Consider the following 72,089-nt stretch of genomic DNA (forward strand, 5'->3'; position numbering starts at 1 on the left):
CATGAATATAGTGTTTGTAAGCAACTATATGAAAGGAAACACCTTCCGGGACTAGGAAACACTTTGGCCAAGTGTTGGAATCACATGTGATTCAACAAAGGAAGGTAGATGACACCAACATGAGTTTACTACCATGGGTTTACAGCCCAAGGGAGTTTATGGCCGTAAACTCATGGTCACTCATGTATAATTGCAAGTTTGAAGGCTAGGGAAGCTTTAGGGACTTTTGCTCTACATTAGGATGAGGAAGACCACCTTCTTTGAGGCCTTTGATGAGTTTAAGGCCCTAAGGAGTTTACAGCCGTAAAATCATGGCCACTTATTCTTATGAGAGTTTTTTAAGGTCCTAAACTCATCCATGAAGGGTCCTGGGTCACTAGCTTTGCATCTAGGAGGGTTAATGGCCAAAATGGTAACCTTAAAGGGGTTTATGGCCATGGGAGATGGCTTGGCCGTAAACTCCATTTGACCTTGTGTTCTTGATGTTTTTAAGTGTATAAAGATGGGTCCTAACTAGATATGAAGAATACTTACTCTTTTGAAGATCTAAGGTGAAAATCTTGATGATACTTGAGAGGATTTGGAGGAAAAATCGGCCAAGGAAGGAAGAAATGACTAAGAATGACCCAAAGTCGTATATATACTCTTGAGTTTACGGCCACATGAGTTTTCGGCCATAAACTCATGGTCTTGTGGCCGTGAACTCATTTAGATGAGGTTAAGGTTCGATTTGCTACACTGTGGGTCTAGCAGGTACTTTCTAACACTTATTCCTTAAGTGTATTAGGCTCAAAACTCCTTAGAATGACCTTTAACTGGGCTAGCACACCGTACTAATGAGTTTGACACTCAGTTGAGTTGATTGACTATGTCTTCAAAGCAAAAAAAAAATTGGGTTGTCACATCATCCCCCTGTTAGAGGGAATTGTGTACCAAAATTAGCTTTCTTACAGTACTACTGGGGTTGTGCTCATTTGATTTGTAGAATATTCACTCGTAGACCTAGCAATTTTTGCCCTAGTGTTCATCATAGGATTTCATACTTGGTCCATCTACCATTATCTCGTGTATACAAGTTGTATATGATTAGAGTTAGTAAGACGGTCGGATGTGCGACTCTGCCCCAGGTCCACTACCAAACGAGGAACAGGAGATAGGGCCGAAACATACATACTAGGTTTGTGTAATCATAATCATATACCACCCTCACGTATACACTGAATAGCGATAGGTGAGCTGTACTCGTCCTTAGCCTTTGTGCTCGAACTTGGTCTGTTGAACGAGTGGTACCTCATGACGGTCTGCGGACATCTGACGATAGGGCTTCAGAAGATAAAGTACTCATCGCACAAGTACTTCGGGGTTTTGAATATGAAAGATAAAACTGTGGTTTAGGTCGGACTGTCGATACTAATGTCGAAGGCTTCGAGAACTTGATGGTCGAGGCGATAGAAACATATGAACTTAGTATGGTGAGGACCACACCAATTCATGACGAGTGAAGGTAACAGACTCTTTTCTGAACAAGGTTTTGGCCAAATGAAAGAAACGTCTGCGATACGGTGATGTATCCCTAGTGTGTTCGATAATGTACTTTTTGCGAATGCTCTTGTGCTTTCTGTTTTCCTTTTGATGTTAACACTCCCATGTATCGTACCGCTATGTGCGCATGCATACAAATGAAAGTGCTTCGGTAACTGGCGATGATACTTAATATCATGATCCTCCTTGGTACCACTACGATCGCTTGTCATATACAAGTTATGAATAATTAAGATGAATAAGACGGTTTACTGAGTAACTCTGCCTCAAATCCACAACCCAACGAGGAACAGGAATTAGGGCGGAATCACTCACTCTAAGTCTGCAACATCTTAGTTATGCACAACCCTGATGTATATGCTAAACCATCGTAGCTTCTCTAAAACGGATCTTTTAGTTCTCTTGAATACCGTGACCTATTTCTATATGTGAGTGATTTAAGATTACTTTTAAGTGTATTCCCCTTAGTTTTAATCTTATACAAAATATAAATTAATTTTTAAAGTAATTACTAAGTCGAAGACGTACCGCTGCTCGTTGACGACTCTGGGTTGATTCTCCTGTGGTGATCATCAGGACTCATCCGTCCGCGCCCGAGTTCTTTGTTATCGGGCAGTCCCTCTGGTAGTGTCCAGCCTCACCACAGCCATAGCAGGCTTGGTTTTCTTCAACACCAGGTACTTGGGAGATTGGTTGAGTCGGTGCCCTGCAGAAACAGACTGTGAGTCCCTTTTTGTGGCAATTCAGACACTGCATTTCCCGGCAGACTCTGGTGTGGTGGTAGTTGCACTTTCCATAATTCGGGAGGGTTCCAGAATATCGACTGGAAGGTGTTGGAGCAGCAGGTGTTGTAGCGGCGTACATAGTACTCGCTTGTTGCTTTTGCGGGCTTTCCTGGGTTGTTCGCTTCTTTTTCTTCTTGTTCCCCGACTTCTGATTATAGTCCTCTCCCTTTGATGGCTTGGGAATGAGGACTTCTACACCATGGGGGACTCCATGGTCCATGAGTCGCTGGGCCAGGCGTTTGGCGCTATCGAACGTCGCTGGGTTAGAAGACAGTACATCTCCTTGGATTGGGGTAGTAAGACCCCAGATGTATCTTTCTATCTTCTTGCTCTCTGGGGTAACCCTTTCAGGGCATAGTGCTGCCAGGTCGCAAAACCTGTCAGTGTAGGTCACTATGTTTGAGCCAATCATGGTATGCTCCCATAGTTCTTGTTCCAGCTTTTGAACTTCGCCTCTTGGGCAGTACTCTTCCAGCATTAACTCTTTCGGGTTTTCCCAACCTATTGAGTTAGCCACTGATAGGGTCAGTGACTTAACATGGCTGTTCCACCATGTCAGGGCTTTGTTGGAGAAGGTGCAGGCAACAAACTTCACTTTGCTCCCATCTGGACACGAACAGATTGCGAAGACCGAATCTGTTTTCTCAAACCATCGCATCAGAGCGATGACTCCACCATTTCTGTCAAAGGAAAGGGGTTTTCAGTTGATGAAGTTCTTGTAGGAGCACTCTCTCGAGCGCACAGGGACCTCACTTTGAGTAGAATGAACAGGTGTTCCACCTCCGCTAGAACTGGCAGGATGATACTGAGCCATGGTTGTTGCCACAGCCACAGCTACTGCAGCATTCAGAGTTTCTGCATCGATTTGTGGAGAAGGTTTTGGAGTTATCGGAGTGGCGTGTCTAGCTGATCGTTGTGGAGGCATCTTGCTAAAAAGGATACAAGATGAAAGGAAATGAGTCTATAGCAGTGGATAAAAGCCGAAAGCTGAAAGACTGGATGTATCAGGTCCTGACTTCTACATGGTTCTAGAAACAATTCATAAAAGAGTCTATACCTAATAAACTCTATGAATTTGAACTAACTATCCTCGAATGAATATCTGTTTCCTAAATAACTGTTACCAGTTGCATGTAAGAAAATAATCCTAACACATAATGTGAGCAGTGTCTCCACTTGCTCATTAAGTTAACAAGATTATTATTTATTAGTGTGGCGTGTCAGACGTTATGAACTTGCTCTTCTTCCTCCTTGACTCTTCTGTTGTCTGGGTTTGTCATGCGAGAATGAATGTGACTAAAGAATCTATGAGATTTAAGGTAACTTTATGGGGTGATCCTTACAGAGTCATGTTATAATTGTACAATGTATACAAGTTGTATATAATTTAAGATTAGATAGGCCTTCGAATAAATGATCCTACTCCAAAACTGCAACCTAATGAGGAATGGTAGTGAAGCATAGATCACAAATTCTAAGTCTATAAGATCTAAATTATATAAAACCTTGGGAGTATACATTGTAAGGTTATAGACCTATCTGTAAGGGTCTTTTAAGTCATCATGTAAGTTGTTTATATAGTGCCTAAAATACTCCTATAGTACTTTAACTCTATGTACTTGCTCTAGAATTTTCTTGACTGGTGTTTAGGTAAGGTTTAAGACTGTTGCAACACCACATCGCTTCCAAACACATGTCGGTCACATCTCGAATAAATATAGTTGATCAGGATATATTTATCCTAGGTATGATTACATAACTGTTCAGGTTTGACGATAGTGTTCAACCTTTAAATACTTTAGTTCTATTCTCCTTGTGATACTTGTTCTAGTATGTATACATGTATAAGCAAGTAGGTATATTTTTATAACTTATCGGTATACTCTTAAAATATATCATTATTCAAAGCACTTAAGCCCCATTGTATTTATAGTTTTATATCTTTTATCAGTTGATATACTTAGTTCACTATAAACAATGCTCTGATAACAATCTGTCATACCCCAAAACCGGAATGGCGGAAACGTTCGGGGTGGAGGACGTCATGTTTAGTATCACAAGACATGTATCATAGTAAGCAAGTAATGAAAAACCATTTCATTAGAAAGAAAATGTTTACAAAGTGTGTGTTCACAAAACATAGAGTACATAAGCAAAATGACAAAACAAGACTTGGAGCTATACTGCTCCATCTTCTGAATTCCCAGTGCGAGTACATGTCTACTAGTTTCCTGAGAATACAAGTTATTTAAAAGAGTTTGTCAGCAATTAAGCTGGTGAGTTCATAAGATTTTAGTGATGTATGCAAGTTATAGAAAGCTGTTGAAAAATGTAGTAGAAAATGAAGTAAGTTATAAGTTATGTTTTTAGAAAAGTTCGCATGTTCCTCTAGAAAATCCTATGTTTCCTGTTTAGATGAAAGATACGTAAAAATGATTTTACAATCCTTTCTATGAGTACTAAAACAAAGGGGTCAAAAGAGATAGAAACATAATTATCTATGGTAAATTTACGAACAGATACAAGATTTTTAATCATGTATGGAGAGACTAGGACGTTATTCAAAACAAAAAAAGTTTTTTCAAGTGAGAATATTTAGTGTGACCAATGTGACTAACATGAATAACAACACTGTTACCAACCATAATGGATTAAGATGAACAAGGTGTTAAAGAAAGAATGTTACCTTGGTTCAAGGACATATGCGAGTAACCAAGGACATATGCAAGCTGACACTGGTATCCAAATAATAGTTGTTATTCGGAGGTGGTTGAATAGACATCACTTGAAAAACGAAACTTAAATCTATGAGCTGATGAGTGTTGCAAAGAGCGGACCGAGCCGCCAAAAAAAGAGTTGTGTTGTTGCGAAGGGAGAATAAGGTCATGAGGCCTGTTTTGCGCCGGAAAGGGATATTTTCTAAAAAATTTGGAGTGTGTCATAGATGCACCTGGGCCGGCCAAAGCAAGTGAGACGAAAAAATTTCTTGGGCCAACAACATAAAGCGAAGGCGATAGTCCAGGGGCACGAGACGCAGCTATGGGAGCATTTGAGCCATCTAATGTTGAACATGTGTGGATCCAATGGTATGTTGACTTCCATATGTATTTAATTGTTTAGGCAAATGTTGATGGGTTTTGGTCATAAGACATCCTATGTGCTCATACAAACCCTAATGCTTGGATCTAGGTTTCTCTATTGTACATGCAAGTTATCCAAGGCTATAAACCCTAATTCTAGCATATGGGAATCAATATTAACATATAATTAGGTTTAAGATATTACCTTGATTGTTATGTAGTAATAACAATCCCAATTCCTCCTTGTATTGACTTTAGAAAGCTGAGAGGCACAAGTGTCACTCCTCTAATGGCTTACAAACACCAAGAGCAAATGGAGAAGATATAAAGAGAGAGGAGAGGTATAAGAATTCATCCCTAAGAAGCCTTGGGAAGGTCTGGACGAATTATGAGCCAAAGGGGTGTTTATATATAGGTGTAGAGATAGGGTTTCAGTCCTTATCCTTATCTAGTTGCTTGCCCACCAAGCAACCCATAAGATAAGCCTTGAATCCTTATCATGGTCGAATTCTAAGGCCTTATCACCTCAAATTCGTCCAACCTATCCTTAGGATAATCCTTACCCTATTTTGTAACTATCACATAATTACAATTCAGCCCCTCTAGTTTAATTAATTACATTTGATCACAAAATTAATTCTTAATTAATTATTGACCAATATTAATTAAACAAATATGATTTCTCCTTTAATATATTATTCTTATAACATATTAATAAATCATAATAACCTCTCTCTATTTATTTCTCCAATCAAGTTGCTTTGGTGAAGGCAACCCAAAAGGACCATGCACCATCGGGTCAAGTACATACCAAAATAGTTATGGACTTAGACACTAATCCAACAGTCTCCCACTTGGATAAGTCTAATAACTATTATGCGTATGACTTCAGATCCTGATATGCAATCGTAGCTTTCCAAAGTCGCTGTCAACTCTGATCCTATCAGATACGCGTGTCCTTAGATAAGGGATCATATATTCCTCCATTCTAGATATCATATGAGATATGATTTCAAATCATTCTCTTTGTACTATATCTCTATTTCCGATTTATGACGACTGACTCATTGAACAAATCAAATTAGCCCTAGCCCGGCCGAGCATTTATGTTTGTCATCACTAAATCATCGAGGGGCCCAAAGATATCGCTTTTATCCTACTTTGGATAAAAGGAATGGATAAACTTTGATACAATGCTTGCTTGCACTCACTTACCGAATCACACACAACAATATGTTTTATAACACCAAGTTACTAGTGCGTTTACATATTATCAATGTGTAACCGATTTGCAAGATCCAACTCACACATCTCGGTTTCAATAATATAAGATGTTATCGTCTCACCAATCACTCGTGATGCAATTCATGGAGCGATCCAAGTGAGTGTGGGTTTGATCCAATGCTCAAATTCATATTCATAAGCACTCATGAACGTTGCAACAAACATTTGCTTATGTCTAATGCTATTTAGACAATCCACACACCAATTCACGACAGTCTTCATTCATACCTACTTCCAACATATGAACGACTGTGGCCCGTTCGAATAATTTAACTGTTCTTAACCAATTAAATTATTCAGGAAGTCAAAACATGCAAAATGTGAAACACAAGAATAATACTAATCTCATATGGCCTCAAACCTTTGAGTATAAATAAAACATCTTTTATTTATCACCATATCGATTACTCATTATTTGTCGTTTCGGGTAATCAACTTCTTACTTGAATTATTACACTTGTCCCATGCTCTTAGCATGCACACAATGTTTACCTATGGTTCTTACTTTGTGAAATAGACCAAATTGAGCACATTTCCAATCATTCTCATTTCACAACTCCAAATCCTTTTTCATAAGTGAAAGAATATCAAATTCTTGCTACTTATAGAATATGCTAGATTCTAACATTCTATGCAACGATCCTTTCGTAATGTCACTGCACCAAAGTCACAAAGACTATTGCCAATGATATTACAAATTCCACTATCGGGGATTGTTACAAGACAATTCCTTAGATATGATGTCTCTCACTCAAAGTACATTCCTTTGAACATCCTATTGCATAAAAGTTTCTAATCTAGTCATAGATTTTTCAATATTCAATTCCCAATATGGACACATTTCCATATTTTGCATATGACAACTTATTCTTAATAGAATCTCATCTATTCATAATAATGTCAATATGGTCCATCCAATATGGAAACATTTCCATATCTTTCAATACTATACTTCCAACTACTCACAAGCGACCAATCCTCGGCGAACTTTGGATTGTCCTTTGATAGTTGTTTAATTATCTTAGTCAAAACCAATTCTTGTCCTTTTTCCCTCTAAATGCACTAGACATTTGGAAAATTTTAGAATGGTAAAACATTAAATCATTTGCAATCGATCCTATACCCAAAGCGTATGGGACACGACGCATAATGTTTTATTTGCTATGTTCTCAAAATTCGAATTGTGAAGAGGAATGTCGTAATCATAATCGAAATTTTAAGAACACACTATGTACCCTTGACTAAATTTATTAACATTTATCAACCTAAACCTTTATATTTGAAATGAAGCATAATATTCTCTCCCTTAATTATAGCAAAACAACTATTCCATCCTTACAACTTTGCAAAGAATGACTCTTGTTTTCTATAATTAATATTGCCAACTTGCAATACTTTCCTTAATAATCATACAATCATAACATTTATGCTCCCACTATCATGATGATTATTATAAGCATAACACTTATTCTCCCACTAGCTTCGACATGTATTCATAAACATCTTAAATTTCAGAAAAACAATGCTTATTGAATTTCTTAAGTTCATGTTTCTAATACTTAGTGCTTTGATAATCTTTTATCAAGACTTCTTGAACTTATACACCTTTGCTTTAGATAGTTCATATGTGTGTGTAAACAATTGCCAAACCTCACAATTCAAATTATGGAAAGGGATACCGTAACCATAATCGAATTCGAGAATGCAATTTTACAATCACTATCTTCTTAAAATCTTTCTTAGTGAAAGCATTTCCTCACAATCATTTTCATGAAGGATGAAATCTTATGACACTTAGATTTAAATGGTGTATGTGTTCTTGTCCATGTGAATTTGTTAAAACCAAAGTTTACGACAAATTCAAACTCATATGGACCGAACTTTCTTAATCTTGATTTCTTGCCTTATGGTAGCACAGCTGCCCACCATGTCTTCCAAGTAGTTAAGCAGCTCACCCTTTCCTATCAATGTACCTTTCATTGATTAAGTATGCGTTCAAAATGAGAACTCATAGAACTCACATGCATAATTAACTCGATTGGATTGGCACGGAAACAAAATAATGTCATCACGATAGGTTGTAAACCTCAACTCGTGTGCTAGTGATGATCGATAAGGTTTATTTGATTTGTTCTTGAAACCTTTCAAGACTATTAAGACTCCCACTGACTCCTTGACATATAAGACTCTCTTGTCAATAACCATTTCTTGACAAACAGATATTCAAGAGTTAGTGTAGCTTTTATCAAAACACTTCATAAATTGGTCCTAGTTGGTCTTTGCCTTATCCAAGACATCACAACTTTCCACATTTGATGAATGTTATAAACCTTCTTAATACTTATCCACTCAATGTCACAATCTTAACTCTAATACTTGTTATTGGAACGAAGTACGATTGACCTTTTGATTTAACCATTTCTTCAATTCTTGATTCCTCTTCTTAGACATACAATTATGCTAAGACTCACTTAGAGGATCAATTGAGATATGGTTCTTAATCATTAAGACCTATCATAAAGCATAAAAGGTACTCTCCCTTCTTCTTAGAATGGAGAAACTTTTATCTTTCTGCCTACTTGATTCTTCTTATTCATTCTGCGATTGATTTAAACATTTTCAATCAATTCAAAACTACACTTAATCTTATAAGTATAATCATATTTACTAAACCTTTAGTAAATCATGACGAATATCATTGTTACTCTTATGGTGGACTTGATCAACACACAACTTTGTGTATTCGATCTCCAAGTCCTTTACTTGACACTTTGTCAATGAATTAGTCCAAATATGAAATTTCTCATTCATCGTGCAACCAAGTTGCATGATTCCAAGTTTCTGTCTAATTAAAACTTGGGCGATGAGAAACTCTCCCTATTTGGTAAACTCTCGACTTTCCATAAATAACATAAATAAGAATCATATCCATTTGTTGTAGAAATATGCAAACACCAATTTTCATAACGATTTCATTGCAAGGAAATAAACAAATAAATAAATAACTCAAACGAAAATTTATTTTATTTATAAAAGCAGCGGAAAACATTTGTCCTTACAATGCAAAATCCATTGAAAACTATGTATTTCAAAAGGAAAATTTCTAACAACTCTATCATAACTATCTAAGCTCAAAATCTAATCTTCAAGTCCATACGACCAAGATCCATTCCTTGTGATTAGATTCATCTTGCTCTTTCACCAAGCTTCCTTTCTTTTCACCGATCCTGCAAAACATTCAAATGCAATCTTATCACATCATGTATTAAGAATCAATGAATAGGAACTTAACGGAGTTAGATAATGGATTTTACCTTAAGCGTATCCATACTCCTTGACTCTTCCATCTTCTGGACTCTTCAGGCTCTTTGGGCAGACTTGTATCCAACGCCCTTTCTTTTGGCAGCAAACGCAGGTCGGTTCTCCTAGAACGTCCTCGGAAGCATGGTTGGTTGACTTTCCCAACAAATACGCTCCATTGCTTCGCTAAATCATTTCTGATTCAGCAGCAATGAGCATGTAAGTTAGGTCAATGAGGTTGTCGTCATGATCCATCATATAATACTTTCTTTTGAACTCATTATATGATTCAAGAAGTGACTGCAAAACCCAATTCACAGCCAACTCATCTGGGAATGACACACCCAACATTATCAACCTATCAATGTGTGATTTCATTCCTAGAACGTGGGTACACACGGGTTTACCATCTTCATGTTTCATTTCCAATAGGGCTTTAATGATATTGAACCTTTCAATTCTTCGATCTTGTGCGTTGGGGAGAACAATAGGAGGAGGAGGAGGAAGTGAAGCATGATTTCTCGTTCCTCGATTGAATCGTGGAATACAATCTTCATGTGGAATGCTTGTTCCACGGGATTTGGGAAGACCATAGTTGTCGAACTTTGACATCTACAAAACGGGAGAAAAACAAATTCAAGTTAGTTGATAGATTGAGTCCTTAGTAAATCACCCAAATGAAATACTAAGGCTAGGACCCAACACAATATTCCACAACTCGGGAGAGGGATGTCGTAACCCTAATTGCAGAACATTTGAAGGTAAGTGAATGACGATTCACTAATTTCCACCACGAAAAAAAGAAAAGAAATTTAAGTTTTAAATCTATGAAAACTCCTAGATCCTTTAAGATTCATTGAACTTTCAATGGCATGTTTAAATCTCGATATGCCCCTCAAGTTTGTGACTGGGATGCCGAGGATCACAAAGCGGGTGTGAATAACCATGCAAACTTACATGGTGCCCTCACATGTTACAGTCACCTATTCGATGTGTCGGTAAACCACACACGCTCCACCGAACTATGACAAACATTGAGTCACCCTTTGCTACCTTTGCTTAGAACCATTTAGTGTGCCGGTAAACCACACACGCTCCACTAACGTCTTCGCAAGGGCACAAAGTGTAATTTCATGGAGTTGCATCAATTCACTTTTGCCTAAGTAACTAAGATTGGGAATTTTATGAAAACATTTAGTTACTTTTATACTTTATTATACTTATAATGGAAGGTTTCGTCCTATCCTACCCGTTCGGCTAACGACCCTCCACTAGTCAAGAGTGCGGCGGGTAAGAGTGGATACCCATTCAATCGCCATTTTATAGGCAATTTCCTTAAACACCCCTTATAGACCAGCTTCGTGAATGAGGCCTACTAACGGTAAGACTGACTTTTACTCATACATATATATAATGTTAGACTTTTAATGTTATATATAGTATAGGGTGTATTTTATACTTTCAAAATACTAGGTGGTCTAATTTAACAATTATACTTTTAATTCAATTAAATTGTAAACCTAAACTTTTATGGATTTATTAAACCTCTTTTAATTATACACCTTAATTAATTAATAAAACCATAAGGGTGTGATTTGAACTTTTTCAAAACAATACTAGAGTTTTAGAATTTAACATTCCTAATTAAACTTTTAATCAACTTTTAAATTCCAAAACTTGAGGGCAAGTTTTGAAACATTTCAAAACATTAGGGTTTAGAATTTAAATATACATCAAATTAAACTATTAATCCAAAATATTAAATTCTAAAACTTGAGGGCAAGTTTTGAAACCTTTTTCAAAACATTAGGGTTTTAACTATTTAAATTTCAAAACAACAAAACTTTTGCGTTCAAATTTAAACTATAAAACCTAAAGGGGAAAATATGAAACTTTTCAAAGCACAAGTATCAAATAACAAATAACGTAATTTAACATTTAATCACATAATTATCCATATTTGATTTATTTAATGATTCCTTGCAAAACAATTTATCAATTTAATCAAAATAATATATCAATTATCACATAAGGAAACAAATATTTTATTAATTGATAAATATCTTCAATTAGATCAAGAATATACTCATATATATCAAAAAATCGGATTTATATTGATCTAATGTGATAAGGTAACTATCCATAAGCAAAACAGCAAGAAATCGCGAAATATGCTCCATCTGACAAGTTGACTCGTCGAGTCAAGCATGGACTCGTCGAGTCAGCATGGACTCGGCGAGTTCAGCTATGGACTCGGCGAGTCCAGCCTCCAGAAACCAAAAAATCGAATTTTTCAAACATGTCAAGCATCAATACAATAGAAACCAGTCAAGGCTCTGATACCACTGATGGGTTTTGGTCATAAGACATCCTATGTGCTCATACAAACCCTAATGCTTGGATCTAGGTTTCTCTATTGTACATGCAAGTTATCCAAGGCTATAAACCCTAATTCTAGCATATGGGAATCAATATTAACATATAATTAGGTTTAAGATATTACCTTGATTGTTATGTAGTAATAACAATCCCAATTCCTCCTTGTATTGACTTTAGAAAGCTGAGAGGCACAAGTGTCACTCCTCTAATGGCTTACAAACACCAAGAGCAAATGGAGAAGATATAAAGAGAGAGGAGAGGTATAAGAATTCATCCCTAAGAAGCCTTGGGAAGGTCTGGACGAATTATGAGCCAAAGGGGTGTTTATATATAGGTGTAGAGATAGGGTTTCAGTCCTTATCCTTATCTAGTTGCTTGCCCACCAAGCAACCCATAAGATAAGCCTTGAATCCTTATCATGGTCGAATTCTAAGGCCTTATCACCTCAAATTCGTCCAACCTATCCTTAGGATAATCCTTACCCTATTTTGTAACTATCACATAATTACAATTCAGCCCCTCTAGTTTAATTAATTACATTTGATCACAAAATTAATTCTTAATTAATTATTGACCAATATTAATTAAACAAATATGATTTCTCCTTTAATATATTATTCTTATAACATATTAATAAATCATAATAACCTCTCTCTATTTATTTCTCCAATCAAGTTGCTTTGGTGAAGGCAACCCAAAAGGACCATGCACCATCGGGTCAAGTACATACCAAAATAGTTATAGACTTAGACACTAATCCAACAAATGCAAGTACAAATTTTGCGTAGTAGGATTTGACCCCCAAAATACCTGCAAATTGAGTTTGTACATTTGATGGTGTACCTACAAAATGGTTAGTACTAGTAAAAGCCATAATTACCCCTAGAAGTACCTCGATTATTATTTTGACTATTATTCCATTTATTTTTCTGTTTCTTGGGTTGAGTGGAAACATAAAATAGCATTGATTGAGTGGAATTTCCAAAGTTATTAGTGGAGTTAGAGTTTTCTTCGCGTGACTAATGGAGAAGTAACATATTTTTGCTTCCAGAAATGAGGGGAAGGGTTTCGTATTGGTTATTACATCCACAATGATATGATAAGGTGAAAATTAACGTAAAATTTGCATTACTAGTTCGACCTCATTGATGGTGGAGTCAACATCAACGAGAACATCAACAATGTTTTTAAGAGCATGACAAATTTATGTGATAAAAGATGCACATTTTTTGGTATTTCGGAATTCGTCTTGAAGTTGAAGCATTCTAGACATTTTGTTATTTAAGAAAAACCATTATGATTGTCCCATAGATCCTTTGCTACATAGTTGTCTCTAGAGATAATCTGTAATAAATTTAGGTCCACGGTAGAATAAAACCACAACTTGACAAGTGAGTCTATAGACTCCCAATCTTCATCATCATCACTAGAGGGTTTAGATTTGGCATTGATGTGGCTGCTCACCTTTGCATCCTTACAAATGTCAAGAAAGATGCTATGCCACAATTCGTATTTTGAACCATCAACTGTGTATTTAAAACTAAATTGTTGTTAACATTTGTATCAGCGTCAACTAACTGATGAGATACCGGTAAGGAACTCGAGGAACCAACAGGAGTTGATATAAGCCCGAAAATAGAAAAAACGTATGAAATAAAAGACAAAACAAAGATCGGAATACTAATCGCATGTAGAAGGATTGTAGCCTTGGTATTAGACTAAGTGAACACCAAGGGAGCAGCGAAGCGCATAGATCAAAAGTGGAGGTAGGTAGCACCAATTAATAATTGCAGCGACGAGTGGGGCTACAGAAAAAATTCCGGTAGCAGGTAAGGAGGACACCAACAAGTGACAGTAGGCAAAATGGTCGTCGACAAGGAAGGCAACACCGAAAAAACATCGTAGACCGGGAAGAGAGCGCCGATAGAAAGGAGGCTGAGACATGATTCTTACGGCCGCCGAAAAAAGAGTAGGCTCGATACCATGTTTGAAGTGTGAAAAAATACTCGTTAAGATTCTGTATATTCCATTGCAATATATAAATATAATATTTAGAGAGAGACCCCTACACTATACGATAAATATAAAACATACAATTAATTTTAACAGTTTTGTCTAACTTTTATAACAATCGAGTTATGTTTGATGCTCTTAAGGGTTATTTATGCTTCTGTTTTGTTGGACATCATTATAAATAATGTCATGAGTTTATGCTGATTGAAATGTATGCTTATAATAGGGTATTTCACTTACATGATTTGATACACGATGTAGGATGTCACATTGAACCCCATAGCTTGATTGCAACTTACATGTATGTGTAAACTTGTGTTTATCGATAAACTCATACTTTCTGTTATATTATACTACACCAATCTTGTAATTCCTTATCTTATTAAATCATATCATATACCTTCTAACACAAACAAATTCTCATTTTATACTCTTTTCGGAACGTTACACTTATATAAAAATGTATATTTCATTTCAAATGACATTGCATAATATAACATACTTTTTTTTTAAATAATAGACTATCACCAAATTAAATCATGTGAGATTATGTACATGAAAAATGCTTCATATCATATAATCACCATAATCACCATACAAAACCTTGATATCATCTCATCCCATAAAACATCACAAAAACCTTATTTTACTAATAATAACCTTCTTTACTCATTTTCTTATCTCCATTGTTCCATCTATAAAACACAACATAACATAACATAGCATATGTTATACTTTATAAAAAAACAAGATAAGGTAACAAGACATAACAAAACATTAAATCCCAATCTTGTTCTTTTGTATATCATGATATGAAATAATGTGACCATGAAGGGGAATTATTTGAAGGGAGACGCGTGGTCACAGTATGAGCCGTACCAAATTATCCCACTATTGGCTATTATCATGACACGTGGCTAAACATTATCTTTTCAACCAACAAATTATCTCTCCATATCTCTCCTCTCCAAATTTTCATTTTTCCCTCACAAAAACACACACATAAACTCCACTTGCTTCCGTCCATTTGCTGCATCATTTCCAATTATATCCTTTCCCACAGGTACTCTCTTCATTTCCTTTAATGTTTATTTATCTACTCTTCTCCATTTACAAGTATTCAGACGTAAGTTACAAGTCATTACAGCTTCGACTGTTTTGACTTTATAGCTTATTCGTCTACAATTCGGAAAATTCTGAATACGTGATGACAATTTTTTGATCCATGAAATTCAAAGACAATTTGATTATTTTGGGGTGTGCTTTAGTTGTTTATTCATAACCAATAAAATTTAAAGAAATTAGATTATAATGAAACGTATTACGATATGTGAAACTGTTTCATTTAGAATATGGTTAGAGTATTAAATTCACAATTTGGTTAGAATTATTAATAAAAGACGACAAAAGGTATTATCATTAACACATGCTTAAAAATTACCGATTTTTGTTGATTTAATATTTGACTATTCGAGTCAGATTGATTGAACATTTTTGATAATTCAATTTCAACCTAGTTTATTTATAATTTAAACCAAAAGACAGAACTGTTTTTTTGTTTTTTTACGTGGTATCACCTTTTCATACCGAAAAGTGAGCAAATATAGTAAAAAGTAAACATAAATTATTTCCAAGAAAAAGTTAACTTTTTATGGACCGAAAATTTGTAAATTAGATAAAAGCAAAAAAAAGAAGAAAAAAAAAAAGTTAAAGTCAGTCTTTTCGGGAAAAAAAAATGTATATCTGATTTCTTGGAAAAGATTTTTGTGTTAAAATTACATTATATATTTTTCTAATATTAGGTTTGAAAATGACCACACAAAATAGTTTTATCAACAACCCTAATAGTTATTCTAGTAATTAACATGATTTTAATTTTAAAATAAATAATAATTTTTAATTAAATAAAAAAATAAAATGACTTGACTTGAATTCTTCTATTGTTTTTTACATTTAGGTGGAAGGGATCATAAAAACCCTAAAAATCAGTGATTAATGGAAAGTTCAGATGCTGAATCGAGCACAAAAAATAGTAGTAAACCAGAGTCAACAAACAAATGGATGGCATTCGACAGAGATTCAAATCAAAACAAACCTCCAACAGCTAGAATCACTCCACCTGATCAAGATGAATACGATGCCGATCACATCGCCGAACGGACGGCGCAATGGCCGGGAGCGACGGCGGTTGCAGGATTGATCGGAGATGAGGAGAGAAACAAGCGGAGCTCGTCGTCGTCGTGGAGGAATTCCGACGATTTGAATCATCAACCGCGAGTCTCGCAGGAGTTGAAGGATGCTCTGGCGACGCTTCAACAGACGTTCGTCGTCTCCGACGCCACTAAGCCGGATTGTCCGATTATGTATGCTAGCAGCGGCTTCTTTACGATGACTGGTTATTCTTCAAAAGAGGTCATTGGTAGAAACTGGTAATGCTAATACGCTATGCCTTGCGTTTTATATTGACATCTAATTATATACTATGTTAGAATTTGAAAATAAAAATACTTGTAGTTTTATAAATACTGTATAATCATTTAACCATTTTTCTGATGATTAAATTACTGTGTTCTTTTATTTTTTTTTAATAAATAAGATGCGACGAGTTATCTAGAAAAAATAAAATGTATTTTTATGATTTTATTCTTTTTTTCACTAAACTATTTTCTTTTTTAGTTAGACAATAAGCTACTATGTAAATAATTATTAAAAATAATAATTTAATTATAAAAATAGATCAGACAATAAGACAAATTTTTTCAACTTTCAATCAAACACATAAACATGATTACACGTTAACATGTGATAGAATCGCGTGTTGTTTGGACATTTAAGGATAAATTATCTAATGTTTAGATTTTTGTCTAATGGGTTAGGTTATTTTGTTTTCACTATCTATTGTGTGCTCGTATGACTCATTTTGGACCAATCATTTTAGTTATTTTAAGAAAGTAATTAATGCATATTACATGCTGAAGATATAATAAGTATTAATTACATCTTCAGCATTTATATTAAAAACTCAAAATTATTAATAAGTTATTTTAAATAAATTATTAATTTAAGAGATATTTTTATTAGTTATGTGAAATTATAATCATTGATTCAAATAAATATATAAAATTAATTTTTAATATATATTAGATATTTTTATTTGTGAGTTAATGAAAACAATAATTTAAAATTTAAAATTTAAAATAGAATCACATTAATGAGGAGATCTAATAAATTTAAAATGGAAAATTAATAAATTAACAAGTGGCAACATATTAATTAAAATGTCTAATATGATAACACATAGCAAAAGAGCTACTCTTTTATTAGTATAGGGATGTTTAGATTTTTGTCTAATATCCTTTACATGTCAAACTTTCAAAGGTTGTCTTTAGTTAACCCAAAGTATTAGTATATATTAACTTCAAATGTAAAAATGCTAAAAATATACAATTATCCAAATCTATTTTAATAAATGAAAAGTTTTTTTTTGTCATATGTTCATTCTCATTTAATTTGTCAAATGTTATTTTATGGTTATTTTGAATTAATTTTTTCCACATGTTGTTTTATGAGTTTTTCTGTTTTATTAAATTCAACATAATATTTTAATATAATAATTACAATAAATGTAGTAATAAATGAATATCAATCATTAATGAACTTACCTTTTAATTTCAAAATTCACAAATTAAATTAAAGTTGATTAGTTTTCTTTTGTTTATTTATTTAAATTTAAAAGATAAAAAACATTTCAATTATATTAATTCATTATTTTTTTATTTTTTTATAAATTAAAAGTTCTCAAATAATTTAACTTTTATGTTTATTTTTTTTAAATCAACTCATGTATTATATAAGTTTCACAATTAGTTTATATACAAGTTTGTAAACTAGTAAGTATTTTCATTTTCTTGTAACATGAATATGTGATAGAATTATGTTATGTTTGTGGAGTATTTATTTAGTTTTGTTATATCAAATATCATTTATATGTCAAACAAAAAGTTTTACTACTCAAATTAAATTAGTCTATATTTTTTTTATCATATATAACGTTTTGGAATTATAATATTATTTAATTTATTTAAATATATTTTAACTACATTTTTTGGCATAAGAAATATGTAACGTTCAAATGTACAAAATTCAGTCGATCGATTCGATTCAAAATGAAACAACCGGAGTGGGACGGTGGTGCACCAAGCTCCGTCGGAGATCCTGGTGCACCGGTATGCCGTTACAGTGATTCTATCAGTGTATCACATTCATATTAGCATCTCAATTCCGATTTACACAAAACACAACAGACGCCATGTTAGAAAGTTAAGAAGCTCTCTGAAATTGGTGTTTGTTGGCTCAGCCGGTTTCTACAGGGGAAGGAGACGGATCAGAAGGAGGTGGATAAAATACGACATGCAGTCAAAACCGGAACTAGCTACTGCGGCAGGCTCTACAACTACAAAAAAGATGGCACTCCTTTTTGGAATCTACTCACTGTCACTCCGATCAAAGATGAAAACGGAAAAACCATCAAATTCATCGGGTAATTGATCTTCTGATCTACTTCAATCGTAATAATATTAGGAAAATTTCGCATTCCGTCGAACTGTACTACTTTATTAGGTTATACTTTCGTATTTATGATCATATTGTTACTGTGAATTGCACAGAATGCAAGTAGAAGTCAGCAAGTACACTGAAGGTGTGAATGAGAAGGAATTACGCCCAAACGGACTGCCAACGTCGTTAATTCGCTATGATGGTTCGTAGATCGATCTGTTGTTTTTGCTATTATGAATGAAAGTGTTTTTTTGAAGCTTTAATTTTCGCCATGGACAGCTCGTCAGAAGGAAACAGCTCTGGGTGATATTGTGGAGGTTGTACAGACAGTTGAGCGTCCACGAACTAACAATCAGTCAAGCAAAACAGAAATCGTGGAGAAGATCGTGGAATCCCCAATTTCACCATCATTAGAAAAATTGAACATAAACATGAATACACCTGGAAGAGAAACACCTCTCTTTGATCCTAAAGGTGATTCAACCCCTACAAGCTCTTTGAGTGCATCCAAATCCAGGAAATCAATACGCAGTTCCCTAATGGGGTGAGTTTATATCTATTTTCTGAAGTTGATTTGATTTATTTAAACCCTAAATTAATGTCAAAATCGATGAATAACCTACACAGATTCAAAGGAAGATCTTCGACTCATGAGTTTCAACCAACTATCGAGCCTGAAGAGTTAATGACTAAAGATTTATCACGAACTGATAGCTGGGGTCGTATGGAAAGAATGAGAGATATGCGTCAGGGGATAGATTTAGCAACTACACTTGAACGTATTGAAAAGAATTTTGTGATCACAGATCCTAGGCTTCCTGATAACCCCATCGTAAGAACATGATTAAACATCCTTTTTGTTTCAGATCATAAAATGGAACCCTAAATCTCCTACTTGATACGCAGATTTTCGCATCAGATAGCTTCCTTGAGTTGACAGAGTTTACACGTGAGGAAATTTTAGGAAGAAATTGCAGGTTTCTACAAGGACCTGAAACTGATCAAGGAACTGTTGATAAAATACGAGCTGCTATCAGAGAACAAAGGGAAATTACTGTTCAGTTGATTAACTATACAAAGAGTGGTGAGCTATAATTTCAAGAAAAATTTACACATTTGGTCCCTTAGTATAGCTGATCTTTTCTACTTTGGTCCCAAAAAGTTTCGCTTGCAATTTGTGTCCTTATTTGTGGTTTATATAACATTTATGGTCTATGTTTCAAGTAAGATGATTGTATTTTTGGGACCAAATTGCAAAAATCAGCTATATTCAGCTACAAAAATGTAATTTACTCTAATGATTGGGTTTATGTTGATGGATTTATTTTGTTTGTTTGAACTAATCAGGGAAGAAATTTTGGAATTTATTTCACTTGCAACCTATGCGTGACCAAAAGGTAAAGTAGAAAATTTTATTAAATATATGGTTGCATTATGTAATTTGAGCCAATTTTAATTCTTCCTTTTAAAAATTCAGGGAGAACTTCAATATTTTATTGGAGTCCAATTAGATGGAAGTGGTAATGTGGAACCATTAAGAAATCGGCTTTCAGACACCACAGAGAAACAAAGTGCTAAGTTGGTATATTTTTTTATTGTTCTCTTTTAATATATATAATATATTAGCCTTTTTTTTTCAAATATCTTAAAATGTTTAAAATTCTTGTCTTTGACCAGGTCAAAGCTACTGCAGAAAATGTTGATGAAGCTGTTAGAGAACTTCCTGATGCCAACTTGGTAAGGTACTCGTCTTTCCTTAGTATTCTACTTGTAAATAATAAATACATTATAATATTAAAAATGACACGTTAAAATATTACATATCAAAATGATAAAATATTTATCAATTTACCATGTCATCTTTTTTTGGGTTAATTTCATAAAAGACCTTCTATTTTGTGTTTTTTCCGAATTAAACATCAACTTTATTTTTTACCTAAAAATAACCTTGTATTTTTTCATTTTTTCCAATAAACCCTTAACTTTGTCTTTTTTTTTTTTGCGAAAAAACCCTCAACCTTTTTAGTTTTTTCGAAAAAACCCTCACATTTTACAATTTTTATTGGGAAATCTTTGATAAAGTGCTAATATTTTGGGTCATTTTACGGTTTAATCCCAACATTTATCTTCTGAACAGAAAAGTCCCGATTATCTAAATTTATACGATAATTTGTTGAAATAAAATAAAGACTTTTTTGTTAATTTGGGCAAAATATAAAATAAACGAGACATTTCTGTTCAAAAAATAAAAGTTGAAATGAAACCGTAAAATGACCCAAAATATTGGAACTTTATAAGAGATTTTTTCTTTTTTTGGAAAAAAAAGAGTCAGATTGGAAAAAATGAAAAAATACAAAGTCTTTTTCAGATTTTTTTTTTTATGTTTAATCTGGAAAAAACACAAAATATAATATTTTTTATGAGATTAATGAAATTAACCTTTTTTTTTATTAACTTTAGTATATGTTTTTACTTATTTTTGGCTGATGAATAATTTTGTTATATCCAATTTCAGAGGCCAGAGGACTTGTGGGCTATCCACTCTCAACCTGTCTTTCCTAGGCCCCACAAAAAGTACAATTCTTCATGGAAAGCTATACAAAAGGTAACTTTTATTATTATTATTTTTTTAAATGCAACAATTTTTTTTTACCTTTTTTTTTTATTGTTTTGTAGATCACTGCAAATGGTGAAATAATCGGACTTGATCATTTTAAACCTATCAGACCTTTGGGAAGTGGAGATACTGGAAGGTATATTGTCTTAATATGTTCATTGACTTTTCCAATTTCTATTATAATCAATTTTTTTACAATTTAATCAAAAAGGAAAAAAAATAGAGTTAGGGTTTATATTTTCTAAAGGTTCTCACTATTCATAACTGAAATGCTTTATTGTAGTGTTCATTTGGTTGAACTGAAAAATACTGGTGAACTTTTTGCCATGAAAGCAATGGATAAAGCAGTAATGATGAACAGAAACAAGGTATGTTTAATGTTTGTAAAAAACAATATTCTATTTTTTTTATTATGATTTAAAATTTGTATAGTTTTTGAAACTTGATTTTTTTTTTTTTTAATGTAAATAAATTGTAGGTTCATCGAGCTTGCATTGAAAGGGAAATAATCGGGCTACTGGATCACCCTTTCCTCCCAACACTCTACACATCTTTTGAGGTTTCAATTTAATGTTTTAAATAATTGGTAGTAATTATTTTAATTTTATAATTAGGTTTAATTATTATAATCTATAATTATATACTAACATGTTACATCTTCTCAGACTGCAACACATGTCTGTTTGATAACAGACTTTTGCCCTGGAGGGGAATTATTTGCTCTGCTTGACAAACAGCCTTTGAAATTATTCAAAGAAGAGTCTGCAAGGTACTTCCTATTCACATTTTTTAAAAGACCTTTCTACCCTTCATTTTCTGTTTAATAGGAAATAGATGCTAAAGATTCAAAAATACTATTATCCTAAATGTACGATGAAAAAACCTGCCCTCTTATACATTTCATCTGTGGTTTAATGTTGTTGTATCTTGTATGCATGTTTATTCCCGTTTTACCCCTACCCCTCATTTTCAATTTGTATCTGCAGATTCTATGCAGCTGAGGTTGTAATTGGGTTAGAGTATCTCCATTGTTTAGGTATCTCTTCATCCAATCTCATTCAGTTGTTAATTTGTTATATTCCCATTTTACCCCTTACATCTTTTATTCAATTTTTTTTTTTTTGCAGGTATCATCTATAGGGACTTGAAACCAGAGAATATATTACTTCAAACAGATGGACATGTTGTATTGAGTGACTTTGATTTATCATTCAGAACTCAATGTAAACCCCAAGTATGTAATATGTCCCTCTTCTATCTAAAATTTTTTAACTTATATTCTTACAAGATTCTTTATTTATTTATTTAATTTTTGTCTTATGTTAATTTTAATTTTGCAGGTTATAAAACACCCTCAGCTTAAAAGAAGAAGATCTAGAAGCCAACCACCACCTACATTTGTTGCAGAACCTTCTACACAATCTAATTCATTCGTTGGCACAGAAGAATACATTGCTCCGGTATGAAAAAGTACTCAAAGGGCATTTACGTAATTTCACTTATTCATGGAATTTATTTTTACCCTTTAAAATTATTTCAGGAAATCATAACAGGAGCTGGCCACTCCAGTGCTATTGATTGGTGGGCAGTGGGTAAGCAAGCTTATTAATTTTCATGCATTCTTTGAATTACCTTTTTTACCCATTTCATTATTTCAATACTTTTAACTAATTTTTTATTATATTCTTTCTTTTTTATTATTTCAGGTGTTTTATTGTATGAGATGTTGTATGGTCGTACACCATTTAGAGGAAAGAATAGGCAGAAGACATTTGCAAACATCTTGCATAAAGACCTTACATTTCCAAGTAGCATTCCCGTAAGAGTCAAACTATATATATGCAAAATTTCTAACTAGTCAAAAAGACCAAATTAACCCTAACCTTTTAATTTTTTATTTTTTTAGGTGAGCCTTGCAGCAAGACAGCTGATTCATGGATTATTGAACAGAGACCCTGAAAGCCGTTTAGGATCAATCGGTGGTTCCAATGCTATAAAAGAACATGCATTTTTCCGTGGAATTAATTGGCCTTTAATCCGATGCATGGTATCTAATCTACTCTACTTTCATTCATTTTTTATTAATTATTATTATTATTATTATTATTATTAATCCATGAAACATTTCCATGCAGAGCCCACCAGAGCTGGATTCACCACTTGAGTTGATTGGGAAAGATTCAACAGCAAAAGATATTCAATGGGAAGATGGTGCCATGTTGGATAATGCTCTGGATGTATTTTAGAGGTTTATTTTCACATTTCACCTACTTATTATATTGCTGTTTTCTGTTTTTTTTTTAACAAATATTTTAATTTTTTCAGGTGTTGGGAAGCTAAAATGTAAATCGCGAATAAGAGAAAGAAAAAAAAATGTTGTGTGTGCATGTTCATGGTCTGCTTTGGTATATGAGGGTTTCGGATTTATAAAGAACATGTGGTGATGCACAATAGGTTTAATGTTTTGGGTTTGGAATCTTAATTAATTATGTGTTATTATTCTTTTGTATTATATCGACTACTTCATATCTATTATCATAAAAACACAGCATATGTTATGTGTTGGTAAATAATGAATAAATGTGTTTTGGAAATTGAAGTAAGCTCGTTGCTATATATCGCTTTGTAACATTAGGGTTACCCCGATAAGTTTATAACGTTTTTTTTTATAACTTTTAATTTCATATCACTTTTTCTCTTTCCTTTCTATCATCTTTTCCAATCCAAAATATAGGAAGATCTTATTTTTTTTGTAACATATACGTTTTGAAATCGTGTTTTGTAAATTTTAAAAGTAAATAATATTATATAATTATGAGTATTGGGTTCTAACAGATAGTTTTTTACTAGAAATAAAGTAAACTATGTTTAAAATCACTCGGAAAATATTGGAAGTCTTATGAGATTACAATCAAAAGACGAATATTGAAATTTAATAAAAATATAAAATTTGAAATAAGTAAAATTTTATTATTGAAAGTTGTAAAGAATCTCGTTAGAAACATTTAGGCGAAAACTCATCGAAATCCGAGTTATAACGAAGAAGTTATCACTAATTGAAATTTCGCGAAAGAATTGGCACGACACTGAACGACGTAAAAAGTGAGTTTTTGATAAACTACTTTTTAGCCTTGGTGATCTAAATGAAAGTCATAGTATTTGTTAAATCAAGAATTTTTATATAAAGAACGTCAAAATCTGACTTCGTATGAGGAAGTTATGATTTTTCTAAGTTTCGGGAAAGTAGTAGACAGCTAAAAACTCGAAATAAAGATCGAACGATATTTAGCCGACACAACCTAAACGAGAATCAAAGGTCTCGTCAATAGTAGTACAACGGTAAAAAGACTGACGAAAACGGACGTCGGGTGAAGAAGTTACGAATTTTTAACGAATTTGTCTGTCCCGGTCTGTTAAAAATAATAATATTAAAAACAAATCAACTTTATCCGACGAAGCCTAAACGAAAGTTGTGGATCATAATTTTACCTACGCGTGCATATAAAGAACGTTAAAAACGGAGCTCGTATGTGAAAGTTATGAATTTCAGAAGTTTTTTGCTCAAAAATCAAGAAATCCTTGAAAACCGAGAAAAATCGCATGAACAGTACCCGGACATGTCACCCGGAATCTCGCATGCTTGACGTGTGTCCGATCCGGAAAGCTATCTGATGCGCGGTCCAATAGGCAGACGTGTGCCGTCTCTGTGGCTTGTCTGAAGCGCGCCAGCTGCCGCTTGCGTGTCCGAGCCTCGCACCGCTACCTGCCTTCCCTCGCCTCCGAGCCTCACTGCTGCGACGCGTGTCTCCTTCTCCTTGCTTCGGATTCGAGGCTCGCACCTATATAAAGGGTGTGAGACCTCCCCGGTTTTTGTTGGAATTTTGCCACTTTTTCACCCCTAATTTCATATTTTTGCTATTTCAACTTCCTCCGAAGCCCCGGTATCATTTTTAACACCTGAAATACGCCCCGAAGTGCCCAAAGAGCCCGAGAAATTTATCTTTTCGGTTTGAAGCTTAACCCTCGCAGGGCCCAGTTTTTAAGAAAGCTCCCGATTCTCATCGAAGAAAGCTAATTATAGTAACGAAGTGTTGCCCAAATTATTATTTTAACCTCCAGTTAATTCACAGTGAGTTTCAATATATAGGAACAATTGTATGTTATGTGTTATATGTGTTATGTGCTTTTCCGTTGTTATTATTTCTGCTATTTATGATAGCAAAATTATACCTTTGACCATGTGATTAGTGAAAGGACTTAGATTCACATTGGCACTGGTACGTAGTCTCTGGCCATGTAGAGCATGTCTCCGTAAAAGAATGACTTCTATTATATGACAATGGCAGATGGTTAAACAGGGCTATAAGCCTGAAATCTACCAAAATGATAATCCGAAATTGTATGTCTTCTGTGCCATTTGGGCCGAAGCTTTATTGGTATATATCAAGTATGGAAATTGTTATGTCTTATTGATTGTATATCATTGAATCAAATCATTGATTGGTATGGAAAGTTTTTCACATGATTCACATATGCCTTTGTTGTTCCTTGTTCCTCTTTGTTTCTGCCATATTGAGGTATATATATGACATAACGTTATATTGTATGTATTATTGAAATCACTAAGCGTCACCGCTTACCCTGTTAATGTTTAACAATTGCAGGAGATAAGCATCCAATATAGTTATATACTGATAGAAGATTTTGAATAGTTTGAAACTATTGTATTTTGTATTCCCGTATGTATAAAACTATAGTATCCTGGGTAGTTGTGTAATATATAATACTTTGTAATAGTCGGTTTGTATCCAATCGTTTGTAATCACTTTATCAATGTAAAATATTGTTTTTTTTTAATATGCACGTAGCATGTTTTGGAGTAACAATTGTCAATTATGAAAGTGAGGGTCTTTCAATCATGGTATCAGAGCAGTGGTTTAAGTGAACTAAATACAACGGATTGGTATTTAGACTTAAACTATTGGAAGTTCAGTATATGAACTGATTCATTGTAATTATATGGATACAAACCTTAGGAAAGACTTAAGTAGAGTATTAGATAATGATAAACCCTAATATTCTAAAATACAATGTTACTCCATATTGCAGAGCAATGGCTGAACAGGTTAGTAGCCATACCCCTGAGGTGGGTGGAGGTCCTCAACCTGAGGAAGTAAATACTCCAGTATCTCCTCGTGAGGAGCGACTTTTGGATAAACTTACTAGTGTTATTCGGCATACTCTGGAAGAACACAAAAAGAGTAGTGATAAAGTAAAAGAGAAAGCCATTGGAGAATCTTCAAAATGAGAGGTGAAGCGTCCCTCGTTCAAAGATTTCAAGAGTAGTGGTGCTACAGAGTTTTCAGGTGTTCTTAATCCCATTGTTGTTCTTACCTGATCCAGAACATAGAGAAAGTGTTTCGTATTTCTCATGTGGATAATGAAGACAAGGCTAATTATGCCTCTGCAATGCTCATTGGAGAAGCCTTAGTCTGGTGGGAAGCAACATATGAAGCTCTCAACGGGCATGACCAGGAGAATTTCTCCTGGGAGATGTTCAAAACTTGTTTGCTAGAGAAGTATTTGTTGGATTAATGTCTAAGTCCATAACTATAATTGGTAAGACTTGACCCGACCCGGCATGGTCCATTTGGGTTGCATATCATCATGCACTTGGATAGACTATAATGAGAGAAATAAGACACTTATGATTATTAATATATTATAAGTTCTAGTATATTAATAATAAGAATAATAAGATTATTTAATTAGTATTGATCAAGAGTTAATCTAGGATTAATTAAGTGATCAAAAGAAGACTAATTAAATATATGGGTTGGTTGTGTAAATCATCCATACTTATATAGTGGGCTAATGCTCCATGGATAATCAAGTTGGGCTAAAACCCATCGGATGATCCATGGATGCTCCATGGTGTATTTGAACCCATGGATCCAAGGAAATGGAAAGCCATGACAATTAAGGATTTACCCTAATTGTAACACTATATAAAGATCTTATTCTTGACAAAAATTGGCCACTAGAATCACATTAGAAGGTGAAGAAGAGGGCTAGCCGATTTCATGAAGTGTAGAACTCTCTCAAGTTATTCTAAGTGTTTTGATGATTGTGATTCCATTTGAGGCTTCCACACTATTGGGGCTAGGCACTCAAGCTTCATGAAGACTTTCTACATCAAAGAGGTATGTATTCTATCTTGTTATATTCATGTTTTGTATGATAGATTAGGATGATACCTTGGATATTCTTATTTGCATGTATAATAGAGAAAACATAGATCCAAGGTATTTAGGGTTGCATGTACACTTAGGAGTGTTAGAATGCTCAAAACCCAACAGTGGTATCAGAGCCTAGGCATGTTTTCTTGTTATACTTGCAAATGGAGCTGAAAAATCGAGTTGTGATGCTGTCAGCCCAGCAGACTCGCCGAGTCCATGAAGGGACTCGACGAGTCCAAGGCAAAATTCATCCAACTCGCCGAGTTATGTCCATGCACTCGACGAGTTGGACCCCAGACAGCATATTTTCGAGGTTTTTGGCTAGAAATGGACTAGGAACATTACCCTACGTTGTTTTTGAACTTATAAACTTGTTTTTTAATGTGGTAATGTTCATGCTAATCCATTTTCAAAGATAATTGTCAATAGATTCATGTTTTGTATTAGTTTAAGGTTTAGACTAATTACATGAAGAAGTTTGATAAGAATTATCTTGTTCTTATGAGTTGCTTAGATTAATAGAAAAGTTAATTGAAATAGTTGTTTTCAATCCATTTTAATCTAAGAGTTGAGTACAAAATGTGTTTGTGTAACTTGTCCTCAAGTTACATGAAGAGTCACATTAAAGACTCATAAAACTCATAAAAGTTGGTAATGGTTACAAAATGAAGAGTCTTGTGTCATTGAGTTTTTTTTTTATGACTCCATAACTTGTCCTCAAGTTATGGAAATTCAAGAGTCACTTCATTAATAAATAAATAAATAAATAAAGTGTAACCTTAATTAATTCCATAAGTTATAAAAATAAAGAAAAGATTAATTCTTTTATTAGTTTAAAGTCTTCCATAAGTTATGGAACTTGAAGAGTTTTTTGGATTAAAACTACTTTAAACACATAAGTTATGGAATTAATTAGTTTTGAATAGTTTCAAAACTTGCCCTCAAGTTTTGGAATTTGAAAAGTTTTCACTTATGAATACTTTAATTCCAAGTTAGCCCTTAGAATTTTAAAAAAAAAGTTAAAATTCAACACTTATACTATTTATAACATTAATGGTTAATTATTATATATATGTATAAGAACAAGTCGTTTTACCGTTAGTAGGCCTCATTCACGAAGCCGGTCTATAAGGTGGGTATAAGGTTGTTGCCTATAAAATGGCGACTTAATGGGTGTCTACTCTCACCCACCGCTTGCTTGACTGGTGGAGGGTCGTTAGCCGAACGGGTAGGACAATGACTTTAAATTCTCCCTTCATTAAAAGTATTAATGATAAATACTAAAGTAACTAAAATCTTAATAATTCCCAATCTTAGTTACTTTAGGAAAAATGTGAATTTGGTGCTAACCCATGGAATTCACACTTTGTACCTTACCAAGTCGTTGGTGGAGCGTGTGTGGTTAACCGGCACACTAACTTGGACTAGTAAGGACCACGAAGGGTGACTTAATGTTTGTCATAGATCAATGGAGCGTGTGTGGTTAACCGGCACATTGATTAGGTGATAATATTAAGGATACCAAGTGAATTGGTATGGTTATTCACACCTTGTTTTGTGATCCTCGGCATCCCAGTCACAAAATTTGAGAGGGCACACTCGAGATTGAAACATGCCATTGAAAAGTTCAATGAATCTCAAAAGATCTAGGAATTTCAAATCCAATTAAAACCTAATAAATTATTTCGTTTTTCATGGTGGAAATTGGTGAATCGTCATTCGCCTACCTTCAAATATTTTATAGCTTGGATTACGGCATCCCTCTTCTAAGTTATAAAATAGTTTGTTGGGTCCTAGCCTTAATATTTCATATTGGGTGTCATATTAAGGACTTTAAATCAACTATCTTGAATATCTCCCAAAACATGTCTGGTTTAGACATTTATGATCTTCCCAAATCTCTTGAAGATGATGTTCCTCAACATCATGCTTCACTTCCTTTATCTCCTCCAATTATTCTCCCTCACCCACAAGTTCTTGAAAAGTTTAAAGTCACTCAAGCCCTATTGGCAAGTTAAGGTCTTGGTGTGGTCACATCTTGGAGATGTAGTCACATATTGACAAGACGGGAGAGTTGGGTGTCAAAGTCTCGTGAAAGTTGGATGTTCAATCACTTTCTTAGTAACATAGCGGGTCACTTTGGGACTACTATGAGACAGACTATGACACGAGCCTTAATGATCTTATCTATTTGTTTTGTGCTGTGGAATCAGCAATGATTTGGAACACTAGTAAAGCTTGTTAGAAGATCAACTTCCCAAACCTTAAATGGACATTGGCAATGGTAGCATTGGATATCTAGAAAAGCATTTCTCTTCCCAATGGAAAGGGATCGGCCATAGTCAACTCGGTTGACCAAATGGTAAAGAGAAAGGCTAAGTCTGAAATAGTCTCATGCGCCATTATCAAAGGGTCTCCATATGTTTATATTGCCAAAGAAAGGGGCATTGGTTGCGAAGCTGCCCTATTTACCTGAAAGGTCATAAGGTTGATCAAGTCAAGAGGTTTGACTCTACTTCGGGTAAAATACACTGTATAACTCTGTTAAGTTCCTATTTGGAGATTCTTATTACATAATGTGAATGGGTCACATGTTGATGTCTTTTAAGAATCAAAGAAAAGATAGGAAGCTTAAAGTAAGTATATGCTGATTCTGATTGCGAAGATGGGTTTTCGATCGCATGGTTCGGTAATCAGAATTTTGAGCTGTTGCTTAAGAGTTATAATATATTGCTTGTGAATAGATAACAACAAGGTTTTCATGTGGATTGTAAGGATAAGTTTTTCCGCAAAGTTTTAAAATAAAAGAAAAAAAGGTTTTAATTTTATTTATTTTAAAAATATCCTTACAATGGCATCGGTGGAAAATTGTTGCTTATATGTTTCCAGTAATAGCAATATTGGAAAGTGGATTTGATTCTTTCATTTGTGGTAGTGTCTGAATTTACCAAATGAAGAAAGTTTTTCATCACCCAAGTTTCAATTGGACAGAAACTTGGAATCATACAAGTTGTATTGTATGATGAATGAGAATTTTCATCTTTGAAAAATTAAGACTAATTCTTTGATCACATGTATATGTGAGTCAATTGAAGGACTAAGGAATTAGGTACACTGGGTGTGCGCTGGTCAAGGTCCACCACAAAGATTGATTTGTCATGATTTACTAAAGATTAGTAAATATGATTATAATAAGAAGAATCAAATTAGGCAGAAAGATAAAAGTTTCTCAAATCTGAAAGGACGGGAGAGTACTTTAGTATCAGCTTTGTGATCATCTTAATGATTAAGAAACCATATCAAAATTTGTTCTCTAAGAAAGTCTTAGTGCATTCTTATGACTAAGAAGAAGGGATCTTGAAATTGTTGAAATGGTTAAATCAAGAAGATGAATCATACTTCGTTCCAATACAAGTCTTGGAGTCATACTCCAAGATTGTAATTTGAGTGACATGTCTTAAAGAAGGTTTAAAACACTTATCAAATGTAAGAGTAAAATGTTTTCTACTCTTGTACATTTGAGATTGGTAAGTTGTGATGTCTTGGATGAGACAAAGACCAACTAAGACCAATTGTGTGAAGTGTTAGTCTTGATAAGAATCCGCACTATCCCTTGAATATTTGTTTTATCAAGGAATGGTTCTTGACTAGGAAAACTTATATGTCAAGGGGACAGTGGGAGCCTTAAAGATCCTGAAAGAGTTTCAAGATTTAATCAAGAGTAAAACCTGTAATTTATCACTAGCACACGACTTAAGGTTTTCAACCTATCGTGTTGACATAATTCTTATTTCTGTACCTACTTCAAATAAGTTGAATTTACATGTGAGTTATCAGAGTTCAACTTGGAAGCATTGGTGGGCCTTGTGTTACCAAGGTGACAAGAAACTAAGATTGAATAAGTTTAATCCATGTAGGGCTGAATTTGTCACTAACCTTATCTTGTGATTATGGTTTTGACAAATTCGCATGGATAGGAACTCATACACTATTAAATCTAAGTGTCATAAGGTTTCTCTCCGATTCATGAAAATGATGGTGAGGAAATGCTTTCACTAAATAGATTTTAAGTAGATATCAATTGTGTCATTTGCATTTTCAAAAGTCATTAGTGGAGCGCGTGTGGTTAACCGGCACACTAACATGGACTTGTGAGAAATGGCAAATGCCTAAGCAATTGAGACTATGATTACGGCATCCCTTTTCATAGTTCTGAAAATTGTTTAGACACACATGTGAGCTATCTAAGAAAGGGTGTATGAATCTAAATTTCAGAAGTCCAACAGATTTCTGGAAATGTGTCAGAGCTAGTGGGAGCATAAGTGTTATGCTGATAATCATCATGTTAGTGGGAGCATGACTATTATGATTAGTATTGCAAGCTAGCAATGTTAATTATAGAAAACAAAGTTTCAATCCGTGAAGTTGCAGGGGTTGAAAAGTTGTTTTACTATAATTAAGGGAGAGGAAATTATACTTCATGTCAATTCTAAAGCTTAGATTGAGATTTTAATCATCTTTAGTCAAGAATATATGTGAATTTTGTGTTGGAATGGTTCAACTTGAAGAAATTCTATATATATTGCATTTTCAAAATTCGATTATGATTACGGCATCCCTCTTCATAGTTAAATTTTGAAAACATGGCAAATAAAAAAAATATTGTAGCAAAAGACTGGTCTAGTGTCATGTCTTTATGTCAAACATCATGAATAGTATCCCATATGCTTCGGATATAGGATCGATTTCATGTGCTATAATATTCATCCTTTCTAAATTTTCCAAATGCTTAAGGCATTTAGAAGGGAAAAGTCTAGAACTGGATATGACTAAAGTGATTAAGCAATTGTCGAGGACAATCTGAGGTTCGCCAAAGATTGGTTGCTCAGGGACATTTGGAAGTCTAGTGTTAATTTTGGTAGGACCATATCGACATTTTCTGAAAAGAGGTAACTCTTGTTCGGAAGTGATAGTCAAATAGGACTATGGAAATGTCTCCATAGGTGGAAGTGATTCAATCTATGTAAGATTAGGAAACTTAATGCAAAAAGGATGTTCCCAAGGAGCTGATCTCCTTTGGAATGCTCTGTAATGGTTGTTGTCAAGTCTTTCTGACTTTGTGCATAATCATTACAAGAGGATCAATGCATATAAGTTTAGAATCTAACAGATTTCAGTAAATGACATAAATTTGGAATTCTTGCATTTACAATAAGGATTTGGGATTGTGAAATGAGTATCATTGGAATCATGTTCAATTGATCTACATCACAATGTAAGGATCATAGACAAACATAGTGTGCATACTTGGGGTATGGCATAACTATTGTTTAGAAAAACAAAGTGTACATGCTAGGAGCATGGGACGACTGTTGTTTTTATTCAAGTCTTAAGTTGATTATTTGAAACATTGAATAATGTGTAATCAATATGGTGATAAATAAAAAGTGGTTTTATTTATATTCAAAAGGGTTCTGAGACCATATTAGATTCGATTATTATTGTGTTTCACTTTGCATGTTTTGACTTCCAAAATAGCTAGGTTATTCTTTCCGGATGACTAAGTTATTTAAACACTCCACAGTCGTTCATATGTTGGAAGTAGGTATGAATCAAGACTGTCATGAATCGGGTTTGTAGATGGCTAAATGAGTTTAGTCATGGCAATGGTTGCTACAACATTCATGAGTACTCATAAGTTATGAGTATTGGAATAAACCCACGCTCACTTGTATCACTTCATGGAATTTATCTCGAGTGATCGTGAGACGATAATATCATATAAATCTTCAAACCTAGAGATATGAGTTGTTACCTATGAGTTGGTTGTGCATTGATTGCACGTAAACGCATCAGTAACTTGATGTTATAAAACGTGCCTTTGTGTACAATTCAACAAGTAGTAGAACAAGCATATGAGTCGAAGTTTATCTGTTCCTTCTAGAAATAGAAGCGATATCTGGGCCCCTCGATGTTTTTGTTGTGACCTATGTACCGGCCGGTCAGAACTGAATTGATGTGTTCGATTAAGTTCTTTGTCAAACAAATCGAAAATCGGGAAACAAACTGCTGGACAATAAGTACGACGTTGTTCCATGTATTTGTCCGGCTGATATCATGAGAACAGAGGATTATATGATCCCTTATCTAATGGACAAGTCATTGACAAGATCAGAGTTCATCTACAAGGTCAGAGTTCGACAGAAGCTTTTGAGAGCTACGATTGTCGGTTGGTTCCTGAAGTCATACGCAATAATAGTTTTAGACTTATCCAAGTGGGAGACTGTTGGATTAATGTCTAAGTCCATAACTATAATTGGTAAGACTTGACCCGACCCGGCATGGTCCATTTGGGTTGCATACCATCATGCACTTGGATAGACTATAATGAGAGAAATAAGACACTTATGATTATTAATATATTATAAGTTCTAGTATATTAATAATAAGAATAATAAGATTATTTAATTAGTATTGATCAAGAGTTAATCTAGGATTAATTAAGTGATCAAAAGAAGACTAATTAAATATATGGGTTGGTTGTGTAAATCATCCATACTTATATAGTGGGCTAATGCTCCATGGATAATCAAGTTGGGCTAAAACCCATCGGATGATCCATGGATGCTCCATGGTGTATTTGAACCCATGGATCCAAGGAAATGGAAAGCCATGAAAATTAAGGATTTACCCTAATTGTAACACTATATAAAGATCTTATTCTTGACAAAAATTGGCCACTAGAATCACATTAGAAGGTGAAGAAGAGGGCTAGCCGATTTCATGAAGTGTAGAACTCTCTCAAGTTATTCTAAGTGTTTTGATGATTGTGATTCCATTTGAGGCTTCCACACTATTGGGGCTAGGCACTCAAGCTTCATGAAGACTTTCTACATCAAAGAGGTATGTATTCTATCTTGTTATATTCATGTTTTGTATGATAGATTAGGATGATACCTTGGATATTCTTATTTGCATGTATAATAGAGAAAACATAGATCCAAGGTATTTAGGGTTGCATGTACACTTAGGAGTGTTAGAATGCTCAAAACCCAACAGTATTGTCCTTTAGACATGAGGAGGAGATTAGAGAAGGAATTCCTCGAGCTTAAACAGTGAGGAATGACTGTGAATGAGTATGAAACTCAGTTTAATCAAAGAGCAAGGTTTGCTACAAAGTATATTCCAACTGAAGACGAGAAAATGCAGTTATTCATGGAGGGACTACGGCACAAAATCCACGATTTCGTTGTCAATCGAGATGTTCTGTCATTCGATAAAGCCGTTGAGTATGCTCGAAGACGCGAGCATGATTTAGAAATACGTAGTGCCACTTTTACTGTCCTGAAGCATCCACATACTGAAAAAATTGTTCCTATTCCCTCTATTCCACCAGCTCAATCCGTTCGATCTGATCCTAACAAGCAAGTGCAATCTCAAAGTGCTTTTCGTGGTCGTGGTAGATCACAATCTTTTTCTATTCAATCGCCTTCATGACGCATTTATGGAAGGAATCATCCGAGCCAATGCAAAATAGACAAGGAATTTGTTGTCTATTATGAATGTGGAGATCCACCGCTATCCTCACAAGCGGAGAATCCACCGCTATCCTCATACATACCGCGGGGGTGGAAGATCCAGCCGACTTGCGGCTCAAAGCATCCACAACCACTTTCGCTTTACCAGGGTGATAAAGGATCTCACAATTGTAGTCCTTGACTACATCCAACCACCTGCGCTGTCTCATGTTCAGGTCCGGCTGATCCATGATATGTCTCAAGCTCTTGTGATTTGTGTAAATGGTACATCGGACCCCATAAAGGTAATGTCTCCATATCTTGAGGGCGAACACCACAGCCCCCAACTCCAAGTCATGCGTAGGGTATCTCGTCTCATGCGGATTCAGCTGCCGCGATGCATAGGCTATCACTCGTCCTCTCTGCATGAGGACCGCCCCTAAACCTGTGATGGATGCGTCACAGAACACCACAAAATCCTCAACCCCCTCCGGGAGTGTCAAGACTGGTGCCTCACACAAACGCTGGCGGAGGGTCTCAAACGCCCTCTGCTGCTCGGGGCCCCACCGGAAATCCACCCCTTTCCTCTTTAGACGAGTGAGGGGTACTGCAATCTTGGAGAAATCCCGTATGAATCTCCGGTAGTATCCTGCTAATCCCAGAAAGCTCCTAATATCTTAGGGAGATTTCGGGACCTCCCATTGCATAACTGCCTCGATTTTGGTCGGGTCGACCAAAATCCCCTCCTGGTTAACGAGATGTCCGAGAAACTGGACCTCTCGCAACCAAAACTCACACTTCGAGAACTTGGCATACAGTTGTTCCCACCTCAGGACTCCCAGCAGCTCTCGCGGATGCTCCTCATGCTGCTCTCGGATCTTGGAATACACCAAGATATCATCTATAAATATTATGACCGAGCGGTCAAGCAATCGGTCTGCAGACCCAATTCATCAGATCCATAAACACTTCTGGCGCGTTGTTGAGCCCAAACGGCATCACCACAAACTCGTAATGTCCATAATGAGTTCGGAACGCGGTCTTCTCCACGTCTTCCTCTCTGACCCTGACCTGATGATACCCAGATCTCAAATCTATCTTGGAAAACCAAGATGCGCCCTGCAACTGATCGAAGAGATCGGCTATCCTCGGGAGTGGGTAACGGTTCTTCACCGTTAGCTTGTTCAACTCCCGGTAATCAATGCACATCCGGTGCGAACCATCCTTCTTCCGGACAAAAAGAATCGGCGCTCCCCATGGAGAACTGCTAGGTCGAATGAACTGCTTGCCCAACAGTTCCTGCAGCTGCGATGACAGCTCCTGCATCTCTGGTGGCACTAATCGGTACGGCGCCTTAGCGATAGGGGCCGCACCTGGCACCAGGTCGATTCTGAACTCGACCTGCCTCTCCGGAGGTATCCCTGGCAACTCTTCCGGAAACACATCTGCAAATTCCCTGACCACTGGTACATCGGAAATTGAGGTCTGGTCCCTGATTTGCGTATCTACCACATACGCTAGATAACCCATACACCCATGTTGAATGCGCTGCCAAGCCCTGGCAGCTGAACAAAACCTTGATCCGACTCTGGTGCCCTCACCATATATAACCAGCGCTCCCCCACTTGGGGTTCGAACCACCACTCGCTGGCCCTCGCAATCAATCATAGCACCGAACCGACTGAGCCAATCCATGCCCACAATCACACACACCTCCCCATGGGGATCGGAATCAAATCTATCGGAAAAGACACCCCGAAAATCTCCAAGTCACATCCTCGATAAACTGAAGAAGCAGAAACCCCGTGTTCGTTGGCAATAGACGATCGCAACGGACACTCTAACTCGCCCACTGGGGCACGGAACTCCCTACTAAAAGATTGAGACACGAATGACCGACTCGCCCCCGAGTCAAATAAGACCAAAGCAGGCAAAGAGTTCACCAAAAACGTACCTAATCACAGATACAACAGATAAATAAAACGAGATGAGGATAGAAACATACCAGCAACCACATCTGGTGCTGCTCTGGCCTCCTCCACCGTGAGCTGGAAAGCACGACCCTAAGCCTTTGAAGGCTCTGCCCTAACTGATCTCCCATCAGTGATCCTCAAAGTAGCCAGCGCTGCCGCCCGCACCGGCTTGGCGGCAAGTAGTGGACAGTTAGCCCTCATGTGACCAACCTGATCGTAATAATAACATAGCCTCATACCCTGAGCTGGGGCGGCCTGGCGACAATCCTTCGCGTAATGCCCCTCATTGCCACATTTGTGGCACCCACTACCAGCCCGACACACACCAGAATGACCCTTGCCACACTTCCCACACGTGCGACCCTGCTGACCTCCGGTCCTAACATCAGCGGTCTTAGGCCGCTTCGGCGCCGGCTGTGACAGTGTCGGGGCCGACCACTGCTCCCTTAGCTACAGCTCAATCTCTAACTCCCGCTGCTTGGCGGCCTCCTACAGCTTCAGAAGAGTGTCACATCGTTGGGTAGATACAAACTGTCGGATATCAGTCTTGAGCATACTCAGATAACGGGTCATCTGAGGCTGCTCGGAAGCAAACTCTGGGCAGAACATCGCCCGCTCGGTGAACATACGGGTGATCTCCGTCACCGACTCTCCATCCTATCTCAAGCTCAGAAACTCTTGTGCCAAACGTTCCCGCTCAACCCTCGGAATGTAACAGGCACGGAACATATCCCTGAACTGCTCCCAAGTAACAGCAGCTCTCTGATCATCAGTGTAAGATCCAGTCGTAAGTCTCCACCAGTCCTTGGCCCTGGACCTAAGCAGGTTCAGAGCACACCTGACCTTCTGGTCAGGGGGACATGAGTAGGTGAAGAAACACCCCTCTACATCTAAAATCCATCTCTAAGCCTTGATGGGAACCTACGTCCCATTAAAAGTAGGGGGCTTCGTGTTATCGAACTCCCTGTACTGAAAACCCCTACCAATTCCTCCCCCCGCCGTAGATACAGCTGATGCAGCTGCTGCGAGGGCTGTGTAGCGCTCATCAAAATACTCCACCATGGAGGTCTTAATCGACCCGAACATTTCTGGCAACTCGGCCCGGAACAACGCAGCAACCTCATCGTGTATGATCGCTCAGATCATGTCATCCATCTCATCTGGCCGATACTCTCAGGTGCTGTCAGCTCCCCCTGTCCGCCCTCTCTCGATACTGATCCTGATCCCGAACCGGATCTAGTCACAAAGCGTCTGGTCACCACCATTCTGAAACATAACACAAGGTGTCAGATAACTTTTACGAATACTGGGGACCAACCCCCAACAAAATATTAGGGGTTGTGACTTCCTTGTGACGTGTATGGGTCCTGTGCTTTCAGTAGTACTAGCCCATACTACCTTCCACACCTACCCATCTTTGTCCCAAGTATCATCACAAATCCCTAACGATACACATAATCATATCGAGCACTCAAGCCTCACCCCTAAAAGAAGGCTAAGTGCCTTGAATTCGGTGGACATCTCCCAAACAACCTATCCATCCACGAAACTTCCACCAACCCTGCAGCACTAGTGTATGCTAGCCATACATAACGTTGGACCCCTATAGACTTTCGAATATTCAATCCTACCCTAATCTCCCAATCAAACAAGAAGAGAACATAAGGCCAAATCAAACATTCTCAGGCTATATGATCTTAGTTATGTATAACTGTGATGCCTACACTAGATAACTACAGTAATGATGTCAATTTCATATAAGAGAAACCCTAGGCTAGCTGGCATCATGTAATCAGACAATTCTATCATGCAATTCCCGAAGATCCCTAGCCTAGTACTAGCATGTTGTTCTAACATATCACATAATCAAATAACTGTATGGTATTCTAGGGTCTACTTACTAGCTCCGGATGATCGTATACTTCGCATCCTCTTTTAGTTATTTTGAAAATCTTACCTTGATTTGAGACTGGATTCACACGAATGTTCCTCCAATTCACTCAAACTGAGGCTCTGATACCAACTTGTAACATCCAAAATTTCAAACCAATTTAAACTTTTTAAAACATATCAAGTTTATCAAAACATTACAACTTGTTTTCTTCTCGGGATCTTCATAGCGTCGGGACTTGCTTCGGGTGTCGGGATGATATCGGGGCTTCGGGGGTATAACTTGCATGTAAATCGAGAGAATAAGGGCAAGAGAGAAGAGATTGAGCAACTAAACTCGGCTGACCTTGTGTTCTATTTATAGGGTGTTGAGCATCGGATTACGTTGGGCGTAATATCAGAGTACGTGGGGTGTACTCCCTCTACAAGCATTACGTTGGGCGTACTAAGCGGATCATATCGGATACGTCATGGTCTCGGACCCGAGACACTCGAGTGATGGAGTAGGGCAACATGGCCCAATTCAGCCCATGAATCATGAGTATGTTGGGCGTACTCCCATTTCTCAAACTTCAAAATTTTGTATCTTTCGCATACGAGCTCCGTTTTTGACGTTATTTATATACACGCGTAGGTGAGACTATGCTCTACAACTTTCATTTAGACTCCGTCGGCTAATTTTGACCTTATTTTTATTATTATATTTTTAATAGACCGGGATAGGAAAACTCCGTTAGAAATTCATAATTTCTTCATCTGACGTCTGTTTTTGTCTATCTTTCTTCCGTTGCACTACTATCGACGAGATCTTCTCTTCTCATTCAGATTGTTTCGGGTAGAAATCTCTCGATCTCAAATTCGAACTTCGGGTTGCATACTACTAAGCTGAAACTTAGAAAAAATCATAACTTCCTCATATGAAGTCAAATGTGGGCATTCTTATTATGCACGCTCTCGGTTTAACGAATACTACGACTTTTGTTTAGATCACTAAGTCTAAATATCGCTCTATCGTAACTTCACTATTTACATCACGCAGTGTTTTACCGGTTCTGTCGCGAAACTTCAACAGGTCATAGCTTCTTCGTTATAACTCGGATTTCGGCATTCTTTATATATTCGGAATCCTTGTCACGACCACTACGTCTTCATGCATCGATATCGGTTTTATCTAACATTTTATTTTTACGCTTATTTTTATTTTTGATTTAATTAAGCCACACAATTAAGCATAAAACACATAATACTCAAATAATACATTCTTATTATTTCAAAATGAGTTACAAAGGTTAACCTAGACTATTACATCGTCATCAATGTCTAGCCCAGAAACACGGGCGTTACATCACGAGTCCACTTCCTCTTTCCCAATTGTATCTCCAAACCAAGCTCTTGCTCCTGTGTCACCTTATCATTCATGTCAGCTGATTGGACGGACACAATCTTCTCCTCAAACTTGGTGACCAACATATCAGAGATACGTCTAATAATGCAAGTTAACTCCTCTTATAAGTCGTGTGAGGCCTCAACAACAATCCAATCACGAGCTCGATCCCTCTGAAGGCATTATTCAAATCCCGCCTTCGACCCCTCAAAGTAGTAACTAGCCCGCCGGGCATCCCCCATGTCAGTAATCCACTGCCTACTAGCAATAGGGTCCTTCTCCCTGAGGGACTCTGGGGCTCCGCAAGACTTGAACTCCCGAAGATAGAGTGTCTATGCTCCGATTTGACCACTCACAATCTCTGCACTAAAAGCCCTAACCTGCTCATCCAGTAGTTCCATGATCCCCTAAACATCATAGGAGTCGTGTCCAAAATATCGTGGGTAACCTTAAACATAACAAACTCGTGTATCCTTTCATCAATCTGCTCAGCATCAGAACCTGAACCATAACCTCATCCACGAGTGCTCATCACCATACTAAAAAGCAACCACACAAAGGAGCATAACATGCCCAAAGAATTTCTCATTATGTAGGCCCCATGTAATCTTCGTGAATTTCCTTGATTCGAGTACGTATCTTGTGCTTTCAGTAGTACGGGCCCAATACTACCTTCCACACTTATCCATACTTTTCTCAAGAATCATCTTGGATCCTCTAAGTTACCTTCTCATACTGATACTCCTAGTACCCGCGAAACAATGCACCAATCACACTAAAATACTTCTTAGGCTCTCATTGGATTCCTCACCCCACCCTGCCATCAGCTGTTGAAGAATCTCTACTAATGTCAGCTAACTACTTCATGAATACAATTACATGCAACAAAGCTTAGATAATCTTTCGACTAAAAGAATCAACCCTACAACAGTTAGACTCAAACGAGAGCTATGCAATAAGGCCAAGTTAATCACTCTAAGATTATTTAACCTTTATTGCATGTAACTTAACATATTCATGTAATAGTTAACTGGCATCAATATGAGTCCCACAAAGCACAAAGCAAGCAACATTCAGGCATCAAATAATCTAAACCAGCGCATCACCTAATCATGTCATTTTATCCAACATCTGAACTCCATACTAGCATGCATTTCTAAAAGCTCAACCAACAAGAATATAAAGGCATCTCCTGGTTCTATCATGTAATCCTGAGCAGATCCTTAGCCCTAATCTAGCATGCAATTCTCATAACATATAACATAACATCATGTATTGATATTCTCGGAAGCACTTACTTGAGCTCGGCTAATTGCACGCATCACAACCCTTTTCTTTATAAAAATCTTTTAGAAAATTCATTTTCTTGCAACATCCCAAAAATTCATAGTAAAATTTTCATTTTTAAAACAATAAAACCATACAAATGAGTTGTTCCAAACCAATCAAAGTGAACATGTCATTTAAATATCAGAGTAAAAATCACAAATAGCCAATGTGGAAAACTCTAGGGGATGTTGTGTAGTCACGTCGATCCCTTCCCTTAGAACCAGAAGTACCTGAAACCATAAACATAAAACCGTAAGCACAAAGCTTAGTGAGTTCCCTAAAATACCACATACCATACATACATCGGGCCCCGCCCGATATTCATCGAGCCCCGCCTGTAATATATAATGGGCCTTGCTTAACATACATACAAACACGTGCAAGAGTCACAAAGACAGGTAACATCGTACAAACATAATCCAATAGGCCGATATTGGTGCCTTTGACCCACAAGTACAATGAAGAGACTCACTTTGACCGATAAACGGATAAATCTCACACACGAGCTATTGGTGCTAAGGTCTCTCCCACTAAACATATATAAAAACCAAACCTAATTAGCAATTAAGGTAATATCCCACTTACAATGTATGAAAGCCAAAGTTAAACCCCATTTAGGAAAAAGACCATTTTACCCTTCCAAGTCCTTAACCCCTCACAGTTGACCAAAGGTTAAACTGAGCAAAAAGTCAATGGTCAACACCCAGTTGACTTATGTCATGCGTAATCAAACTACGCCATGTTTAGTGGTACGCCATGCGTACTGAGAGTTCACCATGTGTACTTCACTATTAATCCATTTCCATTTTTAGCTCTTAATCCATAAAGACCAGCCATCAATTGCTCAGATCTGGTCCTATAAAATGTCTGGAGTGATAAAGTTCCTAATTATTAGGAAGTAAAGTGGATAACTAACAAAACTATAAGGACACAAGACAGAATATTTACGTGGTTCGGTAAAGGTAACCTATATCAACGAGCAGGAGGGGAATATTCTTTATTTTAGAGCTCTCAAACAGAGGTTACAAGTACAATTACACATAGATTCGCCTATCACTCTAGAATTCAAGATAAAAAATGACATAACATGCATCCCTATTTATACTTGAGGGATCAGAGGCTCATGAAATGTGTCAACCAATCATAATCCGTCATGCAACATCTTTTGGAACATTCTTCCATGTCATACGATCCATGAGTATCAGCAACGCACATGATGGATCACCTTGTGTCATAGTGGAGCATCATGATGTACAAGTGGCACATAATGAACAATAATGGCTCAACATCCATCATAGTCGCACAAAATGGTTTAATCCTTGAGCAATACCAACTTCTGAGCATCCTTGAACAATCTTGAGCGTCATAGAGCACTTCATAACATACCTGGCTCACAAGGGTTTTACAGAGACAGTGGATCAAGCTCTTTCAATAAGGGTAATGAGGGGACACTGTGACAACCCGAAATTTCTATTATGTACAAACATATCAAGTCAATAGAAGTCAGAACAGCTGTTGTCAATTTTCAGACTTTGTAGAGTAAGTTTGAGTATTTCAGGATTTCACACTTTAGTGATAAACAGGAGAGAGGATGCACTAGGGTTATTGTGCAATGCAGTTATTCCAAAACTCTAAGAAATTAGAGTTTACTGCTTGAATAAAATATTTTCTAACAAAAACCCTAAATCTGAGTGTATATATATATATATATATATATATATATATATATATATATATATATATATATATATATATATATATATATATAAGATCTTGTCATTATTTTCACTTTTTTCAAAACTTCTCAAGATCCAAAACTCATTCTCTCTCAAGTATCATCCAAAAAGATTTTCAAGATCTTCAATCTAGTAAGTGTTTCTAGCTTCCTTAAGTGATTATATGCTTAGATCCAGTGTTTTAACACACTTCTAACCATGAAATCATTCCAAAAAGGTTGATTCTTCCTTTTTACCAAGAACACCAAGAACACACACTAGTGTTCTTGGACTTTTAGCTCCTTTCAAGCTTCCACAAAGTAAGTACTTCTATCCTAGAGTCTTATAAAGCTTGCTATACATCTTTACATCAAGGAAATCACCCAAGAACACCAAGAACTAGGTGTTCACGGTTCAAGAAGTTCTTAAACCGTAAACACCAAGTTAAGGTGCCTTAGGGTGCTTTAGTCCATCACAAGCCTTTGTAACAAGTCTAGATCCTTCCTTGATGTGTTTGTCACATAAAAAGCACAGGAAAACACTCATTTATATGTGTTTACGGTTTGGGGATCTCCCAAAACCGTAAACACCCCAAAGGGTGTACAAATGTCTCATATTTATTCCTTATGCCTAGAATCTAACCTAGACTATTACCTTGATGAGCTAAGGACTTAAGAAGCCCCAAATACCATAAACCTTATGGGTTTACAATAGTAAACCCAAAGGAAAATGGTTTAGGGACCGTAAACTCCAATTAGGAGTGAAATGGTGCCCTAGTACCTTCCATGGTCACATACATCAAGTAGAAAAGCTTCTAGGGACTCTTAAGGCTTCAAACATCAAATGGTCAACAAGTGGGTGAGCTTACGACCGTAAACCCAAGGGTTTAGGACCTTAAACCCTTTTGGTTATGACCACAAAACCGTAAACTCCCTAATGGAGTTTTCCTTGAACCCCAAACACACTAGCTTTTCCCTACAACACTTAGATGCAATACTTGGGACTTATAACACTTGTATAAGGTGTTTAGCATGTCCTAGGGTGTCTTGAAGGTGTTTATTAGTTGTTTAAAGACTAATTGGATACATATATGTGATATTATATGTTAACTAGGATCATAGAGTGTGTTCAAGACTTCACTTGACACCTAGCAATCCTACATCTTCAGTTCATCCGTACCACTCACTACAGGTGAGTTCATACCCCTTAATCAATGGTTTAAATGTTTTAAATGATTTTATGGGGGGAATACAAGTTAAATACTTATAGTTATTACATCAATCACATGTGATTAATAACTACAAAACCAGTGGTTTTCTTAATGTTCAAACTGTTTTGCTTCAAACTGTTTTACAAACTCTTATACTTATCAAATACGTTTACTTAAGCTATTTTATACTTATTTATCAAATGCGTGCCTATGTATGTATAGTTATATAAGCAATGTTTAAAAGGCTTAGGAAGGTCAGCTCGCTTTATCTCCTTTTCCTCGTTGGGATGTGGCTGTAGGGCATCGGTTATCCGTCCAAAGGTCGTCTAAATATTAGTTATATATTATGTATAGTTGTATACATATATAGACATAAAGGTTCTTCCAGTCAATTCAATACCCTTGGGTAGCAAGGGTATACTTCCATGTTCATACGTACAAATTACATTACTAGTAAGCTACCATAGGGGTAGCAGAGAGAGATACTAATACTATTACTAGAACAATGAAACATACAATGATTCAGTTCATTCATGAGTCAGTACGAGTAGTACATACAGTACATTACTATACATGCTAGATAGAGAGAGAACATACATTACAGCTAGCACACGCAGAACATTTCAGTACATACATGTTAGACAGAGAAAGAGTACACTTTGCAGTTAGCACATTCATTACATGTACATTCATGCAGTTATGTGAACCATTAGACGGGTCATGGCACTTCCTGTCGTGACCGTTTTTGTATCCCGAATCTCTTTAATTAGGGAGCGTATGAGTTTGCGTATAGATCTATACTGGATTGACTATCCTACACCTTGTTGCTCGCTACAGTGGGACTTGTAAGTCTATGGGTGCCAAATGTCATTTCTTACGGCGTCTTACATCGTCGTTTTACTAGATTCGGTAGCGGGATACAGGTCGATCACATGTTTCTTTGAACACCTTTTGTTTTTAAGGTAGTTAGTACAGCAGTAGTCACTTATTACAAATACTACAATACTACGATATTTTTCCCATTACATTCACTTCGTGAATATTCACACGATGCACGGTAATGCAAAAACTATATTTTTGGTTAATGATAGTCGGATTAGGGAAAATACACGCTCTTACAAGAGACATACACACAGACACTAGATGCCTTGGTAGAAGGCTACCATTAGTAGGAAACATAGGGTTTTCTAGGAGAGTTCAAACATTTTACAAAACATTGTACAAAACATCTTACAAATGTTTTCATACAAACACAGACATTAATATACTTATGATCTCACCAGCTTTAAGCTGATACTCGCTTTCAAAATAACTTGTATTCTCAGGTCACCAATAGACAGGTACAGGTGCCAGGCTTTTAAGAAGATGGAGTTCGTTCAAGACTCATCTTTTATTTTGATATGTATATTTTGGTGTCTATTTAACTTGACAGAACACACATGTATGAAATTATATTATTAATGCAATGGATGATGTTGTTGCTTGTTTACTATTATTCATTGTTGTGATACTGTACATGACGTCCTCCGCCCTAGAACATTTCCGTCGTTCATGGTTTTGGGGTGTGACAGACACTGATATTTAGGGATTAGTTATGTAAAGAAAAACATATTGACGATAAGGGAAGTAAAGAATAGGAAATGACGAAAATACCCATCATGTGTCTCGCACATGGAGAGAGTTAACGTGAGTTTTGGATGTTTGTTAAGTGGATGGGCCAATTCAGCACGATAGTTTTGATTTTGGACGATCCGTGCGCGAAAAAAAGAAATGGCTCAAAACTACACTTTTTGATAAAGCATATGGACCAATTTTGCAATTTAGGGGGTGTTTGGCTTAGCTTTTGAATGGCCAACAGTCCTTTTAGAAAAAGATCATAGGTAAAAGATGTTTGGCAAAAGACTTTTAAAAGCTATTTTGGATTTTGCAAAGAAAAAAAACCAAGTTTTTGGAAAAGTCAGAAAACCTGACTTTTTGTAACTTTTCCAAAAAGATGTTTTAACTTCTAAAAAGCTAAGTCAAACACCTTGCTCTTCAAAAAAAAAAAAAAAAATTTTAATTATCCCATGGTAAATTGTTAACGCACATTTCTCTTTCTTTTGTTCCGTTCCCTGCTAAAACTTCAGTGCAGTAACAACAGCAGCAGAGAGGGAGATCAAAGATGCATTCCTTCGGTTACAGAGCCAATGCTCTGTTGACATTTTCCCTTACGATTCTAGCTCTAATGGCTGCCATGGCCTCTTTTTCAGACAATTTCAACTCCCCTTCCCCAGCTGCACATGTTCAGGTTTCTCTTTCTCCCCCCATTAATTGTTGTTTTCACTAGATCACTATCGGCAATTGTCGACTAATCAACTTCGAGTTATCGATTTTTAGGTTTTGAACGTAAATCGATTCCAGAATAGACCCAACGGAGACGACGAGGTAATTAATTCTTCATGTTTCTGCCTAAAAAAAAAAAAAATTAGTTGCTCTGTTGAATTTTAGGGTTTATTGATTTTGAAATAATTGAACCGTCGATTTGCCTTTTGGAAAATTGATGATGTTTTTGTCCCGAAGAACTACGATCTAATATCTATGAAGAGTTTGTAATCGGATTCCATGCTCTTGATGCAATCAAATTACTTATCATCTCGATTTTTTTAGGGTTTTTAAGTTTAGTTTAATTAACAATTATATGTCTTCTGTTTATGCAGATTGGCATGACACTAAGCATATCTGCAGACCTACAATCATTGTTTACATGGAATACCAAGCAGGTTGGTTGCAATTTATTATCTATTATTGTTTCTCATTCTCTTACTTTCTTCCACTCTTCATACAGATAAACAAAAGTCTCTCACATTCTGTGGCTCTGTTCTTGCTTTCTAAATTGTATATAAACAGCGTCAAAATAGCCAATGTGGCAATGTAGATGCACATTGAAGTGAAGAATAAACTAACATGTCTGGAAGAAGAATGCCATGTTGACAGTTGACCTTTTTCTTATCTGATTTTCAGGTCTTTGTATTTTTAGCTGCTGAATATGGAACTCCAAAAAATGCCATGAATCAGGTGAGAGAATCTTCTTTAATATTGTACACATTGGTTTAGATAAATCATGGTGATTTTCAGTGATGATGATGATGATGATGATGATAAGGGCAATTATGTCTTTTTCCTGATTTACAGGTGTCATTGTGGGATGGAATCATACAATTAAAAGAAGATGCAAAATTCTCTACAAAAGTTAAGAATAAGTACAGGTTCATTGATCAGGTAATCAACTGCTTTTATTTCTTCATATTACAACAATGCCATCAAAAAATACAAAGCATTTTTCACATGATAGGTTTTTCAAAGTATAAATAAGAAAAAATGTTGAAAGTACAATATGCTATATTGGATATATTTTGTAATATATTTTTGTTTTTTTTTTTTTAAATTTAGGGAAGCAATCTTCGAGGAAGGGATATTAACTTGACTTTACACTGGCATATTATGCCAAAGACAGGGAAGATGTTTGCTGACAAATTGGTAGTAACTGGTTTTCAGTTGCCACACTCATACAGATGACGCCAACAAGATTATATTTAATTGTTTTTTATATTATTTACTAAAACTAATTATACATTATTGGAATATTATATTAGATATATGGATTTTGGACTAAATCTTTCTTTTGGTATATACTCATATGATATAACAAATATACGTATGCATACTTGAGAAAATGGAAAAAGAAATATCGGATTAGGTGAACATTAAGTAAAAAATAAACAATTAATCTATAAGCTAAAAATTAGCATCAGGGCACAAGTATATTGAATATCAAAATGTATGAATCTGCAATGCTTTGTCTTTCATTACTTTTATCTACTTAATCAATGAACATTGCTTCTGTATTGGAGATTAAAACCAAGTTGTTTGTTTTATACATGAATCATATAGATAATATTTTAAACATTCAATATTAATATATCCCGATTAAATGCCTCTCCATTTGTTTTATCCGACATCTAAATAATTACAAAATAAAAATCAAATTTTTTTACTGATTATCCTTAATTCCAACATCAGTTTTAGTTCCTTCTTTCTGATCTTCATATCTTCAAACTGATGAAGAGCAAGATATGAAGTAGAAAAACCGAACCACAAACATGAAATCTACTGTGTCAAAATTGGTCAAACACATGATTACACAACACATTATATCTCAAAGAATCCAAAATCAAAAATGTTTCAAAGTTGCATATAACATGTTTTCAAATAACTTTTCCACTCATCTTGAATCAAATATGGTTGCACTTCCACCAACAAAAGTATAAAACAAACAAAAAATAGCCACCAAATCCTCTCGATAGCTTATCCAACAAATCAAATCCCAAAAACACACCCCAATTGTGGTTAGTTAGCTTGAGAAATCAGGATATCCGATTTTTCAAATTTTGCCATAAAACCCCCCTAAATGTACAATATTCCTTTCCAAATACATTGCATTTAATCGGATCCCACTTTTTTAGGGTAAAAAAAAAAGAGACATTACGAGTCTTGTAAATGAATGAACTCTTGACAATTAGCTCCGATTTGATTGAGGGCTAACAAAAGCTTTGGCACAATTTTTGCTAACATGAGCTTGAACCCAACAGAATTAGCATCCGGAATACTGGTTTCACATACAGAGGCATCTTCAGAAAGAGAGCCAATTAAATAGCCTTTCATGTACGCATCACATGCCTTGAGAATATAATACCCACGCTCTCTAAAATGCTCCCTCACAAGATCTTCAAAATCCTACAAAAAAAAAAAGTAAAACAGAATAATTAAAACTGTGAATTTAGTGTTTAATTAGAAAAGTAGGGTGTAGGTGTGCCTTTGGGGGTCTTCTGATGAGATACATGATTGTTTTGCAGTTCAATAAGAAGGTATTCTCATTATATGACAAAGAATTCTTCTCTCCTTCTGGAGTCCCAACTTGTTTATCATATCCAGCTTCATTAAAATAGGGTTTGGAATTAAGCACAAGGCCTTGTAGTGAAACCAGAACTTGAAGAATGCTGGAAGATTTTGGATCCCAAACTTCATTCCCTTTTCCACTCCATGTATTTAACAGGCTAAGACAAACTTTTCCTTCCTCGTATAAATTAGGGTTTATTCTCCATCCTCCCGAATGATAATATGCTGACTGTACATCATTCATCATTCATTAATAATATAAGTCCAAAAAAAAAAAACAATACATCAGTAGACAGTTAACAGTTGACAGTTGATAGTTGACAACAGACAGTAGAAGGTTGGTTACCGGAGGAACATCGGGGTATTCAGGGGGGAGATGAAAGTCAAAAAAGAAAAGGCCATCTTGATAAGGTGTTCCATATGCTCCAACTACTACAGCTCTCAATAAATCCATTCTATTTTCATAACATCTGACATAAATTCCATCTGTTTAGAAAAAAAAGATAATGATTATTTTATAGACAATACTAGCGGTTTTTTGTAATTATTGGTATGGGAAACTGAAGGGGCAAATTTGGAAATTACTTGGTAAGTTGTTTTGAAGGATATTCCAATCTTGTTGGACTTTCTTCAGCCATTTTCTTCCGGTGATATTCTGCAAATATAATGTAAAAATATAATGTACAGGTTTTAGGGTTTAGGATATTTGAAATGGTATTTGATTATAGTTAAAGAACTTCTATATACAAATGAAAAATAAACTAAGGATAAATTTAGAAACCGAATAAGTTGTAACAACAATAATGTTTTTTTTGGTAATTTTCAATAATAAAATTGTACTTCATTGTAAATGATGATTTTTTTCCAAAAGGATTTACATAAATAAAGATTGATTATACTTTCTATTATATTCTATGACGGCGTTAAAAAAAATAACAAAATGGAAGAATGGCCAATTCCATTCCATCAAGCAAAACAAACAATTTTCTTTTTTCGACAAAATTACATAAATAGTCCCTTTGGTTTACAAAAAGTCAAGGTTCAGTCCCTAGCTTTTTTTTATAAAGATGGTCCGTGTGGTTTCAACTTCTTGCATGGTTGGCCCCTGACTAATGTAAAATGACTTTTATACCCCTTTAAATATTTTTTTTATAACTTTCACTAACTTTAATTAAAAAAGAACATTGTGGTCATTTCACATGGCCACATGGGTCAAGAACCGAACACACAATAACTTAAAACCACAATGACCATCTGTATCAGAGAAAAAAAAAGTTATGGACCGAACCAGTGACTTTCTGAAAAACACAGGGACCATTTGTGTAATTATGTCTTTTTTTTTTTCATTTCAATAAAACTAACAATTCCATTAAACTCACCTGTCCATTGACACCAAGATAATAATGATCAAGAGGATCTTTCACAATATCAAATCCTTTAAAGCTGGAATTTCCATTCCCCCCCTCACTTGATTTACCAGAATCATCAATATTTAATCGCTGAGCTGGCGAATCTAATAAAAACTTTTCCTCCACATCAGCATGTTCATGTTCATGCTCCTCACTACCAGAAGCCAATCTTTCAAGGGTATTATCAGTAGAGCTGGATTTTCGTGAACTAGACACATCATCATTTTTATCTTCCCTATGTAATGTTACATTATCACCCCCTGAATTATCTGTAATGTTTCTTTGACCCCTAGAAAAAATTCCACTTGCTAACCTTGTCATGAATCCAAGGGCAGCTAAGGGTATAGAAAGCGCACCATTTGTCTGAATGCTTTCAGCTGTTTGCTCATCTGTATCCTGTGACCCATTTTGCATCCCAAGATCCTGAACAAAAAAATAAATGTTTTAAATCACTTTATTTGTAAAATTATGAATGACATGAAGAGAATTATAATTTATAAATAGAAATAGAAATAGAAAAGAACCTCTAGTGCCTTTTGAAGATTTTCCATATCATTATCTTCACCCTCCATTGTTTCCCAACTTGCTGCATCATCACTTACTTCACTTCCACCACCAGCTGAGTCATCATCATCATCACGCCCTACTACATATATTGCTTGTGGGCCCACCTGATATCACCAAACAAACATATCAATGAAAAAAACAACAAGGGCATTCATGTCTTTTTACAAGAAATATGATTCAACATACCATTGAAACCATCCCATCAGCCCAAGTAACTTCAATATCACCATTTCTAAGCCCTGTAATGTTTCCAACCCAAGAAAGATCCGAAAAATCTCCTTTGACCTCATTCCCATCGGTCAACCCTGCCACGTCAGCAGATGGTAACCTCACAACCACATCCCCATAACAATAATCATAATCTTGATGCCCTTCAAGCTCATACACACTCACAACTTCCTCTTTATCAAATTCCTTAAAATCTTCTGCTCTTGCAACCGATTTCAACCACCTTACACATGCAGTTCTTTCTTTTGCATTCACACTTTTCACAACTCCAACACGACTAACTTCATCATCATGATCATCATCAGCAGCATCATTCCCATCACTAGGTTTTTCCACAACATATTGTTCAGAAACAAATTCATGATCTCCAGGGTTTTCAATTGGAATCAAAGAAGTGGAATCCAATCCGTGTTTTGTACTCCCGTCTTGCCAAAGTACATCAACTCGTGTTTTCGTGTTCACAATTTGAAGGGCTTTTTCGTAATTTTCCTCTTTTTTCTTACACCTTTTATCCCTCTTCACCATAACTTTTCTTACCTTTTTCCTATGTAAAGGCCAAGATTCATGAGTCCCAGAACTCGAACCTTTTGAAACAGGCAATGAACCACTACAAGAACTAGATTCAGTAGAAGGATTGGAATTGGTGATTCCGATTCCAGTGTTTTCTTGCACTTCGGAATCACTCTCGGACTTCTCTTGACCTTGTAATCTACCTTTTACAGAGTCTTTTGGAGATGGAAGAAGACACCAATCACCAAGTTCCCAATTTGCATGTGAAAAACATGCCAATAACTTTAAGTTTTTAGGGTTTTGTTCTTCAGAAGGTGTAATTGAAGAATCCGGGCCATAACCCGCGGATGCAATCCAATAAACAAAAACGGATCCAGCTGTCACATTTGTTACAGTTCCTTCCAATCTTGAAGCTTTCCACAACCCAGATACCCATCTTGAATTCTTGAAAACAGATGAAGAACTTGCTTTGACTCTTTGACCAGGGTAATATGGGTAATGTGCATCTTCTAGAAGATTCTTGCCAACAGGTTTTAACCTTAAAGGATCAGCTTTCATAACTTTACAAACTGATCCATCATCAAACATGACTGTTACATTATCAAGAACATCATCGATTCTGCCCAACCATGGACCAAAAATTACATAATCGCCCACTTGAAAATCCCTTACACGTTTCAGATTCTTTGAAGAGACATCATTTATGACACACCCATCAATGGTTGACAAGTCAACGGATATATTGACATCAATAACAACACCCACTTGCCCAGTTGGATCAGAAGCAGAAGCAACATAATCTCCATGTAAAAAACCTCTGTCGATTACTATCACATCATTTTGACTATGGGTTGACTCTGACTCATCCATCCATAGAACCCTAACATGGTCTGCTGGAAGTGGGGTGTTTTCTTCTTCTCCTTCTTCTTCTTCTTCTTCATCATCATTATCAGTATTATTTCCAGTGATGTTTTCACGTAAATCTTCTTTGGGGCCCACCACTTCATTGTCTTCATCTTCATCTTCATCATCACTACTGCTATCTGAATCAGAATCACCTGCAACTTCTGTCACTACACCTGTCTTTCCATCAGTTTTGCTCTTTACAACATCTTGTCTGTAGATATATACCCCTGGACGCCTTCCATTCTCTTCTATCTTGACCATGGAAGCTTCGTTTGGATCATGATCATGACCATGATCCGTATCACAATCCAGCTTGGATTCCATCTAAAAGTAAAAAAGAAAAAGGACATATAAACGGAAGTTATGTTCATATATTTGTCAATAACAATCAACTTATTACCCTAGATTGAGAATTTGGGGGTGTTTGAATGTGCATTATAACAGTAATCAGTTTTGAATGTTGGGGTGAAAGTTTGTGATTCCCACTTTCTCATTATCTAATCAGAGCTGGTGAAGCAGATTTGAGTCGATTGATTATCTTGTTAGTAGATTCTAATTCTGTAAGTCACAATAATCATTTTCACTAAGCAAATCGATACACCCCCTATATTCCTAACATTTACTAGCACAAAAAACATAAAACAAAAAAACATTGACATAACTTTCTCTTTATTGCCCTTGAAGCTTCATCAAACAAGTCATAGATAGGTAGGGCATATCTGAATTAACATTCAAGCGATTGTTAAAGGAGAACCTCAATTTGAAAGTTGAAACAGAATTAGTTCGTTACTAGAATGGTGGAAATAATGAGGGTTTCAATAGAGTTTGTTGAAAAGATGGATTAAAGCAAATGCAGCAATTTATGAGTTAAACTTTTGAAAACAAAAGAAACAAATCAAGAGTGCGGCTCAGAACAATTACCTTTGATTCGGATGTCAGATGAATATCAGATTTGGGGGTAATAATAGATAATTTCAGATTGTGAATCCAACAATACTAATGACGGAAGTGGGGATTAATAAACAAACAACGAAAAACAGCTTAAAAATCCACGAGATGAAGTCGGTCGTTGAATCGGCGAAACGAGGAATCAGCTGAAATTAATCCCACGTTTATCGACGAACAAAAAACTTTAGAAAAAAATTGGTATAAAATGGAGGAAAACATCAATGGACGAATCGTGTACGCTAATGAACATCAGGAAGCAATCTATCCCCTTGAAAGCAACGAATCTTTTGACGAAGTTTGAAAGGGGTAATGAAATCAAAAAATATGTACCTCTAAAGACGGAACTATTTGGTATTGATTCCACGTTGATTGCACGATTGTGAAGAACAAGTAATGAAAACTTTTGTATAAAGACCAGAAGTCGAAGGAGCTGAAGAAATACGGTGAAGGTATATAGACTCATGTGTATCAACAACGCAAGACTTATATTTAGGCTTTTCATTAGATTTTAATAAATTTGATTAAAGTTTGAGTTTGTAGAAAAATAATTTATTAGATTATAACAAGTTAAATGCATAAAAAATACATACATGGATAGTATAGACAATACATAATAATTATAAAAAGAAAATTATGGTTAATAGTATTATTGATGTGTAGAAGATATATGAAATCGATAAATATTTATAATCATTGAAAGATTTCTTTATAGACAACTTTTTATGTTAAAACAAATTGGATGCATTGGATTAAAATGAATTTATGAGGTGGAAGTAATCATAATCCATCAAATCCTTAAGCAATCGCTACAAAGAAAATAACCTATCAATAATAAAATAAACTAAAATAATATACCTAAAATACAATACAGATAAAGTCTTACGATGACAGTGTGTATGATAACCGCATAATCTTGAAATGCAACGGCTTCGAACTCATAACTACCATAGCAACCTTACCGCAACGTATTTAGAGATTGGGAACGGTAACGATTTGCAATCTAAAGTCGTTGGTTTACAAACAAATAAAAACTTTTTTAGATATTCATCTCAATTATCACATTCAGCAATAATGAGTCCGCATAAGGAAGATGGTAAAATTATACACAAAAATGATATACCACCAATGTGAAAAAATTTCTCTACCACCTGACGGAACAAACTGACGTTGTATAGTTGTCCATGGTTTTTTTAACAATAACTCCAAAAAGCACATTATTTGTACGCTTGTACCAAGAATATTCTCGTTGTACGTTAGTTTTTCAAAACACTTGTACAGATCAAGAACATTCTTGCTGTATGTTAGTTTTTCAAAATATTTACTTGTACAACATAAGATATCAAATGTATGTAATGATGTTCTTGAAAGAGTTTCAATAATGATGTCAGAGTTCAATGGTGATAAGTGTAAAACTAAAAAAAATAATCAAAAACTGTAATTTATGATGGATGGGTGATCTTGTGCATCATTTCTTTTGTTGCCCAAAATGTACTCCGTTAATGATTTTATGAATTGAAGTGATCTGATAAATCGAACTGACAAACAATAAGCAAAACAGAAGGTAATATGTGTGAAATATTCACAATTGTCGCAGAAAAAAAATGAATCAAACAAATGGCATAACTTAATTTTCTATTAGGTGTGAGATTCGTAATAACAACATTCGTTGTTTAATAATATGATTCATTATTTTAGCAATTTATGGAACCTATAGTAAACCAGTAAAGAGAGGAACAATCACTTTTCCATTTATCAATAATAGGATGACCTAGAAGGAATGATGCATGATAAGTGGGTTCAAATATAACAACTATTGAGTAAATTTTCATTAGTTTATGACATAATATATGAATGCTATAAGAGGAAGTCCATAAAAGAATGCAAAAAAACGCAACATGTCACAGGAATTACAAATATTTAAGAATTCATTGTATTTTAAATTCCAGATTTCTACATAAAACTTAGGGTCTGTTCGGGACATGTTCCCCCCCCCCCCCCCCCCCCCTTAAGCTCCATAGTTTTCAAAAATGTATCACATGAAGATAGATTAAGTTCTTATCTTTAAAGTAGTATTCACACACTTCCATACAATTTTTCTGCAATTTATGGCGAATTTTATAAATTTGTCTTCCGGACCACTCTAGGTAAATTGTCGTTTTTACCCTAGTTAGAGGAATTTATGGATTTCGGTCAAAACTAATGAAGTGTAGAGGACTTAAATACGAAACTGTGTGCTGATTTCAACCAAACATACAAATGTCTACAAATATTAAAAAAATTCAAAAAAAAATTTATGGTTATTGGTATTATTGAAATGTGTAGAAGATACATTTAAATCGGCAACTATCTATAATCGTTGAAGGACCTCCTTATACACAACATTTTTTGTTTTATTAGTTGAACGACTTTCCACGTCACATATGAGTACCTTCATACCTTTTTTACTTGTGACACGGGAAACAACTACATATAACTGACCATGCGTGAAGACGAGTTTACACAAATATAATCCAACATGTGATAACGATTGTCCTTGACTTTTGTTAATGTTCATAGCGAAACAAACAACTACAGTAAATTGCCTCCGAAAACAGAATGGATTTTTCTTATCATACGAGGTTAACTTCATGCGAGGTATATAAGTAGTCTTGTTGAAAAATCTACCATATATAATTCGGGCTTCAATGACGTGTCTTCCAAGACTTACAATCTGTAATCTAGTACCATTGCATAGCCCTTTGGTTTGATCAATATTACGAAGTAACATGACATGAATACCTTTTTTTAGTATAAAGTTTATGGTTGGGAATTCCAAAATCCTTAAAACAATTCAACACATCTAGAGAGTATACTGATTCCTCAAAAGAATCTTGTGCCTCAGTCTCACATAAAGAATCTGAACTTAGATACGTTTTCCCTTCATCTTTCATCAATTCTAACATGTAGTCGTTGATAGCATCGACTTCTTCGTTTGTAGGGATCAAAATAGTTTTATCTTGAAAATAAGATGGATCATTAGGATGGTTCTGGAAGGATGAATAAATGGTGGATACAATTGAATGAATATGGTCACTCCTAGACGATGCATTAGGAGCAATCTACATTCGTTTTGTTAATTTATTTATTATAGCAGTAGTCGATAGGTAGTATACGGTTATTGTAACATCTGTTTTCTTGTATGAATCGAATCAGGGATTCAGAGGGGGAAAAAGGTTGGATGTCTTTTTCGGCCACAACGTGGTGAAGCCTCACCACGACGTGGCAATTAGCTTTTGGGTCGCGGGGGGGTTAACGAACCATCGCGACGTGGTGAGGTTGCCACGAAGTGGAGGCGGCTGTTGGAGAAAAACCCTAAAGTTTATGGGCTGATCCTCTATTTAAACTTCGTAACCTCTCATAGCCTCCCTCTTATCAGCCTCCATTTTTCTAAATCGTCCATTGCAAACCCTAGATCCCTTGTGTGAGTTTTTGGCCTATAAGTGTGTGTGTTGTTGTAACGTCCGTGTTTCGGGGCTAAGCATTTTAGATGATGTAATAGTCTAGGTCAACAATTATAACTCTTTTGAAGTAATAAAGATGAAATATTTGAATACTATGTGAATTATGTGTATTTGTGTGCTTATAACTTAATTATAAATGTATAATTAATAAAGAATAAAAATAAGTGTCAAAATTAAAGTGTGGGATAAGCCTGATATCTTTACAAAAAGTTGTAGTGGTCGAAACAAGGATTTCGGGGATATAAAGAACATCGAAATTCGAGTTATAACGAAGAAGTTATGACCCGTTGAACTTTTGCGACGGAACCGGCACAATATCGGGAAGCGTAAATAGTGAATTTACAATAGAGCAACTTTTAGCCTTAGAAATCTAAACAAAAGTCGTAGAATACGTTAGACCGAGAGCGTCCATAAAAAAAAAAAGAACGCCCAAATCTGACTTCGTATGAGAAAATTATGATTTTTCGAAGTTTCGGCTTAACGGTGTACGGCCCGAAGTTCGAGTATTAGATCGAGCATTTTTTAGCCAACACAACCTGAATGAGAATCGAAGATCTCGTTATTAGTAGCGTAACGATAAAAAGATGGACGAAAACCGACGTCGGATGAAAAAATTATGAGAATTTAACGGACCAATCATGTACCAGCCTGTTAATAATATAACTTTTAAAATTAAGTCAGAATTAGCCGACACAGTATAAACGAAAGTTGTAGAATACGTTCCCGCCTTCACGTGAATATAAAGAACGTCGAAAACGGAGCTCGTATGAGGAAGATTCGAATTTTTGAAGTTGAGTGTGCAAATTGCGAGACCTGATGCGAGATAGGCGACGTGGCAGCATCTGGACTGCCCATTGCTGATCAGGAGATCACTTCGGATTTTGACACCTCACCTTCGCATTACGGCCTGCATACGAAGTCTGGTACGCCCCGCGTACCTTCGGCCTTATCCTTCCGATGCAAGTGTGAGCCAGTTGTATGCGAGCTGGAGCCTTATCCGAAGCTACGCCCAACGTAGCCTTCGGTATGCCCATCGTAAGTCCGAGCTGTTGGCCCTATAAATACCATGCGAATTCTCCCAGATTTCTCACACATTTTCACAACTCTTTCTCTCTCTACTTTCTCTCACTACTCCTCTAACCCCCCCCCTAAACCCTAGGAAACCCCCTAGCACCTGAAGGAAGCCCCGAGGCTCCCAGAATCTCGAGAAAAAGGGTCTTTCGGTTTTGAAACGTTGCTCCAAGCAAAACCCTGTTTTCTTTAAAACTCGCTGTAAGTGAGCTACGCCTACGCAACTTTTAATATAGCTTTTAAATAATTATAGTAACGTTATTAGGAACTTATAATGACTACTTAGGCTATTATTATGGGTTATATAAGTATTGTTTAACGCTTATATAATAGTAATAATATCTAGACTATTAATTAGTCTCGGTGAATGATAAACTAAACCCTAGTGGTAATGATACTAGGTTTTGCCGAAGGAAAATTGTGTTAAGAGTAACAAAGTGTTGTCCAAGCGCCGAGTCACCACCTTCTCAGGTGAGTGCATAGTTAGTTTTATCTTACACATAGATATGAAGTATTATATATAAATTACATGCTAAGTGTGCATATTATCTAAATACTTGCTGTCTATGTCGGATGAATGATTTTTATACATGTTTTAAATGAATTAAACTGTATATGTATTTTATTTCTACAAAAATGTTGGGGTAAAACATGGGTAGATGTACTAAGATGATGTGTGATAAAATGATGAGAGACCTCGATGTTGCTGTTGTTGATTTTATCATCTAGCGGAGTATGGATGACGACCACAGACTCTTCTAGACATTCTAGTGGAACGCTAGCAGGCTCACAAATTGTAGGTGTTTGTGAACGACGTGTTCACCGTTGTACTCCATCCCCCACATGATTGCCTTAAGGACATTTATTGCTGAGGAATCCCCTTAGCATTAGTGCCTATCCCGATGTTGATCCTTAGTCTAGGTCCCTTATGATAAGTGTTTTAGGGACGTAATGTGAGGATAATGGGAACGGGTAATCGGGTTATTGTTGTTTGATGAAATTAATAAACTTATTTATTGTGGCTTGAAAACCCTATGTGCTCACCAGGCTCCCAAGCCTGACCCACTCAGTTTCATGTATTACATGTAGTGGCGCTCGAGCATAAATGTAATGTTTTGGATGAGGGATTACAGATATAGACCTGTAGATATGAAATAATGTAGTAAGGCTTATATTGTATTGTTTATGCTTTTGATCTGTATCGAACATGACATCCCGAGTCTTTTTAATGAAATACATTTCTATGGAAATGCTTTGATAAATCTTTATCATATTTTATTTTGGGAACAAATTCCGCAACACTTTTATGAAAAATATTACTATGATTTTCAAACAAGCATAAACAAAATCGGTCTTTTCTAGCCGTGAAAATGGGGATGTCACAGTTGTGTGCTTGTGAAGGAAGAAAGTGGTGGAAGATTATATTGGGAGTCCAAAGCAACTAAGGTCCAAATTTTTATCTTCATCAAGCATCTCTAGAAGGTATAAATTCTTCGCCTTGATGAGTTAGTTGATGGATCTATGGTTTTTGTCCACCCTTCTCTTATGCTTTGTTGGTTTGAAGGTTGAATCTCATAAATCTTGCAACTTTATGAATCTTTAAGCCATTTGGGGCATTTGGCTCTTTTGATCTGATTTAGATTTAAGTTTTGAGGCCATGCTTGGAATCTTGGCCCTTTTTACCTAATTTGACCTAATAAGAGTTCAAGACATGCATTGGACATGCATGTCTGAAAAGCACCATTTTTTATGATGTGTTTGATGTCAGAAACTCTTATGGAGACTTTGGGCAAGTAACCTTAAGGATTGGATGATTATTGTTTAAGCCATAAAGTGTTTTAGATCTTAAAGTTGAGATCAAGTCATTTTGGAGGGTTCTATTGGATAAAGTTAGAAACTTTATCCATCTAGACCCTATTTTGGACTAGATTTAAGTTGGAGACCCTTTGGAATCAAAGAACGTGGTTGAATGCATTAAGCTGCTGAAAACCCTGTTACCATGACGTGGCGGGGCCACTACGACGTGGTGGTGAGGAGGTTCGCGACTGTTTTGTCGTATTCAACACCACGACTGTAGTATTTAATGTAGCACCTGGTTCCTGGTACGTAAAATTTATCTTAGTATTTTTCATTTTTAGCCTTGGACTCGGCGATTTGCAGGTCCGACTCGCCTAGTAGAGACGGGATCCGGAACACGTTTAAGTTGGCGACTCAGCGAATCCATATTCTGGACTCGGCGAGTCCCCGCTGTCTGATGAAACCCTAAATTTCAAGGGTTTTCACCCTATTTAAACCCTCTTATCCGCCCCCAAGCTCGCCCCCATTCACCCTCAGAGCTCTATACTTCGTTCAAGCCTTGTTCCTTGTGAGTTTGAAGCTTTTTGGTGTGTTTTCTTGAAGATTTGTTGAGGGAAGGAGTGTGGATCAAGAAGAGAAGAAGGAGGCCAGGCATATTTGGGTTATCTCAGTGATTTCCTGGAGGTATAACTTAGTTTCCCTCTGTTTTCATGCTTATTGTCCTATGTAGCTCCATGAAAGTCCTTCTTGAGCCTTTCCCCAAGCTTGTTTGTGCATTGTGGGTTGTAATAAGTTGTTAGCCTCCAGATCTAAGCATGATTGAGCTCCAGGAGCTTGGATCTACTGCCTTTATGGAGCCATATTGCATGAAAGCCCTAGATCTACTCTTTTGGTGCATTTTGAGCCCTAAAACCCTCATGGGTGTTTATTTACACGTAAAGTTGGAAACTTTACGTGTTAATCAGGCCCTAGAAACCCAGATCTGTGATTGACATGAGTTGGATTCAAGCAGAATCGCGTGTATAGTATTTGCATGTGGCCGACTCGGCGAGTCATTCATCTGACTCGGCGAGTCGAGTCGCGAGTCCCCGAGTTTTTCCCCTTTTGTGGTTGCGGGGTGGAGTAGTGAGTCATGGGGTGTGACTTAGTGGGTCGGAAGCCAAACTCACTCATGAAGTAACTTGGTGAGTCAATGCCATGACTCGGCGAGTTCAAGGCAATTTTCTTGCCTCAAGAACAACTCGGCGAGTCACATCATAGAGTGTTCTTCGGATGAAGATGAACTCGGCGAGTTGTTCATACAACTCGGCGAGTGGGATGAAGGACTATTGGCCTTGGGTTTAGAAGGAGAACTCGTCGAGTCAACGCCTAACTCGACGAGTAGAGACGGATTTATGGTCAGACTAAGGGACAGGGACTCGGCGAGTTGGCAAGCCAACTCGGCGAGTAAGGTCAACTGGCAGTTGACTTTGACTTTGACTCTTGGCTGGTTAGGGGTAAATGGTCATCTTATCCTGAGGTCGGTTAGCAGTATTTGACTAAGTGTTTTGTGGGAATTATTAGCCGGAGGATTTCCGGAGCGGCAGCAGCAGAAGACAGTTAGTTCCCACACCGATCAACAACTACTTTGAGGTGAGTTACCTTCCAGTAGCGGTGGGTCTACGGCCACAATGCCGGCCCACCAGTAGGAGTTGTATGTTAGATGATTGTCTTTGTGATAACATCTAGGTTGCTACTACCTAATATGTTATACGCTGGCATGATATGTATATGTGATAGTAGTAGAGTTCGGTTGTAGGACTGAAGGGTAAGTCAGACACCCCAGATATGTCTGACAGTATGTGATAATACGTTTATATGCTGGCATGATATGTTATTTGCGATAGTGGTAGTAGGGGGAAATAGTCCCCAAGTTTCGGTCGTTAGGGCCGAAGGGTAGATCGGACACCCCAGATATGTCTGATAATATGTTATGTTATGATATATGTGATAGTAGCAGTAGGGGGTGAAATAGTCCCCGAGGATCGGTTGCTAGGACCGATGGGTAGTCAGCACCCCAGAACGACTTGACACGGGTAGGTCGGCACCCCAAAATGGCCATACCGGGTAGGTCGGGCACCCCAGAATTGCCCGACAGTATGCATGATATGTGAATGCATGGTATGTGGTATGTTGGGGGAACTCACTAAGTTTCGTGCTTACAGTTTTCAGTTTTGGTTTCAGGTACCTCCTTTTCGAAGGGGAATGAGCTGGCGCGGTAGCGGTACATCACACATGCTTGCATTCCGCATCATGAGATCTTCCTGGGGATTTGTACTCTGACACTTTTATGTTTTATCAAAATGTTTTCCAGACATGCACTATCTTTTGTGAAATGATATGATTGTCGAACGTTTATTTCTAATGTTTCGCTAAGTACATGTTTTAAAAATGAAATTTTTGGCTCGTATTTTTGGGATGTTACATTTAATAAGAAGAGTTTTATTAAATACTTTAAATACCACTTAACATCAAATATTGTCAAACTAACGGAAAGACAAATTTCTTTAGTTACTTTGGTCTAGATAAATTACATCTCAAATTAATGGCTAACTACCGATACAATAAATATTTATTCATTATTCACCGATTCCTAATATAACTAGTGTTATGGTCACGACTACTACTCCTTTGATTTCAACACAACTATTAATTCATTGATTAGGTGAACAAACAATCATGCAAATCAGTATTTAGTTCGTATTAAACAAGATTTGATCTTATTTAACCCTAATTGTAATAGGAGTTAAATCATGCAGAGAATGTTCATTCTACTCATGCACACACATTAAAGTTCATCACTTTATTCCCTAACCCTAAGTTTTGGTTAAAACTCTAGTAATAATCACCAATGGTTATTGGACAACTATGATTCAAATGAACACAGCTAGATACTCCTCTAAACTCTATTAATTCAACAATAGGAAACAAAGCAACAGTCTTTAACACATATGGATCTTCAATAAAACTTGACAAAATAAATTAAATAAGAATAATCAATCCAAATAGCAATTAAACCATAAATACAAAGATTCATTCAATCATAAACAGAAATTAGAATGCTTTAACACCTAAATTAAAGAGTAAAAACATAATGACATCACAATGGAATGCTAACATGGTCACGATAACAAACCACATGATTACCGACATCAATTCGCTCTCTAATCCCTTATATATTCGCTCATGTCTGCTTAACGGCCTTCCGACCACCTTCTAGACCCTCATAACAGCTTCTCTGAGGTTTCTTGTCAACCAAGGATCAATAGAAGTCGTACCCCCCCCCCCCCAAATCGTCCATATGCTCGAAATATATAGATTCCTGAAAATCTGATCACCACAACGTGGTAATGGCACCATGTCGTGGTCATCGTGTATATCTCGTATTCTCCAAGTCAGTCTCAATGATCGCGACGTTTCGATTTACCACGTCGTGGTAATTGGGAATCAACATTTTCTCAGAACACGAAAATCGTTCGAAATTGTGTCTAGTTTTCAGATCATTTTGAATCTCGTTAATCGGAGTCACGATTAATGAGATATGGTCAAAACACTGATAAGGGGTCAAGCTGTCCATCGACATCATTTTTGTGTCTTTTTAGCTTCTTTCTCATCCTTTTGCATTCCAGCTCCTGTTTTAACTGTAACTGAACATTTCAAAGCGTATTAAGTATTTTTTAGTTTCTAATAACATAAAAACATAGTATAAAATAATAAGAAAATGTTATAAATATATGCATAAAATAGATGTTATCAACTAGTAAATGCAGGTCATAGTCGGTTCATGTTCTCTTTAACTTAAAACCACATACTTATATTTTTAAAATATAATAGCTACATACTATTATTTCTATAATAACATATTTTTTATAATAACACATAATGTTTTTTTTCATAAAAAAATATATTTGTATAAGATAAACAAAGATAAATCTTAAAAATTATATCATATAAAAATTAAAAAGTAATAAATGATGTTTTTACGTTTTAAATATTTTTAGATAAAAAAACATAAATATTTAATTATGTATTGTAATTTAGATAAAAGCTAGACAACAAAAAATATTTTTAAAATTAAAAAATATATAACTACAAAGTTGTGAAAAAAGGGTTGAAAATGTAAAAATGAAAAAGTAAGAGATTAGAATTATGTAAAATATAAAAAATGGTCCTTAGGTAAGTTTTACAAAATGGCATAAATAGTTGTTAGGACTTAGGCGGCTAGATACGGGCAACGAGTATTCGCGTTAATCCGACGTGGAGGTGTAAAAACGGCGGTATAACGCGCCGAACACCACGCCCGACGTGCGTTATTAGGCATTACGTTATAATACGTTACTGTGGTAACACTCGACAACGGGAAGAATTCGAAGCAAAAATGATCCAACGTCCATATTTTTAATTTTTCAACTGTTGTAAAATGGTCAAAAATGTAAAAAACAATTTAATACAATTTCAATCTTTTTTCAAATATATATATATATATATATATATATATATACACACACACACACACATCAACCTTTATATTTTACAAACCTTTTATTACTCTCAAATCTTAAAAAAAAAAATCTTTTCCCTACTATGGATCAAAACCCCAATATTTCTCCTCTAAACAAAAACACACCTCATCCTCTTGGTTTTGCACAATACGAAATGTACACTAACATTCTCAACACACAAGACAACTTTTTCAATCTCGTCTCACCCCCACAACATTTCACTACAAACCTTCCACAAAACATTTCAACCCATTTGCTACAATGCAACAAAATACCACACAACCACAACCCACCCAACAAACTGTACCCGAGACGCAAGCTGGGGGGAGCGGGAAAAAAATAGCCCAAAAAGGTAGAGGACGAAGGAAAGGGAAAGCGGTTGCGGTGGAGCAATCGGAAGATGAACCTCCTACATGGTGGACCGCGAACGAGGAATACGCGTTAGCGGAGGCTTGGTGCGGGACATCAAAAAATCCAATGCAAGGAAACGATATGCGAATAGTTGCTTTTTGGGAAGTCGTGATCGTGAAATTTCGTGCCATTTTGAATAAAGATGAAAAATACCGCAATCACGACATGTTGAGTAGCAAGCGGACTCAAATAAGCAAGAAGTGCACCAAGTTCAATTCCATCTACAACAAACTTTCCTCGCACAAGCAAAGTGGTGCGACCGGCTTTGACGTTTATAGAGCTGCGAGGAAGCAATATCATGTCGAGACTGGTCATGTTTTTTAGCACGAAATTTTTTGGGAGATTGTGAAGGAAGACCCAAAGTTGAATAAAACAGACACATTTACGGAAGAACTATAACATCCATAAATTTTACACCAAATTTAAACTTTTTCGATCATAAATAAAAATCAAATAGCATTGTTTACAAAAATGTTTTCAAATCAATATTCATCAAAGTGTCCCAAAATCATAACATAAGGATGAGGAACGGTACGGTCACGCCTTCGCCTTGCCATGATCTCCTGAAGTACCTGAAACAATAAACTGAAACTGTAAGCCCGATGGCTTAATGAGCTACCCCCGAAATACCAATACCACACTGACAATGCCATATCAGTAACAATCAATCAATCAACATGCATACTGGCCATCGGCCTGACTGGACCGCCCTACTGGGCCTACAGTCTATCTGAATCTGTCCCGAGCCTTCAACATGACTGGTCCGCCTCGTGGACCTGCAGTCTCCCCGGACCGCTCATAGGGTATGTTGGCCTTCAGCACAAAGCAGGACCGCCTCAACCCAACCAACAAGCAAATAACCATGTGTGCATAACTATCATATACTGGCATATACAAACATCAAACGTATCTATCACACTGATCATCAAACATAGAATTCTCTCGTAACTAGAGTACCGACCTAGCAGGTCACTAACATACCAATCCTTACGGATCATAAGAGCATAACATATTGTCTACCCTAATTCCGATTTAACAGATCATAACCACATGTAGCATACCGTAACATTAACAGCTAAAGGTCCGACCTTGGTGCCGTAGACCTTATCGATATAGTGAGGATAACTCACCTTGTACTTGTCGACTTGGAAGATAAACTCCAACTCTCGGATCACTTGACACAAGCTCCACCACCTATGATCATAGTACAATATACTCATAAGTCCTTAACCTTATAAGGTACTCCATAACCCACTAGTCAACCCCATGTCAAAGTCAAAGTCCTCAGTCAAGGTCAACAGTCCATGTTGACCCCAACTCGCCAAGTACCCTCGGCTACTCGCCGAGTTCCTTGAAGTACAATCCAACTCGCTGAGTCATTGGGGTGACTTGTAGAGTTCCTTCGATTCTCGTTCAAACTTTAAGGCCACCTGTCGAGTTCCCTCATTGCAACTCGACGGATACACATGCATACATATTCTAGGGAAAACTCATCCGACTCGCCGAGTTGTTCTTCAACTCGTCGAGTCTTATGGTAATCTTCATCGGACTCGCCGAGTTGTTCATCCAACTCGTCGAGTCCACGACCATCTTCATGTGACTCGCTGAGTCAACCTTGCGACTCGCCGAGTCCATTCAGTCCTCTTTCTATACAGACTTATTTTGAGCCATGCAGCGGCTCCAAATCACAGATCCAAGCTTCTAGGGCACGCTTATCACGTAAAGTTGCAAACTTTACGTGCATGCATGGCTATAAAGGCTCTAAATGCCTATTTTAAGTTCTTAATGGAACTTTATGCTCAAGAGGGACCTTAATCATGACCAAAACTGAAACTTTATGCTTCTAGAATCCAAGGAGGGTCCAGATCTGAAGTTACAACCTCAGATCTAACCCATAGCTCATCTTTCCAACTTATTATCAACCAATATAAGAGATTCACAAGGAAAAAGGCGATGTAGTTACCTCCAGAAGATGATAACTGAGACAAGAGTTGATTCCCACCTTCTACTTGCTCCAATCTCCTTCTCCTCCAAGCCTTCTCCCTCCAAAGATCCTCTTTTCAAGCTTCAAACACACAATGGGCACACACACGCGTATTAAAGTTTTAAGGGGCTCTCAAAGACTGCAAAGAGGCCAAAGGAGGCTGAGGCTCCTTTAAATAGAGGTGCAAACCCCGGGATTTAGGATTTCATTTGCCAGCTCCTACTCGCCAGTTCCTAATATGGACTCGTCGAGTAGGTCACTTAACACGCAATCCCACCCCGCTGCTACTCGACGAGTAGGTCAACCAACTCGTCGAGTAGAGCTTAACCCAATAAACCTTATTTAGACAATACCTGAGAATCGGGCCTTACAAGAACAATCGAAGAGGTCGCGCGGCTCGGGTTCGGTCGATGTTTCGGACGCACGGACGAACATTGACCTCAATACGGACATGGATGAGATACCGGACGACTTGAACGACCTTGAAGAGATCTCCCCGCCTCGACGACCGATAGGCCGCGACAAAGCGAGGCGTGCTCAACGGCACGCGGATGAAGCCAAAAGTAGACGACGAGAGCAAGCCGAAACGAAACAAAAATTTGACGAACACAACGAACCTTGCGTAAAAGATATGAGTTGCAACGAGATCATTTTGAGTTCCTACGTCGTGAAGCCGAGGACGATTGTATTGCGAAAGATTTGACAATTCTTCAAATTAGCGAGGATAATTTGCCACCAACTGGAGACACTCCGAAAAATGAAGATGAAGATTGAGCATAAATATTTAGACGAAGATTAGTGTTTTTTTTTGTTATTTTTTTTTTCGGTCTATGTTTTTTTTCGTTGGAATGTTGTTTTATGTTTTTTCGTTGTAATGCAGCTTTTAATTAGTTTTTATTTTAATTATGTGTTATTTAATTTATATGTTTTTTTAAAAAAAAATTATTATGACATACATTCAAAAAATAAAACAAAATAGAAAAATAGGAATTACAAACACCAAAAAAAAATGGTGTTATTATATGTTATTTGGTATTGCCTATTTTTATCTTTGGTGTTATAACTAGGATGATGATTTGATACATTTTGGATGTGATGACATGTAATAACATGTTGCCCACGTCTATCTACCTTATTCAAAATTCTTTTTATCTTATTAATATAATGGATATTAATGATAATGATTATGATTATTTGTGTGCAAAGTTTGCTCCTAATAGTAAGGATAATGTAAATTGTAAGGACAAGAAAAACACTATAAAGCTAAACAACATTTACTCCCGATATTAAAATAGATTGAGGGCATTAATTATTCAAAGAAATATCAAAATATTCCACGGAAAAATCAGCAATGAGAGTGCCTCTACGTGAGACCTAGGGTTTACCCAATTTAAAATGCATACTGTAACTTTCACACGGCATTTTCTACTGGACGTTCCACACCACATAAAGCAGTTGCTGACGAATGATCATCATTTCAATTTCAACTGATTTGAAGAATTTAATTTTGTAATTCTAGGGTTTAAGAGACTTGTCGATATCAATCATTCTGGAGGTGGTGTGAAAAAATGGGGGTGGAACCGAAATCTGCAAATGAGTCGGATGAATTTCCAGTGGGCATGCGAGTTTTGGCTGTGGATGATGATCCCGCTTGCCTTAAGATCTTGGAAGCCCTCCTTCGTAAATGCCAATATCATGGTCAGTCTTTGCTCTTCTCGATTCTCATGGCTTCAGTAATTGATTTATTCTTTATGTAAAGAAGTAATTAGGGTTACTTACAGAATGTTTAAAAGCAGTTTCAAACAAATTATTGAGACTTAAATCACATAAATCAGTTTTCATCGTGTGGGTCAAAACTTATATGATTCTGATTAGGTTATTTATGTTCAAAATTCAAAAATAATCAAATCTCGAGTAGCTGATATAACGATTCTTCAAGTCGCAGTGTAATCACTTTGGAAAAAACACATTCAAATACACTATTTCACATAATCATTCAAAAAGATCTCTAAAGCACAAACTTCTCCTCTAATCTCATATCGATCCCATCATTTTCTCCTTCAAACTTTACTTCTTCTCATTATATGCGAATTTTTGCAGTGACAACTACAAATCAAGCGGTTTTGGCCTTACAGATGCTAAGAGAAAATAAAGAAAAGTTCGATTTGGTTATTAGTGATGTTTGCATGCCTGATATGGATGGTTTTAAGCTTCTTGAACATGTGGGGCTTGAGATGGATCTTCCTGTCATAAGTAAGTAATAAATGAAATACAAAAGTTGATTATTACTTAAATTCTTGGACATTTTTTGAGATCTCTGATTCAAGTTTTGTTATTCTAGTGTTATCTTCATATGGAGACACAAAACATGTGACAAAAGGAATATATCATGGAGCTTGTGATTATTTGCTCAAACCCGTTAGAATTGAAGAGCTAAAGCTTATTTGGCAACATGTGATTAGAAGAAAGATTGGGAAAAATCGCCTTGATGAGGTGGAAAATGTATTTTCAGACAAAAATGAAAAACCAAACAAAAGAAGAAAAGATTCATCAGCACAAAAAAAGCCTCGCCTTTCTTGGACTAAAGATCTACATAACAAATTTGTTGCAGCTGTAAAGCATTTGGGCGTTGACAGTAAGTTTAAGGGTTAAAATGGTAAATTAATTAATTTATTTGTTTTTTTTTTTGTGAAATTTTCACTTGTTTACAGAGGCTATTCCAACAAGCATTCTAAAAGTGATGAATGTGGAAAATCTCACTAAACAAAACGTTGCTAGTCACCTTCAGAAATACCGTGGTTACTTAAAAAGGATTAGCCACGAGGAAAATCAGAAGGGTAATATGGTAATTTCACCAAACAGAAGGTTGGATTTTGCTTATCTTCCTACTTTTATCGGTTATGAGAATCAATCTTTAGGAACAAATTCATATCCACCAAACAACTTAATTGGTGAATCAAGTACTCCTTCTGGTATGGGTATTTTTGGTATTTCATCTTTACCGATGATTCAAGAAAATGATAGTCAAAAGTTAGCAACCACCATAAACCTTCAAGAAGCACCGAATGTTGTTGATGAGTCAATTTTATACCCCGTTACCCAAAATGCCCTTGGAAACTTGGTGTGTCCGATCCAATCAAGTTGTTATGTTTCAAATGACGGTTTTACCCCTATGGGGAATAACGTTGAAGGTATGATACCGCCATATAGTACAACATATGATGGCGGTGTTGGCTCCTTGGAAGATATAGCGGCTGCGATGATGCGAGAGGTATGACATAACAGAACATAACAAACAGAGCAGATTGTACTGTGTTTGACATGACATGAGAGAGCATATAAAACAAAGTTGCAATTCTAATTGTCATTTTTGTTCTCCATTGATATCAGTATCAGTATCTCAGTATCAGTCCCAATGAAATGCATGTCAATTACAGTACAATTTGTTTTGTCTTGTCCTATATGATGATGGATAATGTGGAAAACATGAAATAAATCATAAAACTTTTTGTATATTATTATTGCAGGAGAAAGGCAAGGGTAAGGTGATTGTGGAAGGGCATTCTGGGTATTATGATGAAGTTTGCTATGCTACTAGTGAAAATTACATCTATACGTGAGGTTTTCGGGAATTATGTGTTAGTTGATGTAAATATTTGGAATTTTGGATTTGAAGCAGATTTTTGTCGAATGTTATTTGATTAGTCATTAGTTGTATTTTCGTGTGTATATATCTAATAGAACTTATGTACAAAATAACTATTTTAATGGCTCAAAGCAAGGGGGTGTTTGGGATTGTTTATTTCAACTTATTATGTGTTTTTTATTTATAAAAATGTTAATCAGTTTCTATGTAATAAGTTAGTTTATATGTAATAAGTTGATAAGTTGTTTGCAAGTGTTTGGCAAGTTCTATTTATATATCTAAAATGACCAGAAAAAAGATGTCATGGTATATTATTTGATTATTTGTTTCTTTTATATATAACCTTTTTTTTCCTTATCATTCGTAATAATTTTAACAAAATTTTACATCAGTAATATTAATATAACATGATTTGTTATAAAATCAAATCAAATCCGAAACTAAAAAATAATTTTGAAAAATTATATTGGTATCATTGAAAGAATATTGCTACAAAAATTTATGTAATCAACAATAACCAGAAAAATTCGAAAAACATAGACAGACAAACTGGATTAGAAATTATTAACTAGGAAACTCACATTTGAAGGTATAACCTAGCATAGTAGCATAGGTGTATCAAATTAAACACGTACGAAAATTGTTAGTTATTATGAATCAAATTTATTAATGATAATAGAAAAAATAAAATAGAAACCATGATAATCACAAAAACATCGTTCTCATCTTTTACTAACCCTAATATGTTTTATTTATTTATTTTTATTTTAAATATTCACCACCATATTATTGATTTATTTTCTTCAATTTAGCTAACAATTT

At 36.1% G+C, this 72,089-nt stretch overlaps 4 protein-coding genes across 9 annotated transcripts; 3 read left to right on the plus strand and 1 right to left on the minus strand.

The window, feature by feature from the left end:
* Positions 1-15,289: 15,289 nt before the first annotated feature.
* LOC111880175 (phototropin-2) lies at positions 15,290-24,156 on the plus strand. The gene is made up of 23 exons (XM_023876578.3): positions 15,290-15,446; positions 16,341-16,812; positions 18,741-18,923; positions 19,051-19,142; positions 19,220-19,484; positions 19,568-19,772; positions 19,847-20,024; positions 20,288-20,337; positions 20,418-20,522; positions 20,618-20,677; positions 21,456-21,545; positions 21,617-21,693; positions 21,841-21,925; positions 22,036-22,116; positions 22,223-22,326; positions 22,544-22,593; positions 22,685-22,791; positions 22,898-23,017; positions 23,098-23,149; positions 23,264-23,376; positions 23,464-23,604; positions 23,693-23,805; positions 23,883-24,156. Exons 2-22 carry the CDS (start codon positions 16,379-16,381, stop codon positions 23,801-23,803), a joined length of 2,703 nt encoding a protein of 900 aa, XP_023732346.1. The 5' UTR covers positions 15,290-15,446; positions 16,341-16,378; the 3' UTR covers positions 23,804-23,805; positions 23,883-24,156.
* Positions 24,157-46,902: 22,746 nt separating this feature from the next.
* On the plus strand, positions 46,903-48,467 carry LOC111880177 (signal peptidase complex subunit 3B). The gene is made up of 6 exons (XM_023876580.3): positions 46,903-47,101; positions 47,191-47,238; positions 47,511-47,573; positions 47,815-47,868; positions 47,986-48,072; positions 48,244-48,467. The coding sequence occupies exons 1-6, from the start codon at positions 46,976-46,978 to the stop codon at positions 48,367-48,369; spliced, it is 504 nt and encodes a 167-aa protein (XP_023732348.1). The 5' UTR covers positions 46,903-46,975; the 3' UTR covers positions 48,370-48,467.
* A 557-nt stretch (positions 48,468-49,024) lies between these two features.
* Positions 49,025-54,781, minus strand: LOC111880179 (probable ubiquitin-conjugating enzyme E2 23). Of its 6 annotated transcripts, none has more exons than XM_042902527.2 (10): positions 54,648-54,773; positions 54,291-54,463; positions 53,770-53,927; positions 51,912-53,693; positions 51,683-51,829; positions 51,129-51,581; positions 50,335-50,404; positions 50,096-50,235; positions 49,667-49,978; positions 49,025-49,587 (listed from the first exon to the last, which is right to left on the minus strand). In XM_042902527.2, exons 3-10 carry the CDS (start codon positions 53,803-53,805, stop codon positions 49,336-49,338), a joined length of 3,192 nt encoding a protein of 1,063 aa, XP_042758461.1. In that variant the 5' UTR covers positions 53,806-53,927; positions 54,291-54,463; positions 54,648-54,773; the 3' UTR covers positions 49,025-49,335. The 6 variants fall into 6 exon arrangements, with proteins under 6 accessions (XP_042758461.1, XP_042758463.1, XP_042758460.1 ...); XM_042902529.2 differs by having other exon boundaries at positions 51,129-51,393; positions 51,472-51,581; positions 54,291-54,761; XM_042902526.2 differs by having other exon boundaries at positions 54,291-54,761.
* Positions 54,782-68,958: 14,177 nt separating this feature from the next.
* LOC111880176 (two-component response regulator ARR12) lies at positions 68,959-71,429 on the plus strand. The gene is made up of 5 exons (XM_023876579.3): positions 68,959-69,319; positions 69,722-69,874; positions 69,963-70,256; positions 70,333-70,892; positions 71,149-71,429. The coding sequence occupies exons 1-5, from the start codon at positions 69,190-69,192 to the stop codon at positions 71,239-71,241; spliced, it is 1,230 nt and encodes a 409-aa protein (XP_023732347.1). The 5' UTR covers positions 68,959-69,189; the 3' UTR covers positions 71,242-71,429.
* The last annotated feature ends 660 nt before the right edge of the window (positions 71,430-72,089 follow it).

Source organism: Lactuca sativa, chromosome 5 (assembly GCF_002870075.4).
Source record: "Lactuca sativa cultivar Salinas chromosome 5, Lsat_Salinas_v11, whole genome shotgun sequence".
Lineage (NCBI taxonomy): Eukaryota > Viridiplantae > Streptophyta > Magnoliopsida > Asterales > Asteraceae > Lactuca > Lactuca sativa.

Bases quoted from the DNA above. Each gene is read 5' to 3' on its own strand.
- LOC111880175 (XM_023876578.3), top strand. From the start codon at position 16,379: ATGGAAAGTTCAGATGCTGAATCGAGCACAAAAAATAGTAGTAAACCA. The intron at 19,773-19,846 runs GTAAGAACATGA...CTTGATACGCAG, and splicing joins GGCTTCCTGATAACCCCATC to ATTTTCGCATCAGATAGCTT. The intron at 22,117-22,222 runs GTTTCAATTTAA...ACATCTTCTCAG, and splicing joins CACTCTACACATCTTTTGAG to ACTGCAACACATGTCTGTTT.
- LOC111880179 (XM_042902527.2), bottom strand. From the start codon at position 53,805: ATGCACATTCAAACACCCCCAAATTCTCAATCTAGG. The intron at 51,830-51,911 runs GTATGTTGAATC...TGGTGATATCAG, and splicing joins CTGATGGGATGGTTTCAATG to GTGGGCCCACAAGCAATATA. The intron at 51,582-51,682 runs GTTCTTTTCTAT...TTTTTTGTTCAG, and splicing joins ATCTTCAAAAGGCACTAGAG to GATCTTGGGATGCAAAATGG.
- LOC111880177 (XM_023876580.3), top strand. From the start codon at position 46,976: ATGCATTCCTTCGGTTACAGAGCCAATGCTCTGTTGACATTTTCCCTT. The intron at 47,574-47,814 runs GTTGGTTGCAAT...TCTGATTTTCAG, and splicing joins TTACATGGAATACCAAGCAG to GTCTTTGTATTTTTAGCTGC. The intron at 48,073-48,243 runs GTAATCAACTGC...TTTTAAATTTAG, and splicing joins AGTACAGGTTCATTGATCAG to GGAAGCAATCTTCGAGGAAG.
- LOC111880176 (XM_023876579.3), top strand. From the start codon at position 69,190: ATGGGGGTGGAACCGAAATCTGCAAATGAGTCGGATGAATTTCCAGTG. The intron at 69,875-69,962 runs GTAAGTAATAAA...TTGTTATTCTAG, and splicing joins GATGGATCTTCCTGTCATAA to TGTTATCTTCATATGGAGAC. The intron at 70,893-71,148 runs GTATGACATAAC...TTATTATTGCAG, and splicing joins CGGCTGCGATGATGCGAGAG to GAGAAAGGCAAGGGTAAGGT.